Below are 72,089 nucleotides of genomic sequence, written 5' to 3' on the forward strand. Positions count from 1 at the left end.
TATTATTTTTTTTTTTTTAATTTTACCCCTTTTTCTCCCCAATTTCGTGGTATCCAATTGTTGTAGTAGCTACTATCTTGTCTCATCGCTACTACTCCCGTACGGGCTCGGGAGAGACGAAGGTTGAAAGTCATGCGTCCTCCGATACACAACCCAACCAGCCGTACTGCTTCTTAACACAGCGCGCATCCAACCCAGAAGCCAGCCACACCAACGAGGTGTACTACTTCCTTCATAGAACAGCGTAAACCAGCTCTAATCAGAATAGAAAGAGGAGTGGGAGGCACAACTGAGCAAGAGGACAAGTACATTAGTGTCTAGTTTGAGAAACAGATGCCTCACAAGTCCTCAACTGGCAGCTTCATTAAATAGTACCCGCAAAACACCAGTCTCAACGTCAACAGAGTTCCTGTCCAGTGTCTGTGTTCTTTTGCCCATTTTGTTCTTTCTTTTTTTGGCCAGTCTGAGAAATGTATTTTTCTTTGCAACTCTGCCTAGAAGACCAGCATCCTGGAGTCGCCTCTTCACTGTTGACATTGAGACTGGTGTTTTGCAGATACCATTTAATGAAGCTGCCAGTTGAGGACTTGTGAGGCGTCTGATGGGAAAAAATGATGGAAAGCTTAGTGATGGAGATGGGAACACAACCTACTTGTAATATCAGAGTATAGTGAATAATTCCATATAAACATCTTCGTACAGGGATGGTACCGTTTAAGAAACAATAAGGGAGATCAGTGAGCAGACTGCCCAGACAGTTAGTCTGTAAGTTACTGTAACAGTAGAGGAAACAGTACACAGGCAGATTGTTGTGTTGCTGCATCAGATATTTGATACAGTGGTGTAACTGGGTAGTTGGCCTCAGTGCCGAGCAGCTTCTCACAAAGATAAGTGATTAGAGAACTAGATAAGTGCAAAGGAAGCATGTACTGTACACACATACACACACACATTTGAGTCTAGTATCAACATGCGTTGGATAGCCCACACACAGCTGCTGTAGCTGATGACAGAGCCCAGTCTGAAATGCCAATCCTGAAATAGTCTGGACGGGTTATAATTAAATGACAGTATGGACAGTTCCAGCTACACCAGGACTACACACACACACACACACACACACACACACACACACACACACACACACACACACACACACACACACACACACACACACACACACACACGCACACGCGCACGCGCACGCGCACGCGCACACACGCACACACCAGCAGCCTGATTAGAGGGGTGAGATGTAATGCATGAGCATACAGGCTTTGAAAAATATAGAGAATGATATAAATATACATAAAACATAGATGGTGGAGAGTAATTGTAGAGCTTCCAGAACAAATTGCATAGTTGACTAGAGGGGTTAGGGTGGGGTTAAAGGGCTATTTTGTCAAGGGCGAGTTTCATGTAAACGCATAATACTGTCTTTTACCTAAAGAAACACTCAAAAGGTTCACAGTTATAGATGTGAGGAATGAAAGATATCATTCAGGAAAGTTCTTATAGGAAGTGTGTGTGTGTGCCTAAAGTGTATGCATGCGTGCATGAGCACCACCAACAATCTCTCGTGATGCAAACATCCTCTAATTCTCTCCATGTCTTTGTACCCTAATCCTCCCCTTAGGTGCTGTGCCATAAGTTCAAAGCATTACCCCAAAGCTATTTGGATCCATCCCCAGTCTCCCTCTGTGTGTGACTTGACCAGGGGAATCCAAGATGGAGGTGAGGGAGGAGGTGTTGGACATCCTAAATAAGGTGTGGTCTAAACTACAGAACCTCCCTCAGGCCAACTCGCTGGAGCTGGGGGCCTTCTTCATAATCATCCTCTTCGTCGGTGAGTCGAGGCACATGCCAGTCCATAGCCCCAACCCTCGGATACCTCTGGTAGACCTGAAAGGAGCATAAAGCAGTTCCAGAACTCAACTGTTTCAGCCTCGCTTAGTGCTTAGTTATTGTAACATGTTACATACAGTATGTCATAGTGACTGTTTCAATGATAACTGGGTAAAACCACATGAGTTGAATTACAGTGATCAGAACTACACTAATGTAATCAGTAATGAATTTTATCATGCAACATTTCAATCTGTTATTGGCAGAGCAACAAAATAGTCTCTGTTTACATACAGTACCTGTCAAAAGTTTGGACACCTACTCGTTCCATTTAAAATAAAAACATTTTTTAATACTATTTTCTACATGGTAGAATAATAGTGAAGACATCAAAACTATTTAATAACACATATGGAATCATGTAGTAACCAAAAAAGTGTTAAACAAATCAAAATATATTTTAGATTCTTCAAAGTAGCCACCCTTTGCCTTGATGACAGCTTTGCACACTTGGCATTCTCTTAACAAGCTTCACGAGGAAGGCTTTTCCAACAGTGTTCCCGCATATGCTGAGCACTTGTTGGCTGCTTCTCCTTCACTCTGTGGTCCAACTCATCCCAAACCATCTCAATTGGGTTGAGGTCAGGTGATCTGATGCAGCATTCCATCACTCTCCTTCTTGTTAAATACAGTGCCTTGCGAAAGTATTCGGCCCCCTTGAACTTTGCGACCTTTTGCCACATTTCAGGCTTCAAACATAAAGATATAAAACTGTATTTTTTTGTGAAGAATCAACAACAAGTGGGACACAATCATGAAGTGGAATGACATTTATCGGATATTTCAAACTTTTTTAACAAATCAAAAATTGATAAATTGGGCGTGCAAAATTATTCAGCCCCCTGAAGTTAATACTTTGTAGCGCCACCTTTTGCTACGATTACAGCTGTAAGTCACTTGGGGTATGTCTCTATCAGTTTTGCACATCGAGGGACTGAATTTTTTTCCCATTCCTCCTTGCAAAACAGCTCGAGCTCAGTGAGGTTGGATGGAGAGCATTTGTGAACAGCAGTTTTCAGTTCTTTCCACAGATTCTCGATTGGATTCAGGTCTGGACTTTGACTTGGCCATTCTAACACCTGGATATGTTTATTTTTGAACCATTCCATTGTAGATTTTGCTTTATGTTTTGGATCATTGTCTTGTTGGAAGACAAATCTCTGTCCCAGTCTCAGGTCTTTTGCAGACTCCATCAGGTTTTCTTCCAGAATGGTCCTGTATTTGGCTCCATCCATCTTCCCATCAATTTTAACCATCTTCCCTGTCCCTGCTGAAGAAAAGCAGGTCCAAACCATGATGCTGCCACCACCATGTTTGACAGTGGGGTTGGTGTGTTCAGGGTGATGAGCTGTGTTGCTTTTACGCCAAACATAACGTTTTGCATTGTTGCCAAAAAGTTCAATTTTGGTTTCATCTGACCAGAGCACCTTCTTCCACATGTTTGGTGTGTCTCCCAGGTGGCTTGTGGCAAACTTTAAACGACACTTTTTATGGATATCTTTAAGAAATGGCTTTCTTCTTGCCACTCTTCCATAAAGGCCAGATTTGTGCAATATACGACTGATTGTTGTCCTATGGACAGAGTCCCCCACCTCAGCTGTAGATCTCTGCAGTTCATCCAGAGTGATCATGGGCCTCTTGGCTGCATCTCTGATCAGTCTTCTCCTTGTATGAGCTGAAAGTTTAGAGGGACGGCCAGGTCTTGGTAGATTTGCAGTGGTCTGATACTCCTTCCATTTCAATATTATCGCTTGCACAGTGCTCCTTGGGATGTTTAAAGCTTGGGAAATCTTTTTGTATCCAAATCCGGCTTTAAACTTCTTCACAACAGTATCTCGGCCCTGCCTGGTGTGTTCCTTGTTCTTCATGATGCTCTCTGCGCTTTTAACAGACCTCTGAGACTATCACAGTGCAGGTACATTTATACAGAGACTTGATTACACACAGGTGGATTGTATTTATCATCATTAGTCATTTAGGTCAACATTGGATCATTCAGAGATCCTCACTGAACTTCTGGAGAGAGTTTGCTGCACTGAAAGTAAAGGGGCTGAATAATTATGCACGCCCAATTTTTCAGTTTTTGATTTGTTTAAAAAGTTTGAAATATCCAATAAATGTCGTTCCACTTCATGATTGTGTCCCACTTGTTGTTGATTCTTCACAAAAAAATACAGTTTTATATCTTGATGTTTGAAGCCTGAAATGTGGCAAAAGGTCGCAAAGTTCAAGGGGGCCGAATACTTTCGCAAGGCACTGTAGCTCTTACACAGCTTGGAGGTGTGTTTTGGGTCATTTCCTGATAAAAAAAAAACAAATGATAGTCCCACTAAGCGCAAACCAGATGGGATGGCATATCGCTGCAGAATGCTATGGTAGCCATGCTGATTAAGTGTGCCTTGAATTCTAAATAAATCACTGATAGTGTCACCAGAAAAGCAACCCCACACCATCACACCACCTCCTTCATACTTCATGGTGGGAACCACACATGCAGAGATCATCCATTCACCTACTCTTTGTCTCACAAATACACTGTGGTTGGAACCAAAAATCTAAATTTGGTCTCATCAGACCAAAGGACAGATTTCCACTGGTCTAGATTCCATTACTCTTGTTTCTTGGCCCAAGCAAGTCTCTTCTTCTTGTTGGTGTCCTTTAGTAGTGGTTTCTTTGCAGCAATTCAACAACGAAGGCCTGATTCACACAGTCTCCTCTGAACAGTTGATGTGTCTGTTAATTGAACTCTGTGAAGTATTTATTTGTGCTGCAATTTCTGAGGCTGGAAACTCTAATGAACTTACTCTAATGAACTTAACTCTGGGTCTTGCTTTCCTGTGGTGGTCCTCGTGAGAGTCAGTTTCATCACTATTCATCACTATTCAATGTACAATGTACAATGTAGAAAATAATAAAAATACGGAAAACGAGTTGGTGCGTTCAAACTTTTGATTGGTACTGTAATAATGTTAGAAAGCTAAATCTCTCTTTCTCTCTCTCTCCTTCCAGCCACTTTCCTGTTTATGATTGTTCTATCCTGCGTTCACTGCTGTTGCTGTGGAAAGCCTAAATACCAGGGCTCCCGGGTCCAACCCTTACAGGCTGTCTGAGGAGTAGGGGACAGTGGCCCAGTGGCAATACTTATAAAATGCACCCTTCCCTCCCTTCAAGGAAGGGAGGAAAGAGCAAATTCAAGGGAGGAACTAAGGAAGGAGGGATGCTCTCTAAAGTATTGGTATTGCCTGAACAATGTAGTTTGGAGGGGACAGACAGACTGCTATGCAACCATCCTGATGAATCCATGTGTGTATAAAGGCTGATGAGCAATGGCAGAAGTCATTAAGACTACTCAGCAGTAGTTGTAAACAGGACAATAATGCACTAGGAACAGAGCACTGGGAGCCTTGTTTCTGCGCTGCTGTTCTGTCTGACTCGGTCTGAGAACACAAACCACTCCAAGGTGGACAAAAACAGATCTACACAATTTTTCTCATGTGATTTTAACCTGAAAGAGCTGATAGGTTTTATATGTTGTGTGTTTTGTATAAAAACATACATTAGAAATTCCTTTAGTTTTGTATCTTGTTCATTGAAAGGTATGTTTTCATGTCCAGAATTTCAAACCTCTCTCTGTTCTCCTTTAAGACCCCACAGGAAAAGTTCTGAAGTTCCAAACTTGTTTTCGTTTAGCTCTGCTTTCCACTGGAACGGGACAGACCAATAGAGAGTGCCCTCTGCTGCTGCAATAAGCACAAAACATTTAGGCCTACTGGGGCAGCAGGTAGCCGAGTGGTTGCATGGGGCCAGTAACCGAAAGGTTGTTGGATCGAATCCCCGAGCTGAGTTGTTCTGCCCCTGGTCAAGGCAGTTAACCCACTGTTCCCCAGTAGGCATTCATTGTAAATAAGAATTTGTTCTTAACCTTTATTTAACTAGGAAAATCAGTCTGTGCCAAAGCAAAAAGTGGTGTTGCAACCTTGTCTAAGAGCATTTCGCATTATTCTGTATGTCAATCCGAGACACCCCATATAGTATGATATGATACATTTCGTATGGTATAAATAAAGGTTAAATAATGTTTTTTTAATGTATTAATTAGTGGATGTCTATTACCCATTTCGTATGATTTGTTACGAATTACAATTCGTATTATATGTTACGAATGTGCAAAACGTGCAATATGTCATGAATTTGCTAAATGTACAATACGTTACGAATTATCAAAATGTATGATATGTTATGAATTCTAGGTAGGTTGCTAGTTGGCTACCAATAGCTCGCTCGCTAACGTTAGTTAGGCTAGGGGTTAAGGTTAGCTAACATGCTAAGTAGTTTCAAAGTAGTTAAAATGTAGTAGGTAGTTGGAAAGTTGCTAATTAGCTCAAATGTTAATGTTGTCCTTGATGAGATTCAAACTTTCAACATTTGGGTTGCTAGATCTTCGCATTATATGCCTGACCAACCACCCTACTTTTCATTTTTGCCTTGAGTAACCATCTGTCTTATGTAACCATACCAAATGCATCTCAGATTTAAGTACAGAATAACACAAAATTCCCTGAGACCAGATTCAGTATTGATGCAGTATTGTAGAAATAGGTCACCTTATAAATGGTGATTCGTGATTATTCGTAGTTATACCATCTCTGACTGTACAGTACTTGATTATAATTAATTTAGAGTGAAACAAGCAGTGTTTTTATCTTATATTGAGCTGTAGTTGTTACAGGAGCAATGTGTTTGTTTACAAGTTTAGCATTACTTAATGTTTAAGTGCTAATAAAAGTAAGTACAATAAAGAATTTTAAAATGTACATTGTGATTCTTCTTGTTATTAGTACATAAATTATTGAGTGCATCGTGTCAACAGTTAAAATGTCATGTAACACTCCAATAACTGTCTGGGCCGATATCATATCTGACTTTACTACAATTAGGCCTACTATCTATAAAATGACAAAGGCCACACCTTAGGACTAACCTGATACTTTCACTTTTGGTGCTGTCTTCTATACCACCACAAGACGTAGCTAATTCACATTAAAACATGGGTTTTTGGAACACTTCACATGTGAAATTCATGACTTTTTTCAGTAACGGGTTTGCAGTAAAGCATGCCTTATCGGGCCTTGTAGCACAGCCTCGGGCCTCACCTCCAAACATCATCAGTTAACATTAAACCAGCTATACACCTCTCTCTCCTACTGCGCCACACATTGAAAACCGTCACAACAAGAGAACTAGTTACGATCACTGCTTAGGCTCAGGTGGAATATAGCTCTCATACAAAGGAGGGTCTTCTGGGTGCTGGAAATACAGATGAAAGGCCGGAGCAGATATTGAGTAAGTGGCAGAGGCCTACACGTCCAGTCCCCAGGTCTCACAGACTGTACACACTGTAGCCGTTGCTGAGAACACAGAGATGACTGTGGAAAGGTGAGTCAGTGATTGGAAACATGCTAATTAACAGCTCTGTAACATGTAGGAAAGCCTTGATGTTTCTGTATAGGCTATAGCCTACTGCCAGCATTTTACAAAGTTAACAGCTGTGGAATTAGGGAAAGTGTTGTACTTCAAAACAGTTTCATTGGTTCTATCAAAAAGCTGGCTATACAAATCTGAATAAATCTTCTAAATGGGCTTTCCCAGTGTTATTTTAACTAGGCAGTCTTCGTAAAAATAGAATGACATATTCAATCTCTCTCTATCCCAGTCTGCTGTCCTCACATGCTTCAAGATGTCCACCATTGTTCCTGTACCCAAGAAAGAAAGGTAACTGAACTAAATGACTATCGCCCCGTAGCACTCACTTCTATCATCATGTGGTGCTTTGAGAGACTAGTCAAGGATCATAACACCTCTACCTTACCTGTCACCCTGGACCCACTTCAATTTGCTTACCGCCCCAATACACAGACGATGCAATCACAATCGCACTTCCCAATCCCATCTGGACAAGAGGAATACCTATGTAAGAATGCTGTTCATTGAATATAGCTCAGCATTCAACACCATAGTACCCTCCAAGCTCATCATTAAGCTTGAACCCCTGGGTCTGAACCCTGCCCTGTGGAACTACCTGACGGACCTCCCCAGGTGGTGAAGGTAGGAAACAACACCACTTCCACACTGGGGACCCCAAGGTTGCGTGCTCAGCCCCCTCCTGTACTCCCTGTTCACCCATGACTGCATGGCCATGCACACATCCAGCTCAATCATCAAGTTTGCAGATGAAACAATAGTAGTAGGCTTGACTACTAATAATGACGAGACTGCCTACAGGGAGGAGGTACAGGATCTGGGAGTGTGGTGCCAGGAAAATAACCTCTCGCACATCATCAACAAAACAAAGGAGATGATAATGGACTTCAGGAAACAGCAGAGGGAGCACCCCTCTATCAACATTGACGGGACTGCAGTGGAGAAGAAGGAAAGCTTCAAGTTCCTCGGTGTACACATCACTGACAATCTGAAATGGTCCACCCACACAGACAGTGTGGTGAAGAATGCACAACAGCGCCTCTTAAACCTTAGAAGACTGAAGAAATTTGGCTTGGCACCTAAAACCCTCAAACATTTACAGATGCACAATTGAGAGCATCCTGTCGGGCTGTATCACCGCCTGGTACGGCAACTGCACCACCAACAACCGCAGGGCTCTCCAGAGAATGGTGCGGTTTGCCCAATGTATCACCGGGGGCAAACTACATGCCCTCCAGGACACCTACAGCACCCGATGTCACAGGAAGGCCAAATAAATCATCAAGGACAACAACCACCCGAGCCACTGCCTGTTCACCCTGCTATCATCCCGAAGCCAAGGTCAGTACATGTGTATCAAAGCTGGGACCAAGAGACTGTTAAATAGCCAACACTAGCACATTAGAGGCTGCTGACTACAATTGAAGTTGGAAGTTTACATACACTTAGGTTGGAGTCATTAAAACTTGTTTTTCACCAACTCCACAAACTTCTTGTTAACAAACTATAGTTTTGGCAAGTCGGTTAGGACATCTACTTTGTGCATGATACAAGTAATTTTTCCAACAATTGTTTACAGACAGAATGTTTCACTTAGAATTCACTGTATCACAATTCCAGTGTGTCAGAAGTTTACATACACTAAGTTGACTGTGCATTTCAACAGCTTGGAAAATTCCAGAAAAGGATGTAATTGCTTTAGAAGCTTCTGATAGGCTAACTGATATAATTTGAGTCAATTGGAGGTGTACCTGTGGATGTATTTCAAGGCCTACCTTCAATCTCAGTGCCTCTTTGCTTGACATCATGGGAAAATCAAAAGTATTCAGCGAAGACCTCCCAAAAAATGTTTAGACCTCCACAAATCTGGTTCATCCTTGGGAGTAATTTCCAAATGCCTGAAGGTACCACGTTTATCTGTACAAACAATAGTACGCAAGTATAAACACCATGGGACCACACAGCCATCATACCGCTCAGGAAGGAGACGCATTCTGTCTCCTAGAGATGATCGTACTTTAGTGCGAAAAGTGCAAATCAATCCCAGAACAGCAGCAAAGGACCTTGTTAAGATTCTGGAGGAAACAGGTACATAAGTATCTATATCCACAGTAAAACGAGTCATATATTGACATATCCTGATAGGCCACTCAGCAAGGAAGAAGGCACTGCTCCAAACCCGCCATAAAAAAGCCAGACTACGATTTGCAACTGCACATGGGGACAAAGATCATACTTTTTGGAGAAATGTCCTCTGGTCTCAGGAAACAAAAATAGAACTGTTTGGCTATAATGACCATCGTTATGTTTGGAGGAAAAAGGGGGAGGTTTGCAAGCCGAAGAACACCATCCAAACGTGAAGCACGGGAATGGCAGCATCATGTTGTGGGGGTGCCTTGCTGCAGGAGGGACTGGTGCACTTCACAAAATAGATGGCATCATGAGGGAGGAAAATTACGTGGATATATTGAAGTATGTCAGGAATTGCAAAAAACTGGGTTCAAATATATTTGGCTATGGTGTATGTAAACTTCCAACTTCAACTGTATATACATATGTAAACTTCTCCATTGAACACATCTGCGAGCTTCCTCAATATCCTTTGTAGTTTTGTGTTTTGCAACCATGTGAATTTCCTGCTAGTTTGACATTTTCCAGCCATGTGCATCCTAGCAAAGCGAGATGGTTACCTTTCACGATGTAGAGCGGTAGCTTTACCTTCTGTTTGTTGAGCTCCACTGTAACAATCATACTTCCTCTCACTGGAACAGTCTCAACATTTTATGTTTTCAGTGTCATCTTTGTGGGCTGTGGTGTGAGGTGATGTAGTTTCTCCTTCTATACAGCCTCAGCAAAGATATAGCTGCTCCAGTGTCCACTTGCATCCGTACTGTTTTTCCATCTAGTAGGGGTGTCACCCAGTATCTGTGTCCATTGTCTGAAATCGACAAAACATGCAAACATTCGTCCCCTTCAGACAGGGTACCACTTTGTTCATCCTCTGTGTGCTCCATTTTATGAACTTTCTTTTTGTACTTCTTGAAGTGGCTTTTCCTTTGTTCAGTACTTTTGTTTGATTGTGTCTTTTTGTTTTTACATGCAAGTTCGATGTGAACCTTTTTTCCACAACCTCTGCACCAACACTCCTCTGCTTGGTGACCTGGTTTCCCACAGCGATAGCATGGCACAGCGATAGCATGGCTTGCCACCTACTGCCTTGCTTTTTAAATCCATAGACACCTTATGCACTTGGGTCAATGCACTTAGCTGCTGTGAGTCTTTATTTGCCATTTCCATTGACATACTCACTCCTATTGCTCTCTGCAATGTTAAGGTTACTCTCAGTCAAATGGCGCTTCTGAATTGCCTCACTGCACATACCACTCACTAACCTATCACGTATAGTGTCACTCATTGATTGCCCAAATTCAATGTTCAGATAACTGTTTCAATACAGCCACAAACTGTGAGATTGACTCCCCCTCCTCTTGATTTCTCTTATGAAACCAGAATCTCTCTGTGATTATCAGTGGTTTGGGAGAATAAAGTAGCTTAAAAAGGTGTCATAATTTCATCGTATGATTTATCACCAGGTTTTTCAGGCGTTACTAGGCTGCGTAGTCGATTTAATGTTTTTCCTCCCATAACAGTCAATGTTGGCACAACTACTTCTGCGTTAATTCCATTTGCCAACACAAAATACTCCAAACGTTCTGTGTAATTACTCCATTGTTCCATAGATTCATCAAATGTTCCTATATTTCCAACCAGTACCAGAGATTTTCGGTTTATTACTTTACTTTCTCACACTTTTTAGATAGTCCCTTAATCCTAGACCTTTATTTTTTTTACTCACAGAGGCTTTGGTCCAAACACTAAAGACACATCCTTGTCCACTTACCCTTGCCTTTTGTCCTTGGGGGAATCCCCGTCGCCATCTAGGAGGATGGTCCAAATGATGAGCCAAGCAAGGGCAGTTTGCAACGTAAGCCCCTCGACCCCCATTTTTAGTCGGCTTTGCAAGTGTATAATTATGTTCACTCCAGGCATGAAACTCCCCAAAATTACATTTGCGACTATTGTAGATCCGCTTAGACAAGTCAGCGAAAACGTAAAAACAACATTAATGGAGAAGTCAACGTAAGTAAAAACGAATACAAATAAGTTATAAATTGTGCTACTAATGCACATAACTGCACAAACATGTCTCGTTTTCTTTTGGAAATTGTAGAAATAAAACATGTTCCTTCTTCAGAAGTTCCAGCTAGGCAGGCTAACGTAGGCAAAAGAATTAGCTAACTATCTATCATACAGTATGAATAATGATATATTTAATATAAGTAGACATGCGCTCTTAGTTGACTGTAGCACATAGAAACACCCACAAACTACCGGTGGCTGAAAACAATCATCGCGAGATGAACGAGTGATGAATTTAAAAATCATCCCTTCCTCCCTCGCCCTGCAAGTGTATACTTGTCAGACGTCATTATACGTCATCAAAAGTGTCCACTTAATTAGAAGGCAGAGTGGATAAGGTTTGTCTTTTAAGTGTTTGAACCGCAACCTGGGATTATACTTTCTCCCACTGCGAAACTTTTTTTAAATGTATTATTATTATTTATTTATTTTTTAAATTCATAATACAAAAATCAACTTCCATTGCTACATCAAACATGGTAGATCAGTGACTTATTACTTACAGTTATGTCAGAATTATTCCACAAAAGAGCTTTATGTGGGGAAAAATTGTGCAGGAAACATGTTTTCCAGGCAATTAAAGCTTGTTGGTGAAACCTAGCCAGTTTAGCAGGTAATCTTTCAGGAATATAATTACATTGCAGTAAAAATTGAAGACCTCCCAATTTATTAAACACATTATTTGGAATGAAATACCATATTGAATCAGTATTGATCAAACATTTTTTCAACCAGTTTATCTTGAAAGTGTTATTTATGTCAAATCAAATCAAATTTATGTATATAGCCCTTCGTACATCAGCTGATATCTCAAAGTGCTATACAGAAACCCCGCCTAAAACCCCAAACAGCAAGCAATGCAGGTGTAGAAGCACGGTGGCTAGGAAAAACTCCATAGAAAGGCCAAAACCTAGGAAGAAACCTAGAGAGGAACCAGGCTATGAGGGGTGGCCAGTCCTCTTCTGGCTGTGCCGGGTGGAGATTATAACAGAACATGGCCAAGATGTTCAAATGTTCATAAATTACCAGCATGGTCAAATAATAATAATCACAGTAGTTGTCGAGGGTGCAGCAAGTCAGCACCTCAGGAGTAAATGTCAGTTGGCTTTTCATAGACGATCATTAAGAGTATCTCTACCACTCCTGCTGTCTCTAGAGATTTGAAAACAGCAGGTCGCACGTCCGGTGAACAGGTCAGGATTCCATAGCCGCTGGCAGAACAGTTGAAACTGGAGCAGCAGCACTGGCAGGTGGACTGGGGACAGCAAGGAGTCATCATGCCAGGACACCGGACAAGACAGGAGAAGTACTCCAGATATAACAAATTGACCCTAGCCCCCTGACACAAACTACTGCAGCATAAATACTGGAGGCTGAGACAGGAGGGGTCAGGAGACACTGTGGCCCCATCCGATGATATCCCCGGACAAGGCCAAACAGGAAGGATAGAACCCCACCCACTTTGCCAAAGCACAGCCCCCACACCACTAGAGGGATATCTTCAACCACCAACTTACCATCCTGAGACAAGGCCGAGTATAGCCCGCAAAGATCTCTGCCACGGCACAACCCAAGGGGGGACGCAAACCCAGACGGGAAGATCACATCAGTGACTCAACCCACTCAAGTGACGCACCCCTCCTAGGGTCGGCATGAAAGAGCACAGTAAGCCAGTGACTCAGCCCCTGTAATTTATGTCAGCAAAGTCCAAAAGTTCTAGACCGCCTTCAGCTCTTTTGTTAGAAAGGACATTTTTTTTTAGTTTGTAAGACTTGTTTTTCCAGATAAAGTCAAGAAAGGTCTTATTGATCTCTTTACAAGTAGCTGGATTTACACATAACAATAATGTGGGGATTTAGTTTAGTTCTCTTAATTTTAGGAGATAAATTCAAATGTTTTCTGACTAAGTGTTTTTTTGACAGATGTATTCCTAAATATTTAACACAGTCCTTTACAGGAATATTTTCTATTTCTTTATCATCAGAGTCAAATAAACACAAGATTTCACATTTAGAAACATTCAGCATTAATCCTGATGCAATAGAAAATGCAGCTATAGCATTAAGGGCATGGGTGACCTGGTCTTTGTCTCTTAAGAAAAGAGTAGTATCATCAGCCAGTTGGGAGATTTTGATTTCTTTATTAAAAATGGTTAAGCCATACAAATTTGCATTATTTAGAATATCAAGAGATAGAAGTTCCACAACCAAAATGAATAAAAATTGCGAAATTGGGCATCCCTGTCATACACTTCTGTTGATACTAAATCTTTTGGAAGTTTTAAGGTTTAGTAGCACAGAACTATTTATATCTTTGTAATACATGCATATTACTTTAATAAAATTTTCAACTAATCCCCCCCCCCAAAAAAAAAGACTAAACAAATGTTAGAGCTTATGTGACGGCCCTTCATAAAGCCTGTTTGAGTCTCATTTATAATGGTATCTATTCCTTTCTTTAATATTTTAGCATAAACCAGAGCAATCAATTTGTAATCAACATTTAATAAAGTAATTAGTCTCCAATTGTCAATGAGAGAAGGGTCTTTATTGGGCTTCGGCATCAATGAAATAAGGTCCTGTTTCTTGTGGAGACCATTTCCCCATTTTTAATGCAATCTTGAAACATATTGAAAATCGGGTCTTCTAGTAACTCCCAAAACTGTCTATAGAATTCAACTGACAGCCCATCAGGGCCAGGTGATTTCCCTTTTTTCATTGAATTCAGAGCCTCTCTAATTTCTTCAATTGACACAGGTGAATTGCAAACTGAGTGGAAATCATCCTCAATTACAGGGACATAATTCTGAATGTGGCAAATGTAGCTTTCACAACCATCTTCCTGAAATTGAGAGCTGTAAAGGTTTTCATAAAAGGAATTGACAAATGATATTGTAATGGGATCTTTGTATAAAACATCATTCATTTTGAGAGCAGTTATAGATTTTCTTTTGTAGTTTCTCTTTTCAAGTGCAAAAAAAGTAACTAGTGTTTCTTTCCCACTCTTCAATCCATTTAACTCTTGACCTTACAAAGGCACCCTTTGCCAGATCCGTGTAAAGCTGTTCTAATTCTAGTTGTAAAGACTTGAACACAGACTCCTCTTCTTCAGATAGATTATCTTTCTTTAGAAGATGGTCAAGCTTGCTCATCTCCTTTTCTCTAAGGTTCTTTAATTGCATCAGCTCTTTGGCGTGTTTAATGGCTACCACTCTGACTTTATATTTGAAAAATTCCCATCTACTTCCATGACCCAAGTCTTTTCTTGCAAAAAAATATCTTTAGCTAAGGATTTGATGTTTTCAATGAGAGTAGTATCTTTAAGAAGTGGGTTGCTTAATTCCCAATATCCTCGAGTACCTTTAGATTTTTTTTAGTAGCTCGTAAATTGAGGGAAATCAAGTGATGATCAGAAAAGGGAGCCAACTGATGATCTACATCTATAACAAATTGTAACAAAAAAGGGGAAATTAGGAATAAATCTATTCTAGATTTACGTGACAGTTTTGTTGGTCCAGGTATAACCCTTAGCATCCTCAACACAGAGATCCTTGCATAATGTAATGATAATGTTACTATTTTGAGGGGTTTGACTCGTTCTAGGAAGAAAACGATCAGCGGATGCATCAGGTGTTTCATTCAAATCCCCAGAAATAATTTCAAAAGCCTCTGAGTATTTGTTGCGTAAATCCTGTACTTTTCTGGTAAATTGGGTAAAAAGGGTCTTATTAGGAGCATGTGACTTATGTTCGTATACATTACAGATGATGAAAATAGCATTGTCAAGTTTAACAGTTACTATGACCCATCTCCCATCTTGTGAAGATGTGGATTCTAGAATGTCACCTTTAAAGTGTGAATAGGTGTCAAAACACCTGCAGAATGGTTTGATCCATGACTGAAATTGGCCATATCTCCCCATTGTGCTTTCCAAAATTTCAAATCACTTTCACCCGAATGAGTTTCCTGAAGAAGGACAAAATCTGCGTTACTGCGTTTACAGTATAAAAATAAAGCTCTCCTTTTTGTAGGATTTCTCAAACCCCTAGCATTCAGACTAACGATATTGAGTGAATTGAAAACTAACTCCTGAATTAAAAAAGAAAGAACACAAATTAGATAACACAAGTATTAATATGAACAATAAAATAAACAGTGAACCTTGAGAGGCTTACTGAAATGGAAAACTATGCTCGGCTCAGGTAGTGGTGGTTAACAGTATAACAAATCTATTTCCTTCCTTTTTCTTTTGGCAAGTGTTCATCAGTTGTAGTTCGAACTGTACATTTTTTCGTGGCAGTACATTAACTGTACTCATGGTAGCCTGTCTTTGATGCACGGAGTCACCTTTCCCAGGATATTAATGACTACTTCTCTAATATCCTCTCCCTCTACCTCTTTTACACCTTGGATTTTCAGATTCCACCTGCGAGAGTACCTTTGAAGTTCAGCTACATTCTCACTACTCATTATTTTTGAATTGCATTTTCTTCAACTCATTCTCTAGAAACGCTATCTTTTCCTTGTTCTCGCTCACAATTTTGTGTAGTTGATTGACAGTTTCTGACAAATGTTTGATCTTCTTTGATGTTTCTTCGGTAGCCCGCTCTATGATGGACACTTTGGAGAGCGTGGCATCTTGTTTAGTAGACATTTTGGAGAGCGTGGCGTCTTGTTTAGTAGACATTTTGGAGAGCGTGGCGTCTTGTTTAGTAGACAGGGACTGGATTGCAGAGAAAAGTTCCGACATGGAAATGTCTTCTTTTACTTTTTTCACCGGTGGATTCTTAATTGGGGTCTGAGGTAAAGAGGTTGCAAGGATTTCCTCCTGGTCAGTTGTGTTCTTTCTCTTGCTTGAGTTGTGTATCCATGCTGCTCGGGTTCTCGCTGTGGCTAGCTAGCATGTCTGCCGTCTTCTGTAAGACTTGGATATTTTGTCTACTCTTGTCTTTCTGCCGTGTTCTTCCCATTCAACTTGACAAAAACTAACTCTAAACTTATCCCATGTCCATAAAACAAGTTATAGTTAGTTTCTTTCAATATTAATAGCAAAAGAAAACACTCCCTCTCACAGCGATGCCATCTCGGCTTCCTCCCACTGCGAAACTCTTCCTCGAGGCTTCAGTTGCTCTGACATCAGAAGCTAGCTAGCATCACTTGACTGGCTAGCTCCACGTTCCTTGCGTCTTTCTACAGTGAAAAAACAAATTAAACTCAGACTTTCTCCCGAAAATAATGAACACAAATGTGAAAACGTTTCTTCCTCATCACCAGTTTTATTGTATAGCACACTATTACTTATACAACTAATATAAGGACGGGAGTAGAAACTAACGTAGGCATTGTTTAACTCGTTTCACAGAACAAAACATTCCAATGTACGTAAGCAGTGGGGTGTTACAGGTGTCCTAAAGGGACAAACTAGAATAGCAATACACAACAGGAGTCATTTCTGGGGGCCCACTATCTATGTCAATAGATTATATTTTTTTTAAAGGGGAAGGGAGGCTAGTGATTGAGGCCAAAAGGTTAGTCAGTAGGAAATAGGTTCAAAGAAATTAAAACGTATCAGTGCTACTGAGGTTTGAGAAGGTTTCGCCTGGGAAACTCAAATGGAATTGTAATAAAGCCTACTGTGTATCAGAGATACATTTAAAGGGGTGGGAAACTCCATTGGAATTGTATTAAAAACTACTGCGTACTTTGCCCATACGTTGCAAATGGCTGTGCGGTGCATTCTGGGTACACACTGACAAAGATAGCTATTTACTCCTTGAAGGAGAGCTATGTTTCCATTAACTTGTCAAGTGATTTTTTTTCTTTACATGTAGAAAGTGGGAATATAAAATAGATGCCACATTTGCCTGCTAGGGTGCATTTCCATTTAGCTATATTGTGTCGATAAAAACAGCTGGACATCAAGATGTCACCCACCCAATAAAACAGATCTGTAAAAACCTACACCATCTAATAGAAATGTAACGGTTGAAGTGTTGCTATTATCCATTTAGGCAAATTGAGCATGAATAAATTGGCGACGGTCTGTATGCCAGAAACTGGGGAACATAACACGCCCACCCAAAAACCTGCAAACTCCCATTTTGCAACAACTGAACCAACACACATCCCCAGTTACTAAACCCGTGAGAGAGCATTGGCGACCACGCTCCCCCGAACCCTTCACATAGTGAATCTGTATATTGTATCCTTGTACAATCAGAGCCCACCGCATAAGGTGGCGGTTCTGATTGTACATTTTCTTTAGAAACACTAAAGGAGTATGGTCAGTGAAGACCAGTACAGGCAATGTACTGGAGCCCACATATACCTCAAAAAACTGTAAGGCTGGCAATAAAGCCAGTGTCTCTTGTTCAATGGTGGAGTACCTTGACTGACACGAGTTGAACTTATGGAAGAAGAAACTGATGGGCCAATCCACTCCCTCTTCATCTTCCTGCAAGAGAACCGCACCCGCCCCCACTATACAAGCGTCTACCTCCAACTTAAAAGGTTTGTCAAAGTTGGGGGCGGCAAGCATTGAGGCACTACAAAGTAGCGCTTTGGCCGGACTCAAAAGTATAGTTACATTCCTGGGACCACTTAAATGGTACTTTGGGACTAAGCAGAGATGTAAGGGGAGCTACCGTTGAAAAAGTCTTACAGAACGTACGATAGTACCCTACCATCCCCATGAATCTGTGCAACTGGTGGCGAGTCGTGGGAGCAGGAAAAGCAACAATTGCTTCCACTTTGCCAGTTATTGGGCGCACTTGTCCTCGTCCCACCTGCTTCCCTAAGTAAGTCACAGTAGCCTTCCCAAACTCACACTTGGCAAAATTGAGGGTCAAAGAAGCATTCTCTAACCGCTGAAACACACTTTTCAAGGTGGCGAGATGTTCAGATCAAGTAGACGAATGAATCACCACATCATCAAGGTAAGCAGTACAATTTGGCACATCCGCAAACACAATGTTAACTCGGCGCTGAAAAGTAGCAGGTGCATTACACATTCCTAAGGGCATCATAGTCTATTGTAAGAAGTTATCAGGCCGAGATGTCAGAAGCTCGAGAGGTCAGAGGCACCTGCCAATAACCTTTTAGCATATCTAATTTACTAATGTAAGCAGCAGAGCCAATTCTATCAATGCAGTCATCTAAGCGAGGTAGAAGAAAAGAATCAGACTTTGTAACTGCATTTACGCGACGATAGTCCGTACATAAGCGGGACGTACCGTCAGGCTTAGGAACAAGAATACACGGGGAACTCCAGGAGTGTGACTGGGTTTTTCCATGTCATTCTGTAATAAATAAGCTACCTCACATTTCATTACCTCCCTTTTCTTAGTGTTAACCTGGTACGGATGCTCACGTATAGGAGCAGCGTTCCCCAAATCCACTTCATGTTCCAAGATGGACGTGTGACTTGGAACGTCCTGAAACACATTGAGATAACTATTTATCAATAGGATAAGATCATTAGTTTGATTGTTATCCAAATGTTCCATTTGAGAGGGTAACTTTTTAAGCATCTCCGAATTACATAAGCATTCACGCTACTGTAACGTATGGCGTAACTCCAACCCGTCCTCCTTATCCTCCTCTAGGTCCCAGCCAGGAATCTAGTTCCCAGCCAGGAATCGGGCAAAACAGCGCACAAGGAACTGTTTGATTCGCTTTCCCAGTGAGTTGACATACATGACATGTTTTACAAAATTGGACAATTTTACACTTCAAACCTGTCCAGAAAAGATGTTGAAGGACTCGTTTATATGTCTTCATGATCTCCAAATGTCCAGACCACGGCTGGTCATGGGCGAGTGACAGCACATGCTGTTGGAATGATGTAGGAACAACCACTTGAAACACTTAACTCCAGTCACTAACTGTTATGAGCTGCCCATTTACGCATCAAAACTCCTGCTTTCATAAAGTAGGCGGTCTCCCTAGTTTTAGCTTCCTCAATGGAAATTACCAAAGCAAAACACTTGCGAAGACTGGTGTCTCCCTTTTGACATTGAATCAACTTCTCGGGGGTGACAGACAAAATAAAGTCAGGTAATTGGGGCGCAATTTCGCTTTCCCCTGCCTTAGTTTTTACAGGGGTAAAAACCGTCGGCCTTGCAGAAGGAATACTCGGTGCATTGTCTTCTACCTCAACATTCTCAAAAATGGAACTAGACAAATCCACCACATCTCCCAGCTTGTGAGATTGTGCTCTCACTAACACACAAGCACAAAAAACATGAGGAAATGCTTGAACCAATTTATCATCTGCAGTTTTGATGTTTGGGTTGTCTATTACTTCTAACACACAAGTCACTTTACCAACAGCGATATCGTTCCCTAGTACCAATGTGACTCCTTTTACTGGCAGTGTAGACACCACACCAACGTCCTGATACCAAGTCTGACCCTAAGTGGACCCAGTGTAATGGTACAGATACGTTTTTTGTCTCTATCCCCTGTAATATGACATGCGAGCCACAATATGTTTCAGGAGACGAGGGTAAAGCATCAGTAACAATTACTGACTGGCTTTTGATCCACTTGTTCTCCAGTGAAGGAAACACAACCGGCAGAGATAAACGGAGCCTAGAAAGGATCCGGTTTCCCAAATGCTGAATCAATAAGTAGGTCCAAAGGCCGAGGCAAAGACTGGACTAAACCCACTCGTTTTAATTTAGGGGATGGTGACAGGAACTGTTTCGGGTTTATTTTTCAAAACCTGGCAGTCCGCAATCACTTGACCCTTTTCGTGACATTTAAAACATTCAAGGATTTCGTGTGAAGGCTTAGGGTCGTCAGAGGAAAAGCGACCCGAACGTGGCACTGATGACGTAATCGTTAGGCCTTCAAAACAAGGCGCACCAAAGACAGTTTTGTGCGTCAAAGCGTACTCATCTGCCAACACTTCTGCCTGGGCCAATGTCGCCACTTTCTGTTCATTTAAATGAACTACAATTATATCAGGCAGGTTTCTTTTAAATCCTCCGACAGCATCAACTCCTGAATATCAGCAAAGGTGTTAGATTTGCTGGCTGAACACTAGCGATGAAACAGAGACTCTTTGTCTCTAGCAAACTCATCAAAAGTAAGGTGAGGGTTTTTTGTGGTTCCTGAAGTGCTGCCTATAAGCTTCAGGCACCAACTCATAAGCCCGCAACACGGTTGTTTTAACTATATCATACTGTAAACTGTCTTCCAGGGAGAGAGTGGCTACTACTCCCTGGGCTTTCCCAGTCAATTTACATTGCAACAGGAGAGGCCAAACCTCGATTGGCCAATGCAACGCAGCGGCCACATGTTCAAACGCAGAGAAATAGGAATCAACTTCCGACTCCCGAAATGGAGGGACTAAAGCATTTTTTAAAAACTTACATCGAAGTGGGCTTGATGATGGGCAGGCTGTGGAGTCGCACTGGAGCTAGCGTCTAGCTAGCGTCTAGCCACAGTTGTCAGATCCTCACCTCCATGTCAGCTTCTATTTCCATTTTCCTAATTTCTAAATAAAACTCCACTCCACTCCATCCGCGTGTCTAACATGCTCTTTATCTTTTTGCTCCATTTCCAAGCGGCCAGCCTCACCTTTAGCCTAGCGGTCCCGTCTGAACGACCCGACGCGGAAAATAAAGGGTTGAATCGGGACAATGTAAAGGGGGTGCGATCAACCACTTCATCCTTGCCGTCCTCCGACTTGGCATTGGAAGGTCTACCCGTCTTCTCTCCTGAAGCCTCCCTCTCCTCATCTTTCAACAAGAAATTTGTTTTCTCACTAAATCCTCCCTGACTAGCACCAAAAGCTCAGCCTTTAGGGTTTTCTCAGGGACAAAGAGTCCATAATGGTCAGCTATGGTGCAAAGGTCTACTATATGCAACCCCACAAACCCACCAACCGATCAACAGAGGGCGGTTCAATAAACTTGGAGACGGCTGAGGCAGCCATTTTGTACACAGAGCCTATTGAACACACGTAAACTAAACAAGTCACCCAAACTAACAACCTACCACCACACCTCAATCACAAAGAGCTCAGAGCAGCAGAGTCCTGTGGGTTTAATGATCCTGGATGAGCCCCAATTATGTTATGTACGCCTCTTGGTGGAGGGAATGCAACACCCTGCTCCAACTCAACTCCCCACTGAGCAAAACAAAAGGCATGTGATTGTAGGTGCGGGTAAGTATGAAAAGAGGCAGAGAATATTACAGTTTACAGGGAATTTATTCTTCCTTCACACGGTAAGGTGGGGAATAGGTGCTGGACGGAACCAAAGGAAGATCAAGTTAAAAATCCCCTCTCCTACCTTACCCGCACCTACAATCACATACCTTTTTTTCACTCCACAGAGAGTTGAGTTGTAGCAGGGTGTTGCGTTCCCTACTCCAAGAGGTGTATGTAACATTATTCTATGATATAATGGTGGTCTGCAAACAAACGTTTAAGGTGCATGCCGCCACCTAATGTGCGGGAGTGTGTGGTCAATCCCGGTTTACAACATTAGCTCCACATTTCTAAATTATCCTATTGAACTCAGTGTTTCCGAGAAACTAAAAATAGCTCTACTACCTGGCGGAGCGTCGTACATTACGCCATTAATTTTCATAATGGGATTCGTAACTACGACTTTTATAATATCTCTGCCTACATTTCCCAGAGACCCGAATACGCATACCCTTTTCAAAAACGACGCTGAAAGTGACGTCTTTGTTATGCGACCTTTGGAGAAATGGCGAGCGGCAAAAAGAGTGCACTTCTCTCCTCTTTGGCGGATTATGGAGACGATTCAGAGGCAGATTCCGACCCAGATGTAGAAGAAACAGGTAGATACTTTGCTTAACTACTGATACTGATGGCATAGAAATGAGAATTTCGGCCCCAAATCTGTTGCAACTGAGACGAAAGTGGGTAACCGGAAATCGCTTTGTGTAGTTCAACAATGTTGTTGGCGAGCTTGTAACAGTAACGTTAGCTAGCTAAAGATAAATACTATATTGAGCTGTTAACTTTAACGTTAATGTTCTAACTAACTTTGTCTCCAGCACGGTAAACAAACACTGAATTGTAATCGTTATCTAGAAAATGGCGTTGTGTGAGCCTGTACAGAATATACTTTATAAAACGTAAGGCAAACGTTAGCTAGTTTTGTGTGGATGGAGAGGCATGTCAAGATGCCATCATCACCGGCTACGGTAGTATCTGAATCATATACATATAATTATGTTTCTATGATCTTAACTCTAACTGCACACTTGTTGCTAGATCATAAAATACGAAAACGTGTTGTACCCATAGAGAACCTATTTAATTACTAGAGGGCTATGTCGTACGTAGACGTAAATAGCTCAAGAATTGGGTAAAATTGCAGTCATTTTGGTCAGGGAGAAATCCAAACCAGTCTAATTGGAATGAATGACAGTATAGGCATACTCCTGATTTCACCTTATGCAGAAATATACAAGTAAGGCATGTGAAACTAAAATATTTTATATGGGTTTTATACACATTTTCTGAATTACGACTAATGTAAACAGACCATGAATGTCGAAATGTTAGTTTTCTTGGAGATCTGTGTTATTATGAGATACAATATCAGTACTTGTTGCATTTATAACTTGTCTAAGTCTTATCAACTGATTTCAGCAAGTATATGGCTGTGGATTGACTGCATTGTTTGAATGGAATGTTGGCATATTGGCAGTAACGTTTTAACAATTTATGTAATCATTCCTGTAAAACAGTGTAAGCTAGCCAGACAATCTTATCACAGCACTGGCAAATCATGGTTGACCAACAGGGCTTTGAAACTGAGTTTTTGCCACTGTGGCAGGTGGATTAAGAAATCTACCAGCCACTCAGATTTTTTACCAACCATGAAGGTCAGTCAATTTGGAAAATTTCAAGAACTTTGAAAGAATGTAGCAGCAATTAGCTTATGAAGGAATTAGCAGTTAGCAAAGGAGCAACATGGAATGCATTGGTGAGCCAGAACTAGAAGACGCCCCAGTATCATTCAGGTCTGGGAACATTTCTGTTTCCCTGTAAACTATAATGGGATTGCCAACGAGGGGTGGATATAACATCTACATGTAGGCTCTGTTCATTACCGATAGCCTGTTCGAGTGGTAATACGAGTAACATGACTACTGATTTGCGCCAACATCACCCCAAAGTGCCAATCGGTGGGACTAGGCGAATAAATGAAACGGCAACCACTTCTCCCCACAGCCTTCAAGCAACAATATGCGGCTGACTCCGGTAGGGCTAAAGATATCAATGCAGCGATAGCAAAATTCATAGCGACAGATATGAGACCCTTCTCTGTGGTAGAGAATGTGGGATTCAGAAACATGTTTAAAGTGGTCGAGCCACACTTCACTATTCCTTCCCGTACACATTTTGCCCAGACATTAATACCTACTTTACACAAAATAACTTGAGAGTGAGTTGTCAGAAACGCTGTCTGTTGCTCTAACAGACCGCTGGACGTCTAGAGCTTCAGAGAGCTACCTTACTGTAATGGCCCATTTCATTACGGCAGAATGGGAGATAAAAAGCCATGTCCTTCAAACACGTCCCTTTGAGAGGAGTCACACCAGTGTAAACCTGGGGGAGGAGCTCAGGGAAGTAGTTGCAGTGTGGAAGTTGGAGAGGGATAAGGTAACGATTACTGTGACCACTGACAAAGCTAGAAATATTGTACATGCAGTTGCACTAGCTGGACTGGGGCCACAGATAGGATGATATGCTCACGTTATTAATCTACCTTCTCAAAAAGCATCGTCAGTGAATCCAATGTCTCGCCTCCTAGCAAAGATCAGGAAGGTGGTATCCTTCTTTCATAAAAGCACAACTGCTGCACATGTTTTCAAAACAAAACAGGAGATGCTGGAGCTGCCAAACCACAAACTAATCCAAGATGTCCCTACTAGATGGAATTCAAGCCATGACATGGTTGAGAGAAACCTCGAGCAGAAAGTTGCGGTGTATTCTACACTGACTGATCAGGCTGTGAGGAAGAATGTCAAAGATATTGTGACTTTGTCTGAAAATGATGTAGAGGAAGTTATCAAAGTGTGCTAACCTCTCAAAACAGTCAACACTGAACTGCACTGAAAACAATGATGCTGAAATCAATGGTGGCATCTCATGAATATGCACCGGCAGTAAGGGAAGTCAAGACTGCTGTCAGAGTTAACCTGGAGCCTAGATATGCTGACCCTGGTGTCCAAGACTTCTTACACAAGAGCACCGCTTTGGAGCCCCGGTTCAATCCCTGCTGCACCTGGATGCTACTGCTATTCTCCACAGCGGCTGACATTGTCACATTATGCCGATCTGTGCTCACTGTAGATAATGTGGATAGACTAATCTTCTTAAAGATACACTTGAGAATCTGATAATGTTTAAATTTTTTCAAGTAACCAGTCTCAAGTGGTCCTATTTTGTTCAAGGTACTGCCATGTGACTTAATTTTGATATGCTGCTGGACTACAATATGCACTCTTGTTGAAGTTCTGTTTTAAATGACTATTTTATTTCAAGGCAGGCACTGCTGTTTTTTGTTGTCCCTTTGTTTCCATCTGCTCCTGGGAATTCAAGCTACCACTGTTTACTATTTATAACAAAGGGAAAATCTAAATACAAATGACGTATTTCTCAGGCATTTTATTTTGTCGGTGTATTGAAACCGTACCGAACCGTGACACCACTGTAACGTACCATGAGTTTTGTGAACCGTTTCACCCCTAGTGTGTGTGTGTGTGTGTGTGTGTGTGTGTGTGTGTGTGTGTGTGTGTGTGTGTGTGTGTGTGTGTGTGTGTGTGTATATACAGTTGAAGTCAGAAGTTTACATACACTTAGGTTGGAGTCATTAAAACTCATTTTTCAACCACTCCAAAAATTTCTTGTTACCTACCTATAGTTTTGGCAAGTTGGTTAGGACATCTACTTTGAGCATGACTCCAGTAATTATTCCAACAATTGTTTACAGACAGATTATTTCACTTATTCACTGTCACAATTCCAGTAAATCAGAAGTTTACATACACTAAGTTGACTGCCGTTCAACAGCTTGGAAAATTCCAGAAAACATGTTATGGCTTTAGAAGCTTCTGATAGGCTAATTGACATAATTTGACTCAATAGGAGGTGTGTCTGTGGTTGTATTTCAAGGCCTACCTTCAAACTCAGTGCCTCTTTACTTGACATCATGGGAAAATCAAAAGAAATCTGCCAAGACCCCAGAAAAATAATTGTAGACCTTCACAAGTCTGGTTCATCCTTGGGAGCAATTTCCAAACGCCTGAAGGGACCATGTTCATCTGTACAAACAATAGTATGCAAGTATAAACACCATGGGACCACTCGGCCGTCATACCGCTCAGGAAGGAGACGAGTTCTGTCTCCTAGAGATGAATGTACATTGGTGCGAAAAGTGAAATCAATCCCAGAACAACAGCAAAGGACCATGTGAAGATTCTGGAGGAAACGGGTACAAAGTATCTGTATCCACAGTAAAAACGAGTCCTATATCGACACAACCTGAAAGGCTGCTCAGCAAGGAAGAAGGCACTGCTCCAAAACCACCATTAAAAAAAGCCAGACTACGGTTTGCAACTGCACATGGGAACAAAGATCGTACATTGCAAGCTGATGAACACCATCCCAACCGTGAAGCACGGAGGTGGCAGCATCATGTTGTCGGGTGCTTTGCTGCAGGAGGGACTGGTGCACTTCACAAAATAGATGGCATCATGAGGAAGGAAAATTGTGGATATACTGAAGCATCATCTCAAGAAATCAGTCAGGTGTCCAAATGGACAATGACCCCAAGCATACTTCCAAAGTTGTAGCAAAATGGCATTAGGAGGACAAAGTCAAGGTATTGGAGTGGCCATCACAAAGCCCTGACCTCAATCCCATAGAAAAATTGTGGGCAGAACTGAAAAGGTGTGTGCGGGCAAGGAGGCCTACAAACCTGACTCAGTTTCACCAGCTCTGTCAAGAGGAATGGGCCAAAATTCACCCAAATTATTGTGGGAAGCTTGTGGAAGACTACCCGAAACATTTAACCCAAGTTAAAACCTGTTTGGGATAGGGGGCAACATTTTCACTTTTGGATGAAATGCGTGCCTAGAGTAAACTGCCTCCTACTCAGTCCCAGATGCTAATATATGCATATTAGTATTGGATAGAAAACACTCTGAAGTTTCTAAAACCGTTTGAATGATGTCTGTGAGTATAACAGAACGTATAACAGAAAATAGCTGTGCAGCTACGCTCCCCATCCAACCTGACCGAGCTCGAAAGGATCTGCTGAGAAGAATGGGAGGAACTCCCCAAATACATTTGTGCCAAGCTTGTAGCATCATACCCAAGAAGACTCGGTGCTTCAACAAAGTACGGAGGAAAAGATCTGAATACTTATGTAAATGTGACATTTCAGTTTATTTATAATAAATTTAGGACAATTTTCATAAACAGTTATGGAACTATTTAATCATTAATATGGCTGTAATGTAACAATGTGGAAAAAGTCAAGAGGTCTGAATACTTTGAATGTAGGTGTCCCATCACAGTCCCTGTTGTTCCCTAAGGTGTATTTTTGTTTTTTAAATCTGATTATACTGCTTGCAGCAGTTACCTGATATGGAATAGTTTCATGTAGCCATGGCTCCATTTAGCACTGTGAAGAGACCTCTGGTGACATGTCTTGTGGGGTATGCATGGGTGTCCGAACTGTGTGCTGCTAGTTTAAACGGTGCATTCAGCATGTCAATGCTTCTTACAAAACCAAGTCGTGATGAAGTCGATCTCTCCTCTACTTTGAGTAATGAGAGATTGACATGCATATTATTAATGTAAGCTCTCTGTACTTTTAAGGGCCAGTCTTGCTGCCCTGTTTTAGAACAATTACAATTTTCCCAAAGTCCCTCTTTGTGGCACATGACTTGACAGTAGTCCAGGTGTGACACAACCAGGGCCTGTAGGGCATGCCTTGTTGATGTTGGTACGTAGGCTGAGCAGCTCTTTATTATGGACAGATTTCTCCCCATTGTATCTACTGTTGCATCAACATATTTTGACCATGTGCTCCATTTCCACATTACTCCTTCCATGATTTAGTTGAGAACTAGGGTTTAGCCAATTAATTGTCCCAAGTACTTAGGACCAATTTATGTTTTGCCACCCATTCTGAAACTGACTGTAGCTCTTTAAGTGAAGTAATTACACTCGCTGTAGTAGCTGACATGTACAGTGTTGTCATTTGCATACAAATACACAGACTTTTTTCAAAGCCAGTGGCATGTCATTAATAAAGATTGAAAAAGTCGCCTCGACAGCTGCCCTGGGCAATTCCTGATTCTACCTGGATTATGTTAGACAGGATTCCATTAAAGAACACCCTCTGTGTTCTGTTCGACAGGTAACTCTTTATCCACAACACATACGTTTCTCCAGCAACAGACTGATCGATAATGTCAAAAGCTGCACTGAAGTCTAACAAAACAGCTCCCACAATCTTTTTTATTATCAATTTCTCTCAACCAATCATCAGTTATTTGTGTAAGTGCCTTCATGTTGAATGTCCTTCCCTATATGCGTGCTGAAAGTCACAATACTATATTACAGTAAGCAAATTGAATCTGGTCAAACACAATTTTTCCAAAAGTTTACTACGGGTTGGTAACAGGTTGATTTGGTCGGCTATTTGAACCAGGAAGGGTGGCTTTACTGTTCTTGGATAGCAGAATGACTTGCTTCTCTCCAGGCCTTAGGGCACACAGTTCATTGTAGGCTTGGAAGATATGGTAAATAGGAGTGGCAATATCGTCCATTATTATCCTCAGTAATTTTCCATCCAAGTTGTCAGACCTAGGTGGCTTGTCATTGTTAATATACAACAATTTTTTTCACCCTGTCCACGCTCCACTTTTAAGAATTCAAAATTCTAATGCTTGTCTTTCATAATTTGTTCAGTTATACTTGGTAGCGTCAGTGTTTGTTGTTGGCATGTTAAAGGGAAAGCCAGCTGCAAAGCCTACCAGGTGAGCTAAATGCCTTCCAAGCTCGATTCGATGCTAGCAACACTGAACCATGCATGAGTGCACCAGCTGTTCCAGACTACTGTGTTATCACACTCTGTAGCCGATGTGAGTAAGACCTTTTTAAACAGGTTAACATTGTCAAGGCCAGACGGATTACCAGGATGTGTACTCGTAGCATGTGCAGACCAGCTGACAACTGTCTTTACTGATATTTTAAATCTCTCCCTGACCAGGGCTGGGCGGTATACCACATTTTACTATATACCAGTATTGATGCACGGACCGATTTGGAGTTTTTACTTGACCTTCTATAATGGTGTTTCAGTGTTTGATTTGTTAAATGTGATATGCATCTCCAGTGCATGTGTCATTTTTTAAAAGTAGTTTACGCCCTTTGCTTCTTGAGTCATCTCACTCTTGCTGCTGCATGCTGCTAAACACAGTAAGCCCTGTCACTCAAAGAGCGAGCACTTCCTTGCCGTTCACTCCAAATGGTCAGATGGATGCAAGAATGTTGGTGACATGCTGCTATCCACAAGAGTTCTATAATTACACTTTATTTCTGTATCTTACGGTCTGCAAACTACTGGTTGCTAGTTTGTCTTTTCTTAGCAAGATGTTGCTAAAATTGTGTTTGCCTGCTAATGCTAATCGCAAGGTAGCAGGCTAGCTAGCTTGCTAAATGTACTAGGAGTCAGAGAAAATGTATATAGTTAGCTAATACTGCCTGGTACCAGTGCTGGTGTAGGCCTAGGTATGCATGTTTGTGCAACATCTTATCAGAGAGGAATAGGCAAAGCATGAAGATGTTGGCTGGCTAGCTAGCTACATGAAGTATGAACCTATGTAATGCAACATCTAATTAGGGTCACCTGGAAACACTGACCGACTTTGGTTCCTACCCTGTCAATCATTTCTCACTGGCTTATTAATTTGTTGTCATGTCATACAACAATATATTCAAGTTGCTGTCCACTATGTTCCAACTATAAGATTTGAAAAATGATCATATTTCCATCATTCCAACAGTTCAATTAACTAGGCCTAGATTTTTTTTTTTGCCCATATCACACTGCATGGCACAGTGTGGAAATTGACAAATGCTGAAAGTGCGTGTGGGCAAAAATAAATTCAGCATCTCCACTTAAGAAAAAAATATTGTTCTTCATTATAGAACTGTGTCTTGCAGGATTCAATAGTTGGAATTGTAAGAGTTGTTGCCTTGTCCCATTCTCTGCGATTGTCATTTTAATGGAATCCAGAAAGAACGAACATAAAACCTGTCCTCAAATATTTACATCAAAAGGTGCAAAGTTATGGGCAAAGACACATCCACATCAAATGTAATATTTTTCTTGATCAAATAACATGGTAAACTACTTTTTGTTCAGTATATATTTACCATCCTTACAAACCATTTAATGTATAATGCATTTGGAAAGTATTTAGACCCCATAACTGTTTCTACATTTGTTACATTACAGCCTTACTCTAAAATTTATGACATTTTTCCCCCCCTCATCAATCTACACACACTAACCCATAATGAAAAACAGACATTTTTATTTACATCAGGATTCTGATCCTTCATTCAGTACTTTGTTGAAGCACCGTTGGCAGTGATTACAGCCTCGATTCTGCTTGGGTATGACGCTACAAGCTTGTCATGCATGCATTTGGGTAGTTTCTCCCATTTCTTCTCTACAGATCCTCAAGCTCTGTCAGGTTGGAGGAGGAGCGTTGCTGCACAGCTACTTCAGATATGGTTTCATCAGACCAGCGACTCTTGTTTCTCATGGTCTGAGTCCTTTAGTTGTCTTTTGGCAAACTCCAAGCGGGCTGTCGCACCTTTTACTAAGTAGTGTCTTCTGTCTGGCCACTCTACCATAAATGCCTAATGGGTGGAGTGCTGCAGAGATGGTTGTCCTTCTGGTAGGTTCTTCCATCTCCTCAGAGGAGCACTGTCAGGGTGACCATCGGGTTCTTGGTCACCTCCCTGACCAAGGCCCTTCTCCCCAGATTGCTCAGTCTTGGTGGTTCCAAATGTCCAATCAATTGAATTTACCACAGGTGGACTGTAATAATGCTGTGGAAACATCGATGGTGTTGCGCAGCTAAGCAGTCGTGGATAAACATGACGTACAGGAGGGGATTAAGCACGTACACCTGAGGGCACCATGTTGTGTCAGCTAAGGACCCTGGGATTGAACACCTCCCTCTGCAACTGGATCCTGGGCTTCCTGACGGGCTGCCCCCAGGTGGTGAGGGTAGGTAACACATCCACCACGCTGACACAACACGGTGCCCCCAGGTGTACGTGCTTAATCCCCTCCTGTACATCATGTTTACCCACTACTGTTTAGCTGTGCAACACCATCATTATGTTTGGCGACAACATGGCAGAAGTAGACCTGATTACAGGCGACGATGAGACAGCCTATTGGGAGGAGGTCGGAGACCTGGCAGTGTGGTGCCAGGACAACAACCTCTCCCTCAACACCAGCAAGACAAAGGAGCTGATTGTGGACTCCGGGAAAAGGAAGGCTTAGCACGCCCCCACAGGGCTGTAGGGATCAGGTCGAGAGCTTCAAGTTCCTGTGTCCACATCACTAAGGACCAAACATGGTCCAAACACACCAACACAGTTGTGAAGAGGGTATGACAATGCCTCTCCCCCCTCAGGAGGCTGAAAAGATTTGACATGGACCCTCAGATCCTCAAAGTTCTACAGCTGCAGTATTGAGAGCATCTTGACTGGCTGCATCACTGCTTGGCATGGCAACTGCTTGGCATCTGACCGACAGGGTAGTGCATATGGCCCAGTACATCACTCGTGGTATTATATAGTCTCGTTATTAGTTGCGTCTGTTTTTTTCAGCAAATGTTTCCTACTTTTTAACTGCATTGTTGGGAAGTAAAGTACAGTGCCTTGCGAAAGTATTCGGCCCCCTTGAACTTTGCAACCTTTTTCCACATTTCAGGCTTCAAACATAAAGATATAAAACTGTATTTTTTTGTGAAGAATCAACAACAAGTGGGACACAATCATGAAGTGGAACGACATTTATTGGATATTTCAAACTTTTTTAACAAATCAAAAACTGAAAAATTGGGCGTGCAAAATTATTCAGCCTCCTTAAGTTAATACTTTGTAGCGCCACCTTTTGCTGCGATTACAGCTGTAAGTCGCTTGGGGTATGTCTCTATCAGTTTTGCAAGGCACTGTAAGTTGGGCTCATAAGTAAACATTTCACAGTAAAGTCTACACTTGTCACATACGCCGAATACAACAAGTAACATTTTATTTGCTATCTGGGGGTCCTTGGGACATCCCTAACCCACTTTGAAGTTCACATTTTAAAATAGTTCGGTAAGGGTTATGGTAAGGGTAGGGTAGGGATGTCACAAGGATACCGGATTAACCTTCGCTGAGCTCGTTCAGCTGTTAACATGGTTTTGCCCATGCGTCAGGTGATATAAATCAGACAGGCATTGCCAGGGGAGGAAACAGATCAATAGTCCTTGCATGTAGATATGTTTGTCTAAAATATCTATTGGCATAATGACCAACCAGTAGAGTAAGTTGAAAAAAAGTTTTATTATAGGTACTTGTTAAAAAAAAGGCACACGCATTACGAAAATGTCAAAGAATAGAGGCTAACCAATCTCTGCTTGATATTAGGTCAGGAAGCCGGCAACTGAATGCTGCTGTGTTTCCAACCTGATAACCAAGCTCTGTCATTCTGCAGAGGGCCATGGAGTAGGTCTGGTGTCTGCTGCCTATGGAGAGGACGACATTAGCCGGATTGAGGATGGCGACGACAAGGCATCTGGAGACGAGGACAGTGGGGAGAGCTCGCGTAACTCAGTCAGTTCTCTTTCTCCTTCTAATTTAGTCAGTCTCTTTCCCACAGCACCCTGCTAGAGGTATTTGTCAGCGTTGCCTGTATGAGTGTGTGTGGTCACACTGTTAACCATTTGCATTCTTGTCTTCATTAGGAAATGGAAGAGTCTGATGAGGGCGGAGACACAGATGATTATAAGGTATTTTATGGGGCTTCATGGGGCTGACCAACATTGTCTCTGGGGGTGCAAAGAAAAGCAAGGATTTTGTTCAAATGATGGTAGTGCCACTAGGTGGTAGTGTTGAGCTATGTTTTGTCTCTATTCACCGATACCAGTATAGAGCGGAATAAACAACATCCATTATTTCAAGTTAAATATAGCTTGGTTGTGCACACTGGATGAAAAACATTTGCATATAAACTTTGAATTATTGTTATCATGTTAAATCCGCACCAATAAGACCAAGCTTGATCAAGATGTGGCATTTTAAAGGTGCATACCTTTTTCAATAGTGAAGTTCAAATGAGCAGGGTTGTACCCTTAGCCAGCCCCACCCTGATAGTGCAGCAGTCAGTGTATGAGTTGGAACAGTGTGTTCGATGGACTATATTCCAGTTCCTGCCACAGTGATTGATGCAGGTCAGGAGGGCTTGATGCTGCTCAAACAATCAATCATTACAGGGCTTGGGCCACATAATGCCATAGTATTCTGTGTGGGTCTGACAATTAGCAACTCTATGATCAGGCCACGAATGCAATATGTCTGCAGAACTATAGCATTCCACAACATGGGGGGGGGATCAGGTAGAGAGGTGGAGGACTGGTGAGATGTTGTGTGCATGTGTATCTGCCAGAGAGGTAGAGTTGCGGTAAACTGATCCAGAACCTGCCAAAAGGGGGGGGGGGGTTTCACTGGCTACTACTACTATACTCCCACGAGTTTGGTTTATATTTTGCTACTGCTGCCCTATACACTGGAGTCCCACTATTTATTATGAGTTTTGCCTCGTCAGCCACACCATTGACCCCCACTTTGTCCTAAGAGCTGAACTCTGTTTGGACTGCGTTGAGGTGCAACAGGCCCTTCCCTATGTCTTTTTCTAGTCATATAGAGTTGGTTTAGACAAGGCTCGTTTTTGTAAGAGATATCTAGGAGAAAGCTCTCGTGTGAAAGTTCAACATTGCTTACTGGTAATCTAGAGGAGTTAAACGAGTAGCAGTTCTTTCAAACTTGTCTCCAACTCTTAGCCAGACTATTGAGTAATAGCTTGGTTGGTTACACAGGCATGATTTATCAATCTGCTGTTTTCACTTATGGCCTGAAAATGCAATGGCTTTGATTAGATTGGATTTCATAATTCATTTTTTTTCATAGAGAAAGACTTAAAATGCCATATCTGAGTTATAGATGTACTTTTGTGTCATATAACAGTAATAATGGAATGGATTTATAGAGGTGAGTCATTTATATAACGTAATGGAGATGTTGGGATACTTTCATTGTGGCCTGCTTTCTTTTGAAAGGCTTGGGGTGGGCTTGGGCTAATGCCACAGACGAGAAGAACCATAGAACCAACACGGCCTCTCCCCTTTTACAGTGAGAAAGCGATGGGCGGAGGGGTTGTCACCAAATGTGTCCGTGCCCTGGTTATCACATTTTGGCTCTTGATCGTGTCAGGGACAGAGTGGGGTAAGGGTTGAGAGAAGGGGGTTGTTTGATTGTATCTCTTGCCCTCTCTCTACCCCCTTGACCTGTGTTTGGCCCATAGTGAAGACGCAGTAACCCAGAATAATGGCCGTTTGGCCACGCTGTTCTGTTGCTGTAATTCTCTCTCTGGCTGAAAGTATCTTAGTATTTTATTAGGAACCCCATTAGCTGCTGCCAAGACAGCTGTCACTCTTCCTGGGGTCCAAACGTGTTCAAGACAACACATCAAAACAAAAGTGTTTACAACATTACCGTTCAAAAGTTTGGGGTCACTTAGAAATGTTGTTTTTGAAAGAAAAGAAGAAAAAAAGTCAATTTAAAATAACATCAAATTGATCAGTTTTCAGCTGTGCTAACATAATTGCATTTTTTTCCTAATGATCAATTAGCCTTTTAAAATGATTAACTTGGATTAGCTAACACAACGTGCCATTGGAACGCAGGAGTGATGGTTGCTGATAATGGGCCTCTGTACGCCTATGTAGATACTCCATTAAAAATCATCTGTTTCCAGCTACAATAGTCATTTACCACATTATCAACTTCTACACTGTATTTCTGATCAATTTGATGTTATTTTAATGGACAAAAAAAATGTGCTTTTCTTTCGACAAGAATTTCTAAGCGACCCCAAACTTTTGAACGGTAGTGTAAATATACTGAACAGCAATATACATTTGAAGTGCATCAATTTCAAATATTTTACTGAGTTATAGTTCATGTAAGGAAATCAGTCGAATGAAATTAATTCAGTCCTAATCTATGGATTTCACATGACTGGGAATACAGATGCATCTATCGGTCACAGATAACCAGTCAGTCTCTGGTGGAACCATTAGCCTCATGCGTCGCGACACATTTCCTTTGCATAGATCAGGCAGTGGAATGTTATCCCACTCCGCTTCAATGGCAGTGTGACGTTGCTGGATATTGGCAGAAACTGGAACAAGCTGCTGTATACGTCAATACAGAGCACCCCAAACATGCTCAATGGGTGACATATCTGGTTAGTATGCAGGCCATGGAAGAACTGGGACATTTTCAAATCCTTACGACATGGAGTTGTACATCATGCTGAAACATGAGGTGATGGCAACGGATGAATGGCACGACAATGGGCCTCAGGATCTCGTCACGGTATCTCTGTGCATTCAAATTGCCATCAATAAAATGCAATTGTGTTCGTTGTCCGTAGCTTATACCTGCCCATTGCTTACCACTGCCACCATGGGGCACTCTGTTCACAACATTGACATCAGCAAACCGCTCACCCACACAATGTCATACACGTGATCTGCGGTTGTGTGGCCATTTGGACTTACTGACAAATTCTCTAAAATGACAGAGGCTGCTTATAGTAAAGAAATTAACATTACATTCTCTGGCAACCGCTCTGGTGGACATTCCTGCAGTCAGCATGATAATTGCACTCTCCCCCAAAACTTGAGACATCTGTGGCATTGTGTGACAAAACTGCACATTTTAAAGACCGAGTGGCAGAGGTAGTGTTGCAGAGACAGGCTGTACAACAACATTACAATACATACTATGTCATTTCTTTGAATGTATTGTAATATTGTACATTTCTATAATGCACAACATCCCTGTTGTATTGTTTTACACTGAACAAAAATATATAAACGGAACATGTAAATTGTTGGTCCCATGTTTCATGAGCTGAAATAAAAGATCCCAGAAATGTTCTATCGGCACAAAAAGCTTAATTCTCTAAAATGTTGTGCACACATTTTTTAACATCCCTGTTTCTCCTTTGTCAAGATAATCCATCCACCTGTCAGGTGTGGCATAGCAAGAAGCTGATTAAACAGCATGATCATTACACAGGTGGACCTTGTGCTGGGGACAATAAAGAGCTACTCTAAAATGTGCCCTTTTGTCACACAACACAATGCCACAGATATCAAGTTTTGAGGGAGCATGCAATTGGCATGCTGACTGCAGGAATGTCCACCAGAGCTGTTTCCAGATATTTTTATGTTAATTTCTCTACCAGAAGCCACCTCCAACATTTCTTTTAGAGAATTTGGCAATACGTCCAATTGGCCTCAACCGCAGACCACGTGTAGCCACGCCAGCCCAGGACCTTCACATCCACTTCTTCAACTGCAGGATGTTCTGAGGGTGGGGTGGACTGTGAAGATATACAAAAATGATGCATCTTCACAGTCCACAGTGTGCCATGTTTTTTTTCTTCTCTTTACTCAGATTTTACTGTTCTAGCTTGAATTAACTGATGTGGAAGAGTTCAATGTGTTCATGGCTCTGTGTACTGAACAAAAATATAAATGCAACATGCAACAATTTAAAAGATTTTACTGAGTTACAGTTCGTATAAGGAAATCGGTCAAATTAAATAAATTAAGAGAAATATGCTTTTTGTGCGTATGTACATTTTTGGGGGGATTTCTTTATCTCAGCTCATGAAACGTGGGACCAACACACTTTACGTTTTTATATTTTTGTTCAGTGTAGAAATGTGGTTTTCTGAGCCTCTGTTCTGGACTTTGGGACTGAAGAGAGCTCTAATGGCACGTCTTGTGGTATAAGTATGGGTGTCTGAGCTGTGTGAACAGACCGTTCAAACGCATCAATAACTCTCACAGTGACGAGTCGTGATGCAGTCAATCTGTCATTCATTACAGTGAGATGGAAATTAATTCAGTGGTTCAAAAGAACCTCTGGTAAGCCATGTCTGCACTATATCCTTCCTCCCCTTCCTCGCTCCTCCCATTGTTCTACTTAGTTTGGCCCTCTGCCCTCTTCAAGACAATTCTTGGATGTGTCCATGTGGTTGCTAGGTGACTGGGTGGCAGTGTGAGTGTGTGTGTTCCATTGCCACTGAATAGGAGCACTGTTTCTTTCTGCTGAACCTGTGTTATGCCCACAGTTCTGGCGAGGACAGGCCGTATTTTCTAAGCAGCTCACATCACCCCACCTCCTGCCAAGCCCCTGCTTTCACAAGAATGTCCTGAAACTCCTGTAGCCACATGTTTGCCATGATACCCTGAAGGGAATCTTATGCCAAACGACTGTTTTTGATATACATTTTTTCCAAAAAGATAAAGCACAGTTGAAATAATCAGGAAACCTCATTCAGTTTTAGCCGACCTGTCACATCACCATGGCTGACAAACTAATATCTTATTGCAGATCATTCCGCTGCTATTACCCTATTCTAATAGTTAACTGTTAACGAGTGGTATAATTGGGGTAATTGATCTCTATCAACAGTGATGTCATGCTGCCGGGCAATGTTGACCCTCACATCCAGGACCGTGCATGGTTCTGTGACTGACGTTCAACCCCTCCCTACTCTCTCTGTGTTCTCTCTTTTCAGGAAATCCCAGAGGCAGAGAGGAAGGACCCCAATGAGTTGGTCGGTGAGTACACAAACAGACAAACGTGTTTAAGACACAGACACAATACAAACTTGGGGTGAAATATTTAGACTGCGGCCATCAGCCGTTATATGCTCAGACTGTTACATTTATAATGCTATGGTTTAAATCAGGGGTTCTCAACTCTTACCCTGTGAGGTCCAGAGCCTGCTGGTTTTATGTTCTACCTGATAATTAATTGCACACACCTGGTGTCCCAGGTCTAAATCCCCATTTAGACGGTAACAATGAAAAAGTGCAGTGGAACTAACTGGCTTTGAGGTCTCAAGTTGCATTTTAGGGGTCTAAATAATGATTAACCTTCTATAGATGGCTAGCAGTACTAGGGTTAGGCGAATTCCACCTATGTCCATTGGTGATTATGTACCCATAAAGCGTTGACATACCAGGGGTACTCAGCCTGGGGACTGCGGGCAAACGAAACAGAATTGCCTGCTCAGAGAGACACGCGATTTAACTTCACTAAAATGTACACTGTTTTTCCTGGCTTTAAACAATTTTCTATCAACTTTTGAAATTGGGATTGAATCAACATAAATGCCCCTTTCAGTGCAAAAAACCCCAACTCTAACTCCGACTGAGTTGGCGATTGTGTTGTAGGCTTAGGAGCGCATCTGAGAAGCCTTGTTCTATTTTAAGGGCACGGGGGGCTTTTCTTTCATCACCCATGATCGAAGAGTAGCCTAGATATGCATTTTAGATCAGAGCAGAACCTCTTGTAGACGCATGTGTACATTTGTTGATATTCTTTGGTAGTTAAAATCAAATCAAATTTATTGGTCACATACACATGGTTAGCAGATGTTAATGCGAGGGTAGCGAAATGCTTGTGCTTCTAGTTCCGACAATGCAGTAATAACCAACGAGTAATCTAACAATTCCAAAAATACTACCTTATACACACAAGTGTACAGGGATAAAGAATATGTACGTAAAAATATATGAATGAGTGATGGTACAGAACGGCATAGGCAAGATGGAGTAGATAGTATAGAGTACAGTATATACATATGAGATGAGTAATGTAGGGTATGTGAACATTCTATTAAGTAGCATTGTTTAAAGTGGCTAGTGATGATATTTTTACATCAATTTCCATCAACTTCCATTATTAAAGTGGCTGGAGTTGAGTCAGTGTGTTGGCAGCAGCCACTCAATGTTAGTGGTGGCAGTTTAACAGTCTGATGGCCTTGAGATTGAAAAACAGCTTCTGTCTCGTTCCCTGCTTTGATGCACCTGTACTGACCTCACCTTCTGGATGATAGCGGGCTGAACAGGCAGTGGCTTGAGTGGTTGTTGTCCTTGATGATCTTTATGGCCTTCCTGTGACATTGGGTGGTGTAGGTGTCCTGGAGGGCAGGTAGTTTGCCCCCGGTGATGTGTTGTGCAGACTTCTCTACCCTCTGGAGAGCCTTACGGTTGTGGGCAGAGCAGTTGCCGTACCAGGCGGTGGTACAGCCCAACAGGATGCTCTCGATTGTGCATCTGTAGAAGTTTGAGTGCTTTTGGTGACGAGCCAAATTTCTTCAGCTTCCTGAGTTTGAAGAGGCGCTGCTGGCCTTCTTCACAACGCTGTCTGTGTGGGTGGACCAATTCAGTTTGCCCGTGATGTGTACGCCAAGGAACTTAACTTAATACCCTCTCCACTACTGTCCCGTCGATGTGGATAGGGGGGTGTTCCCTCTGCTGTTTCCTGAAGTCCACAATCATCTCCTTAGTTTTGTTGACGTTGAGTGTGAGGTTATTGTCCTGACACCACACTCCGAGGGCCCTCACCTCCTCCCTGTAGGCCGTCTCGTCGTTGTTGGTAATCAAGCCTACCACTGTTGTGTCGCCCGCAAACTTGATGATTGAAAATATTGTAAAATATATCACTAGCCACTTTAAACAATGCTACCTAATATAATGTTTACATATCCTACATTATTCATCTCATATGTATACGTATATACTGTACTCTATCATCTACTGCATCCTTATGTAATACATGTATCACTAGCCACTTTAACTATGCCACTTTGTTTACATACTCATCTCATATGTATATACTGTACTCGATACCATCTACTGTATCTTGCCTATGCTGCTCTGCACCATCACTCATTCATATCTTTATGTACATATTCTTTATCCCCTGACACTGTGTATAAGAAATTTAGTTTTGGAATTGTTAGTTAGATTACTTGTTGGTTATTACTGCATTGTCGGAACTGGAAGCACAAGCATTTCGCTACACTCGCATTAACATCTGCTAACCATGTGTATGTGACAAATAAAATTTGATTTGATAAACGGTCTGCTGGTGTGGATGCTTGCCAACATTAAGTTGTATATTACTTTTTGCTTTTATAAAGTGGTTGCCAACATATTTAAAGAAAAAGGATTGACATGTTTTCATTAACTAAATTAGTAAATTCTGTTTATTTCATCCTTCCACCAAATTATATAGTTTGGGCAAAAGCCAGTAGTTAGTTCTGAAGTTGCTAACCAAATAGGCTGGTTGTTAATGATATTCTTATGTTTTGACTCGTTCATTCCACGTTTCTTTGCTAAACAAATCCTTGGCATGTAGCTAGCTAGCAGTGGCCCAATAATGACTAAAGACAAGAACTTAAAAAATAAGGATTTAATATTTTATTAATAGGCAACAACTAGCTGATTTGTCGGGTCAATAAGATAGTTATAGAGGATAGCTAGGCTAACGTTACTTCTCCTTAGCTTTAGTTGGCTAGCTAGCAAACACACAATCACATCAAGCAGCTGAAAGGACAGCAAACTATGTGCATTTTCATTTGTTTTACCTTGGATATGTCCGTTAATGATCTTGATAAATGCATTATTTTGTGGAGAAAAAAACACTGCTTCAGTTAGGGATTCAATTTTGTTTTAACATTCACACCCCTATTTTCAACCTCATACGGTGATTTTATTTAAATTTTATTTCCCGACCCTGTATGGATAATTTATTTCTTCATAAGCTTAAACCTGATTAAACTTAGATTTTTCTATAGGCTATTGATATTGTTTGTTTGTTTTCTCTCATTATTAGTCCTCTGGCTACCTTAATTTTTGGGGGCAATTCAAACAACTTTTTGAAATGGAACTCTGTTACATTCATTGGTGAAAAAGCCGGGTATAAAATGTTTTAAAGCATAACGTTAGCCCAAAGTCATATTCATAGCCTATCGAATGGAGAGAGAAGGGAATATTGCCAACGTTTTTTAAAACCGCGAGGCAAAGGATAGCTAAGAATTGTCTGTTTTATAAAAACACATGAAAAGGTTTAGGCTATAGCCTAATGCCCATGCAACTGACAGAGAGAGAAACAATATTTTCTGACTGGACATTTTGTTCTGCTTTGGTGGAATTCTCCGCTCTGTCTGGCCTACATTATTCTCTTGCATTCTGTATATAACATATTTATTTAAATAGTCTATAGCAAATAGGAATGTGTCACTTGTCCCTGCTGTGCACTGCGAAAACGCCAGTCGAGTTCACAATCGACGATGGCTATTAATCATCGGCGATAGACGGTGCTGTCGTGATATCGCCCAATCCTAAGCAGTACAATACGTCTTTGTTTGTCTTCAGATGGAGTAATTCAGGTTATAAATGTGCCACAGGAAACGGTCATACACCCGTTGGGCCTGTGATTCATGTGGTCAACTTATACTCACTTGCAGGTACACAAGCGGTGGGCGTTGGTGCAGCATTAGCTGACGGAAGGTGTGTGTGTGTGTGTGTGTGCTCAGAGCCAGGCAGGATATGAGTGTAACAAAAGCAGCAGGACGGCAGGAGAGAACAGGGAGTGGCCCTGGCTGATACACACTGCCCTCCTACAGTGTTAGGCCATAAAACAGTAGTATGTACCCATCATACCTTCACTTCCTCTACTGTGTATACTAGAGCCTGCTAATGCCAAAATAGAATGTCATACATGCTCTGTACAACCCCACCCCTTCTCCACATTACTCCAACAAAAAAGATGGGGAAATTGACAAAAGCTTTTTGAAAAACACAGCCACTGTCCAGTGTCTTAACTGTGACTCATCATCATGGCCTGAGACTGTCACTGTACATTCCATCCCTGGGCCCATTCTGTTCCACTGGGTCGGCTTCTGTTAGGAGGAAATGTCAGAGTTCTGGTCTAAAGGTCTCACGCAGTGCCAGGCCAGCAAGCAGCATGAAGATGGGCTTTGTCTGTTTTTAATGGTGGGAGTTAAATTGTCTGGCTGGCTGTTGAATGAGCCTTGAGCTCTGTCGGCTTCCGCTCTGGTCGTCTGGCAGTGACCTCCACATGTCTCACTGCCTTTCTCAATGCCGGTTTGTCTCACTGTCTGCCTGCCTGCCTTTCAATGTCAATTTTTGCAGCTTCTCTGTGTGTATCTGCTGAATATAGACTACACTCTGGACTAGCCCATGCAGTTGCCATATTAGAGCATGCGCAGACCAGCTGGAGGGTGTGTTTACGGACATATTCAATGAATCCTTATCCCAGTCTGCTGTTCCCACATGCTTCAAGAGGGCCACCATTGTTCCTGTTCCCAAGAAAGCTAAGGTAACCCTGGGTCTCGACCCCGCCCTGTGCAACTGGGTACTGGACTTCCTGATGGGCCGCCCCCAAGTGGTGAGGGTAGGTAACAACATCTCCACCCCGCTGATTCTCAACACTGGGGCCCCACAAGGGTGCGTTCTGAGCCCTGTCCTGTAGGGCCCTCGGAGTGTTATGTCAGGAAAATAACCTCACACTTAAAAAAACAAAGGAGATGATCGTGGACTTCAGGAAACAGCAGAGGGAGCACCTCCCTATCCACATCGACGGGACAGTAGTGGAGAGGGTAGTAAGTTAAGTTCCTCGGCGTACACATCGTGGACAAACTGAATTGGTCCACCCACACAGACAGCGTGGTGAAGGCGGCGCAGCAGCGCCTCTTCAACCTCAGGAGGCTGAAGAAATTTGGCTTGTCACCAAAAGCGCTCACAAATCTTTACAGGTGCTCAATCGAGAGCATCCTGTCGGGATGTATCACCACTGCTCTGCCCACCACCGTAAGGCTCTCCAGAGGGTAGTGAGGTTTGCACAACGCATCACCGGGGGCAAACTACCTGCCCTCCAGGACACCTACACCACCCGATGTTACAGGAAGGCCATAAAGATCATCAAGGATAACAACCACCCGAGCCACTGCCTGTTCACCCCGCTATCATCCAGAAGGCAAGGTCAGTACAGGTGCATCAAAGCAGGGACCGAGAGACTGAAAAAAAGCTTCTATCTCAAGGCCATCAGACTGTTAAACAGCCACCACTAACATTGAGTGGCTGCTGCCAACAAACTGACTCAACTCCAGCCACTTCAATAATGTAAACATTGATGAAAAATGTATCACTAGTCACTTTAAACAATGCCACTTCATATAATGTTTACATACCCTACATTACTCTTTTCAAATAACCGATACCATCTACTCCTTCTTGCCTATGCCGTTCTGTACCATCACTCATTCATATATTTTTATGTACATATTCTTAATTCCTTTACACTTGTGTGTGTATAAGGTAGTCGTTGTGAAATTGTTAGGTTAGATTACTCGTTGGTTATTACTGCATTGTCGGAACTCGAAGCACAAGCATTTCGCCACACTCTCATTAACATCTGCTCACCATGTGTATGTGACAAATACGATTTGATTTATTGCTTTAAAAGCTTTGAACATCTTCCAAAAAAATGTGTTCATATTAACGCACGGTTGCTTTAATTTTCCAAATAAAATACTCTTATCTTGCTATATCAAACCCCTGTTCCAGCTACTGTGATTCAGAAGTAGCTTAAGGCAGGCCTACTCAGAGGTGATCATGCAGGGCGGGGCCTCTTGTGGTTTAGAGGGAGCTGTGATTTCAGACTAGGGTTGAATATTGTCCTGGTATTTTACAAACGTTCCATCCCTAGAATAATGAATCACTTTTCCACCTGGGTAACCTGGTATTTCCTGCCAAAACCGAAAGTGTCATTCAAAAGCATTATAAAGCATATAGATAGATTAGAGCTTTGATCGAAAATTCATGCCTGATGCTACCTGAGCCTGATGAGCCATACATTAAATACATCATGAGCCCTACACTAGACAATGAGCCCAAGCCCAAAAAAGCCCAAATGATTGTGCCGTTATCCAATACATATATGATATATAGTCTATTGCACGACATAGACACATAGATCTAGATATAATAGCCTAGTGCCATCACACGTTAGCTCTTCTTTCAAACTACCCGTGAGTTCTATTGGCTGCTGTATTTAACATTCAGCAAACAAGAGCTCGTGTCCCTTTTCTAATAGTCTATTGGTATAAGAAATGCTAAAAACAAAACATAACGATGTCCAGCAAGCTGTCCTCGTCTAGATTTTCCTGCATGGGACTCCAGGAGCTAAGGAGCGTTTTTAAAGGAGAGAAGCCAGGTGCGTGCGTATTGCTCAAGAGACGAGCAATAAGTTAGAAGCTTATTACGCGTAAACTGTCATTCATTAGCTAAATATAAGGCTAATAGTGCATTGAATTTATTTACCTGAAGGAGGTAGGCTAGACTTGCTATATCTATCAGTCTTTAACAGGATTATCTATTTTAGATGCAATTTGAATGGAAGTGAGAGAGAGAGAGGCTGCGAGAGAGTGCTTGTGCGTTCACTGATTTTAAACCAGCAATATTTGAGTGATGGGCTATTTTAAAACTCTGCAGCTGCAATTGGAAAAAATGAAATCTTTACCACTAGCACTTTGTGACATCTGCTGATGTAAAAAAAGGGCGTTATAAATACATTTGATTGATTTTTAAAAATAAGGCGACCTCCCAAAATCAGATGGAGATGTGTAAATTAGACACACATTCTGTCTTTATATTACTGTGGCATAGACTATGCTGCAGCAATTGTAGTCCTTCCTTTCACAAGAACAAAAAAGTTACCATGATGAGATGATGGGTCTACATGTGTTGTGATCTGCGCTCCATATTGAGGTGGGCTGTCTGTCCCCACCCTGAGCGTTGATGATTCATCATGCAAAGAGAAGGCCGCAGAGAAGCCAGATTTAGACATCACATATAATTTAAGTTCCATTTCAGGCCATGCTGTTCATACAATTGATTTGAATTTACCGGTTTCTCACAGTTATGTCTTCCGGGAGTGGTTTTGGGTGATCAATCTTGGTAACGGGTTCCTGATATTCAACCCTAATTCGGACCACTATCACTGTACAGTATGTCTGCTATGTGTCTGTTGCCACACACACACACATGGCAGCCTGTGTTCATGGAAAGCAACACATGCTCATGCTAGGGCCCTTGACTCTTCTAACGTGCCTTGTCAGGTTTTTCCCCACCCCAGGTCATGGTATTTTCTATTGTTCATAAGTGTTCATGCAGCCAAGTGCAATATTTGTGTTTTAGTGTGTGCTTGTCACCGAGTACATCATTACTCTTATGGTTTCTTTCTGTTTACTCTAGTGAGTGTGCGTGGACCCCTGTCTGTGCAAGTGTGTGTACTTGCTCAGTTAGCCACTCCTCCCTGTAGGAGTGTCATACCCCTCTCACCTACAGACAGACACAAGGCAGAATGGAGTGGGGGAGGAGCGGCAAGGGTAGGGTCAAGCAGGGTCGTGTGAGGGGTGGGGTTTTTCTTTTGGTTCTACCTGGGCATCAAACAAAACAAGTAAAGAGGGAGAGAGAACACCACTACCTGTAAGGACTGAAGTGGAGTGTGTTTGGTGCGTGGAGGAGCTGCTTCACTACACAACATACTGTATGTGACCTACAATACAGGCTAAAGGATCCTACTTAACTGTTCTCACATGCGAAGTGTACGTGCAATTTCTTTTCTTTTTTTTGTCTCTCAACCGTTTTAAAGCAGGGGTGTCGAACATGCGGGCCGTATCCAGGGGGAAATTAACTCAATATACTTTTTAAAATGACTTAAACCAAATTGAAACTGTGTAGAAATGATAATGGACCTATATTCCTACAATTTCTTGAACCATGTAACCACATGAAATGAATGGGTCTAAATTAGACATTACGCCAAATCCAACTGGAAACTATGAGATCAGGTTGGTTTCTGGATCACAGTGCACAGTCAGTAGACCGACATTCATCGTTTGACTGTCCAGGTCGCTAATAATCACTAGACAGTCAAGGAGCATCAACAGTTCCAAAAACAATAGATAGAGGACAATGTTTAGCAAATTTTGACAGCGAGGATATATAACCAATTTTCAGTGTGGCCCTCCGGAGCTCGTTGACGAATTAATGCGGCCCCCGGGGCAAAATGAGTTCAACACCTCTGATTTAAAGCCTTGTTAGATTGACGGTGCTGAGTGACTGTAAAATACTCTCCCGCTGAGGAGGCTCTAGTGACACTGAAGAATGCCTGGCCTGGAGTCAGAGAAAGAACGGAAGAGTTGAGGAGAGAAGGGAGGGAAGAGTTGAAAAAAGGGGAGCCTTGTTTATCTTCACAGGCCCCAACAGACACTCCCTGACTGGGTGTGGTGCCTAGGTCTCGTACCAGGACCAGATGCTCCAAACAAACAAATACACACACACACACACACACAAAGAACAACTGTCAGCTTAGGAATGCGCCAAACATGTTGATTCAACACTCACTGACTTTACAGACATAATTTCTGGGTTCACTTCTAAAGATAAAGAAGTAGCTGCTAGAATGTCACCGGCTTCTATACAGCATCTATATCTGTCTGTCGTCTGCTCCTCTGATTGGTTGTTTCTCTCTGTATCTCCTCCCCAGCTCTGTTCTCAGAGAAAGTGAGGAACATGTCACCCGACAAGATCCGGATTCCCCCTGAACCACCAGGACGCTGCTCCAGTCACCTACAGGTACACACACACCTGGGCTTTGTCTTCCACTCACACCCCTACTTACCTTTAGTTATGTACTTTACCGTATTTCGACTCACCTGAACTTGCCTGTGCTATGTCACCACCACTCTTGCACATCTTACATACCTGTGAAATTCCTCTGTCTAAACTGGTCTGGTCACCTGGTCTAAACAACCATCACTTTCACATTTGTCACACTGGCCTGCAGTACCACCATAGTCAGCAGTGACACGGTAAGCTCTCTGTCAACAAGTAGCAGACTACCGGTGAGAGGACAGTAAGGGTGTAACGGCTCACCAAACCCACTGTTCGGTCGCTATTGCGGTTTTGGTTCACGGTTCGGTTTCGGCACAGCGGGAAGAAATGTAAACAGTTACTGTAGTTAATTTGAGTTTATTTAAGAAAATCCAAAGTGTTTGTATTGCTGATTCCACACATGATCATGAGTCATATAATGCCTGATGAGAGCACCATCAGGAATAACACTTTGAAAACACACGATTACGCAACAGCACTATTGAAATATATGTGTGAAATCAATATGTAAACATGGCTTAGACATTGTATAGGCTTATGCTATAATGTTTTCTTACAAAGAGATACATTATGCACACTTGTGTGACTCGTAACAGGAGCGTGTGTCTGTAGCACGTACTTCTCATTTCCCACTCCGGTGTAAAATGATGGGCTGTCACTGTCAAGCAGCTCTCTGTATCCCTGGAGGTCCATCCATCGCAACGCAGGCTGCATTAGCCAATTCATTGACAACTTCATCTTTAGTTTGCTTCTATAGAGTGCGTAGTACCTGTTTGCTGAAATGGGTGCGGGTGGGTGAAGTTGGTAACGTGGCTCGAGCACTTTCACGAGGTGCTGAAACCCCCTATTCCTCTCAAAGGCTGTGAGTGGGCTCATATCCATGGCTATAAACATACCTATCGCTCTTGTAATTTCTTTGGCCCAGTCAGAATTGGCCACGAAGGGCTGCTTGAATGCAGAGGGGAGACGAAGTTGTTGGTTTTTTTGCGTTTCCGTCTTGCTCCAGTGGTAGGAATACTGGGGTGATGTTGGCATAAAAACATGCTTGAGGTGTTGGCCGCTGCATAGGCCAGTGGTTCCCTACTCCAGTCCTCTAGTACCACCAACAGCACACGTTGTTGTAGCCCCAGACAATAAACACCGGCTTCAACTCATTGAGGGTTTGATGATTAGTTGACAAGTTGAATCAGGTGTTCTTGTCTTGGGCAACAATAAGTGTGTACTGTCAAGGGTACTCGAGGACTGGAGTTAGAAACCACTGGCATAGGTTATTCTTATTGAACAATGGTGACATACTCACTCTGTCCATCGCCGTTGTAATCTACTGGGAAGCCAAAAATGTTCCCAAACTGGAGATTTAAATGATGGAAAATCCTCCTGGTTTATCGACCCCACCACTCGCCATCGTACAGAGCTCGTTCCACAAAAGGACTGTTTGAAATGCGCCATTTAAGATTAGAATTTTGATTACAAAGTGTGCATAGGCTCTAGTTTTAACGGAATGGCCGGAACAAAAACAATTATGCTCAAATTTACTTGAGGCATAGACTGCAGAGCCTGTAGGCCTTGTGTTTTTATTTTGGGGATATATTTTTAATGTATTCATTCAGCGTCACAATGCGGACTGAACCAAGGTCCACGTACCGAAAGGGTTGGTATGAACATGTGTACAGTTACACCCCTAGCAGAAAGATATAGTGAGGGAAAAAAGTATTTGATCCCCTGCTGATTTTGTACGTTTGCCCACTGACAAAGACATGATCGGTCTATAATTTTAATGGTAGGGTTATTTGAACAGTGAGACAGAATAACAACAAAACAATCCAGAAAAACACGCGTCAAAAATGTTATAAATTGATTTGTGTTTTTAATGAGGGAAATAATTATTTGACCCCCTCTCAATCAGAAAGATTTCTGGCTCCCAGGTGTCTTTTATACAGGTAACGAGCTAAGATTAGGAGCACACTCTTAAAGGGAGTGCTCCTAATCTCAGCTTGTTACCTGTATAAAAGACACCTGTCCACAGAAGCAATCAATCAATCAGATTCCAAACTCTCCACCATGGCCAAGACCAAAGAGCTCTCCAAGGATGTCAGGAACAAGATTGTAGACCTACACAAGGCTGGAATGGGCTACAAGACCATCGCCAAGCAGCTTGGTGAGAAGGTGACAACAGTTGGTGTGATTATTCGCAAATGGAAGAAACACAAAAGAACTGTCAATATCCCTCGGCCTGGGGCTCCATGCAAGATCTCACCTCGTGGAGTTAGAATGATCATGAGAACGGTGAGGAATCAGCCCAGAACTACACGGGAGGATCTTGTCAATGATCTCAAGGCAGCTGGGACCATAGTCACCAAGAAAACAATTGGTAACACACTATGCTGTGAAGGACTGAAATCCTGCAGCGCCTGCAAGGTCCCCCTGCTCAAGAAAGCACATATACATGCCCGTCTGAAGTTTGCCAATGAACATCTGAATGATTCAGAGGACAACTGGGTGAAAGTTTTGTGGTCAGATGAGACCAAAATTGAGCTCTTTGGCCTCAACTCACCGTGTTTGGGGGAGGAGGAATGCTGCCTATGACCCCAAGAATACCATCCCCACCGTCAAACATGGAGGTGGAAACATTATGCTTTGGGGGTGTTTTTCTGCTAAGGGGACAGGACAACTTCACCGCATCAAAGGGACGATGGACGGGGCCATGTGTACCGTCAAATCTTGGGTGAGAACCTCCTTCCCTCATCCAGGGCATTGAAAATGGGTCCTGGATGGGTATACCAGCATGACAAATGACCCAAAACACATGGCCAAGGCAACAAAGGAGTGGCTCAAGAAGAAGCACATTAAGGTCTTGGAGTGGCCTAGCCAGTCTTCGGACCTTAATCCCATAGAAAATCTGTGGAGGGAGCTGAAGGTTCGAGTTGCCAAACCTCAGCCTCGAAAACCTAATGACTTGGAGAAGATCTGCAAAGAGGAGTGGGACAAAATCCCTCCTGAGATGTGTGCAAACCTGGTGGCCAACTACAAGAAACGTCTGACCTCTGATTGCCAACAAGGGTTTTGCAGAGGGGTCAAATACTTATTTCCCTCATTCAAATGCAAATTAATTTCTAACATTTTTGACGTGTGTTTTTATGGATTTTTTTTGTTCTGTCTCTCACTTTTCAAATAAACCTCCCATTAAAATGATACTGATAATTTCTTTGTCAGTGGGCAAATGTACAAAATCAGCAAGGCATCAAATACTTATTTCCCTCACTGTAAGTATATGATGTACTGAAATTGGTGGGGTATGAGAACAGATAAGGTGTGTGTCTGAGATATTGGTTTTTAGGTTGTAAAATGTCCCTCCTGCCAAAGTCTGAGAAGAGTTCAATGCCAGCTGCCAGACAAGCAGTGTTCTGCAGTTGTTGGTAAATGTTCAAGAATGTTACAGACTGTTGAATAGCAGAATCCTCCAGTGGGAGACTAACATCAACATGTAGGAAGAGACAGACAAAACATCTCAGTGGTCAGCACTCTGTCAATCAACATTCCATCCCTCTAGATACGGTCTCTCAATCCTTACTGGTCCAAGGTTTTCCTCAGAAATAAGTTGGCATTCTCGGTAGACATTGCCATCATGCACAGATCTAGGATCAGCATATCCTTCCCAAATCTTAACCCTAACCATGAGGGAGAAATATGCAACACTTCGATCAGTAAATGTAGGTGTTGAGGCAGGTGAAGTTGGGTTAAATTTAGAAGACACATTTCGGGTGGAATTAAATAAGTTGTGCAACTGACGAGGTATATCCTTTCCCTTCTCTTAATTACCCCTCTATCAGGTGAATCACTGATGAGTCACTACCACTAACACCAGCACACACAGGAAGGGCTGGGGACAGTTAAGACTCAGGCCAATGAGTAGCCAGGGTGTGGTCTGTATTATTTTAGTATGCCTCATTATTGTACTGGCCCTCATGATTACCATTGTATCTCAAAAAATAAACATCACAATACTGTTGTCCTACTATTTGGCCTAATTGAACTGACTGTTTTGAGTACTGTAGATACAGTAGTGCAAAAACATTAAAATCCTCCATCTTGTCTGTTTTTTAAGGCTTATTTATCATTGTGGATACCCCTGGCTCCAGTTGACAGGCCCAGCTTCCTGCGTCTCCCGGGAGCCTGGTTGCCAAATATTGCTCTGAGGTCTCAGAAACTGCAGACACACAATGACTCCGTTCAGAGCCCTGTCAGTCAGATGTACAGTACCAGTCAGACGTTTGGACACCTACTCCATTCAAGGGTTTCTCTTTATTTTCTACATTGTAGAATAATAGAGAAGACATCAAAACTATGAAATAACATATATGGAGTCATGTAGCAACCAACTAAGTGTTAAACAAATCAAAAATATATTTTAGTTTCTTCAAAGTAGCCACCCTTTGCCTCAACCATCTTCACCTGGAATCCTTTTCCAACAGTCTTGAAGAAGTTCCCACATATGCTGAGCACATGTTGGCTGTTTTTCCTTCACTCTGCGGTCCAAACCATCTCAATTGGGTTGAGGTCGGGTGATTGTGGAGGCCAGGTTATCTGATGCAGAACTCCATGACTCTCGTCTTGGTTTAATAGACCTTACACAGCATGGAGGTGTGTTGGGTCATTGTCCTGTTGAAAAAGACATGATAGTCCCACTAAGCGCAAACCAGGTGGGATGTCGTATCGCTGCAGAATGGTGTGGTAGCAATACTGGTTAAGAGTGCCTTTTAATTCTAAATTAATCACTGACAGTGTCCCCAGCAAAGCACCATCACACCTTCTCTGTGTGTCATTGTGGGAACCTTCACCTTCTCCGTGCGTTACGGTGGGAACCTTCACCTTCTCCGTGCGTCACGGTGGGAACCTTCACCTACTCTGCATCTCACAAAGAAACTGCGGTTAAAAAACCTCTCAAATTTGGACTCGTCAGACCAAAGGACAGATTCCCACTGGTCTAATGTCCATTGCTCGTGTTTCTTGGCCCAAGCAAGTTTCTTCTTATTGGTGTCCTTTAGTAGTGGTTTCTTTGCAACAATTCGACCATGAAGGCCTGATTTACGCAGTCTCCTCTGAACAGTTGTATTGAGATGTCTGTTACTTGAACTCATTTGGACTGCAATCTGAGGTGCAATTAATTCTAATGAACTCATCCTCTTCCTTTCCTGTGGCGGTCCTCATGAGAGCCAGTTTCATCATGGCGTTTTATGTTTTTTGCGACTGCACTTGAAGAAAAGTTTAAAGTTCCTTCATGTCTTAAAGTAATGATGGACTGCTGTTTCTTTTTACTTATTTGAGCTTTTCTTGCCATAATATGGACTTATCCCTATTTGGTTAGAGACCATCTTCTGTACACCAGAATGCCAAGAGTGTGCAAACCTGTCATCAAGGCAAAGAGTGGCTACTTTGAAGAATCTAAAATATATTTTGATTGTTTAACACTTTATTGGTTACTGAATGATTCCATATTTGTTATTTCATAGTTTTGATGTCTTCACTATTATTCTACATTGTAGAAAATAGTACAAATGAAAAAGAACACTGGAGTGAGTAGGTGTGTCCCAACTTTTGACTGGTTCTGTATGGGTCAAGGCTGGAGTAAAGACCCTGGCTTCAGCCTTTGCCAAGTTCAGCTGCCATGTTTCGCATCAGTTAACACACTGTAGGGGCTAAGCTAACTTGTTACGCCTCTCTACCAATTGACCAGTCATTTTGTGCTGTTCATACACGGGTAGGTTTGGAGGCCGGAGGTCGCAAGTTCAATTCCAGTTATGGACAACTGCACCTGGCTTTACTGATATATCTAGGCTTGTGATACATACACATCACAACAGACAAACAAAGTGCTTGTCGTAAAAACTATACGAGTGGGGATTTGACTCTTATGTTATTACTGATCAGATATGTTGGTTTTCTGTCAACAGGAGAAGATCCAGAAGCTGTATGAAAAGAATCTACATGGAGACTTTGACACAAACAACCACATTCAGAAGAAGAAAGAGTTCAGGAATCCCAGGTACACACACACACTAATTCATGCCACACACACACTAATTCATGCCACACACACACAAGAGTTATGACAACATCGATCATACGTGGGATGCTTTCCCAGATACCTTCGTTGACATGTCAATGTGTGTCTTTGCAGTATCTATGAGAAACTCATTCAGTTCTGTGGCATTGATGAACTGGGAACCAACTACCCTAAAGACATGTTTGATCCTCATGGCTGGTCAGAGGACTCTTACTATGAGGCACTGGGTAAGGAAGTCATTGGTGTGAATGTGTGCTTGTTTGTGGCTATATGTGCTTGCCAGTTTGTGGTAGTCCTATCAGCTGAACTGTTTTCATTCCCTCCCTGCAGCCAAAGCTCAGAAGGTAGAGATGGATAAACTGGAGAAAGCCAAGAAGGACAGGACGAAGGTGAGGGACACGGGCGCTTTTATTGACTTGAAGAGGGGACCTGAGGTAACCTGAATTCCAATACACACGTTTTCACCCCCCCACACACACATAAAACAAAACCATGCCTGCTCTCCTCTTAACCCCATCCCCAACCTCTGTTTAAAACATATTACATGGCCAAAAGTATGTGGACATCCAAGTTGAACATCTCATTCCAAAATCATGGGCATTAAATACTCCCCATCCCGTATCCGGGATCGTGAATAAAGCCTCAGGCTCATTAGCATAACGCAACGTTAACGATTTCTGAAAATCGCAAATAAAATGAAAATAATGCACCTGCTCTCAAGCTTAGCCTTTTCTTAACAACACTGTCATCTCAGATTTTCAAAATATGCTTTTGAACCATAGCAAATCACTAATTTGTGTAAGAGTATGCTAAGCTAGCTTAGCATTTTGAGTAGCATTTAGCACGCAACATTTTCACAAAAACCAGATAACCAAATAAATAAAATCATTTACCTTTGAAGAGCTTCAGATGTTTTCAATGAGGAGACTCTGTTACATAGCAAATGTTCAGTTTTTCCTGAAAGAATCTTTGTGTAGGAGAAATCGCTACGTTTTGTACATCACATTTGGCTACCGAAACTAACCGAAAATTCAGTCACCAAAACGTCAAACTTTTTCCGAATTAACTCCATAATATCGACCGAAACATGGCAAACGTTGTTTAGAATCAATCCTCAAGGTGTTTTTTCACATATCTCTTCATTGATATGCAGTTCGTGGAAGCTTGCTTTCCCCTCAGAATCGCATGGAAAAATACCAGCAGCTGAAAAAGACGCACCAATTTCGACGGAGGACACTGGGCGGACACCTGGAAAATGTAGTCTCTTATGGTCAATCTTCCAATGATATGCCTACAAATACGTCACAATGCTGCAGACACCTTGGGGAAACGACAGAAAGGGCAGGCTCATTCCTCTCGCATTCACAGCCATATAAGGAGACAATGGAAAACGGAGCCTCAAAAATCCTGCTTGTTTCCTGGTTGCCGTTTCATCTTGGTTTTGCCTGTAGCTCCCGTTCTAGGGCACCCATAGACAATATCTTTGCAGTTCTGGAAAATTCAGAGTGTTTTCTTTCCAAAGCTATCAATTATATGCATAGTCGAGCATCTTTTTGTGACAAAATATCTTGTTTAAAACGGGAATGTTTTTAATCCAAAAATGAAATAGCACCCCCAGAGTTTCAAGAGGTTAAAATATGGAGTTGGTCCCCCCTCTGCTGCTGGTCCCCTCCACTCTTTTGGGAAGGCTTTCCACTAGATGATGGAACATTGCTGCGAGGACTTGCTTTCTTTCAGCCATGAGCATTTGTGAGGTCAGGCACTGAGGTTGGGCGATTAGGCCTGGCTCGCAATCGGCGTGACAATTCAATCTGAAATGTATTTGATGGGGTTGAGGTCAGGGCTCTGTGCAGGCCAGTCAAGTTCCTCTACACCGATCTCAAAAAAACATTTCTGTATGTACATTTCTGCTGAAACAGGAAAGGGCCTTCACCAAAGTGTTACCATAAAGTTGGAAGCACAGAATTGTCTAGAATGCCATCGTATACTGTACTGTTAAGATTTCCATTCACTGGAACTAAGGGACATAACCCGAACCATGAAAAACAGACCCAGACCATTATTCCTCCTCCATCAAACTCTACAGTTGGCACTGCATTCGGGCAGGTAGTGTTCTCCTGGCATCCGCCAAACCCAGATTCATCCGTCGGACTACCAGATGGTGAAACGTGATTCATCACTCCAGAGAACGCGTTTCCACGGTTTCAGAGACCAATGGTGGCAAGCTTAACAACACTCCAGCCGATGCTTGGCATCGTGTGCAGCTCCACGGCCATGGAACCCTATTTCATGAAGCTCCTGATGAACAGTTATTGTGCTGACGTTGCTTCCAGAGGCCGTTTGGAACTTGGTAGTGAGTGTTGTAACTGAGGACAGACTATTTTTTTAGGCGCTGTGCACTTCAGCACTCGGCTGTCCCGTTCTGTGAGCTTGTGTGGCCTACCACTTTGCGGCTGCGCAGTTGTTGCTCTTTGACATTTCCGCTTTACAATATCAGCACTTACAGTTGACCACGGCAGTTCTAGGGGGACAGAAATTTGATGAACTGACTTGTTGGAAAGGTGGCATCCTATGACTGTACCACGTTAAGTCACTGAGCTCTTCAGTACAGGCCATTCTACTGCCACTGTTTGTCTATGGAGATTGCATGGCGGTGTGCTCGATTTATTTATTTTTCCTGTCAGCAATGGGTGTGGCTGATTTATAGCCGAAACCACTCATTTGAAGGGGTGTCCACATACTTTTGGTATGTAGTGTACCTGTTCAGAGAAAATAGCTTTGCCAACCCTGTACGTACGTTTACTCCTCTCCTTTACTGTTTTACCAATTACAGAACGGGCCGTTCTCTTTTATCAGTCTGTGTGTCAGGGGCATGTTGCCACCAGCAGCCTCGTTTATTCTCTCCACACACTTCCAGAGAAGTGTCCTGCCAAGAGATTAAGGCTCATCACAACACAATGTCAGCACAACCCAGCCTGGCTCCGCTCAGCCCTCTGCAGTATGAGTATGGTGAAGTATTTTGTCTCCTCTCTCCTCTCCTAGATTGAGTTTGTGACGGGCACTAAGAAAGGGACAATCCCCACCAATGCAGCAGTTCCCACCACCAATACAGCTACTACCACAGCTACAGGTACACTCACATCACACACAACTGTGTTCCAAATCAACCCCTAGCCCCAACCCCTAGACCGCATCACCACCAACACCTCTTCTACTGTCACTGGCAGAGAGATGAGCCCCCACACTCCATAGAAACATTATCATCCCTGGCTGATTTTAGGTTGTGACCTTCCTGAAAGAGGAAAAAGGTCAAGATTATAGAGTATATCTGGTTCCCTTTCTCTCCCGTTCACTTTCTCTCTCTCCCGCCTCTCTCCACCCCCAGCAGAGGCTCAGAAGAGGAAGAGTAAGTGGGACTCTGCAGTGCCCGTGACCCTGGCCCAGCCCGCACTGCTCACTACCACGGCGACCCTGCCAGGGGTGGTCTCCGTGACAACCACCGCCAGCGGAACCAAGACCACAGTCATCTCCGCCGTTGGCACCATCCAGAAGAAAGCTAAGCAGTGAACCGGCATGGGGAGAGGAAGTGTGTGTGTGTGTGTGTGTGTGCGCGCGCATTGAGCTGTGTGGCTGAATTACTAAATGCAAAAAGAGGGAGGGTGAAAGAATGTCTTCAGACAATATGGATGTCACATGAACCTCTGCATCTCTACTGCCGTCGGTCTCTGGGATTGGATCTACAACATTTGGTCAAAGGACTCAAGCCTGACTTGAGATTCAATGAGACAATTTTTCTGTAATTTCTGCATTGATATCAACATAAGGTTCCTTTTTCATCCAGCTCTCCAGTCAGCACCCTGTTGAAGTTATGCATTGATCTGTTTTTTTTTTCTGTCGACAAGAAAGTGTTTTGATGTTAGCTAAAGACTATCCATGGGGAAAACCACCCTACCTAGAAAGTAGCCTAGTTATGGCATAACTTGCTAGCCTCTTGACTGAAACTTGAGTTAGTTTCTTTATTCCATCCTCCTGTAAAATGGTTTCTTACAGTATCAACCCACCTGTTATGGTACAGTATATATTACTATTAGTTTTGGGCTCTATAACATAATTTCCTTTCTAACCACAGTGTATATTTGTGCTATTTCCTATGTTCTGTGTTTTGACCATCTACTGGACAGACTATGGACATTGGCATCAACGTTTCTTGTCTCATTTTCAATGGCCTATTCAAAGAGCTTAGCGGGAATATTTTTTACAAATGTACATATATCACTGATGATGATGATGATGATGATGATAGGATGGTAAATAAAACAAACGTCATACTGCCTTTTCAATTGGAGTGTGTGTCCATTCTTGTTAGGTCGTCTTGGGTTCAATATGAAACTGTTTTTTCTACATAAGATGTAAGTAGTATTTGATCATACAATTATTTTCATGCTGTTCTCTGGATAAAGCTTTGAATGTTCTGTCCGGGAAATTAAGGAATGTTATTGTGTGTTGTTGTGTTCCAGATCTATTGACTGCAGCCACTGGCCTGAATCTGGCCAGAGGTATTTCTGCCTCGCTGTCTCCCTTTCATTCGCTCTCCTCTCTTTAAATTTTCCCCTTATGTCTCTTTTCTATCCACTACCCACGTTCGCTCTCTCCCCCTCTTTCCATCCATCTATTTCTGTGCACTTTGGGAATTTATGTGGCCAGGTGCGGTTGTGATTTACATCCATCCTTCACCTCTTCCTTTTCTTTTATCCCTCTCTTTATCGGACTTTAATTCCATCCAGCAGGAACGATAACACACCGCCCCGCCCCGCAGTCTTCTGAAGCACAGTTGGAGGTCAAAGTTCAGAATCTGAGTCGTTTACTAGAGGAAGTCCGTTAGATCAGCTTACACTCAACAGATCCCCATATCACCAATAGACTTGAGGGCTTGTCAACCACCACCATATCCCAGGGGTTAAAGTTCTTCGGAACTGCGAAGGATATCTGTCATAAGGTTTTTGGAGAGGTCGTTTTTGAGATCTGTACATCCGGGCTGGTTTGGAGATGACAGCCTTAAACATACAGAAGCGTGTCTAGAAACATGTCTGTTCACGAAAAATATTCCCAAATGTTTTCTCAGATATTGCAAACTCAACAAAAAAAGAAACGTCCTCTCCCTGTCAACTGCGTTTATTTTCAGCAAACTTAACATGTGGAAATATTTGTATGAACATAAGATTCAACAACTGGGACGTAAACTGAACAAATTCCACAGACATGTGACTAACAGAAATGGAATAATGTGTCCCTGAACAAGGGGGGGGGGGTCAAAAGTAATAGTCAGTATCTGGTGTGGCCACTAGCTGCATTAAGTACTGCAGTGCATCTCCTCATGGACTGCACCAGATTTGCCAGTTGTTGCTGTGAGATATTACCCCACTCTTTCACCAAGGCACCTACAAGTTCCCGGACATTTCTGGGGGGAATGGCCCTAGCTCTCACCCTCCGATCCAACAGGTCCCAGACGTGCTCAATGGGATTGATATCCGAGCTCTTCGCTGGCCATGGTAGAACACTGACATTCCCGTCTTGCAGGAAATCACACACAGAATGAGCAATATGGCTGGTGGCATTGTCATGCTGGAGGGTCATGTCAGGATTAGCCTGCAGGAAGGGTACCACATGAGGGAGGAGGATGTCTTCCCTGTAACGCACAGCGATGAGATTGCCCACAATGACAACAAGCTCAGTCCGATGATGCTGTGACACACCGCCCCAGACCATGACGGACCCGATTCCGCTTCAGAAATCGATTCCGCTCCAGAGTACAGGCCTCTGTGTAATGTTCATTCCTTCGACGGTAAACGCGAATCTGGCCATCACCCCTGGTGAGACAAAACCGTGACTTGTCAGCGAAGAGCACTTTTTGCCAGTCCTGTTTGGTCCAGCGATGGTGGGTTTGTGCCCATAGGCGACGTTGTTGCCAGTGATGTCTGGTGAGGACCTGCCTTACAACAGGCCTACAAGCCCTCAGTCCAGCCTATTGCGGACAGTCTGAGCACTGATGGAGGGATTGTGCATTCCTGGTGTAACTCAGGCAGTTGTTGTTGCCATCCTGTACCTGTCCCGCAGGTGTGATGTTTGGATGTACCGATCCTGTGCAGGTGTTGGTACACGTGGTCTGCCACTGCGAGAATGATCAGCTATCCGTCCTGTCTCCCTTTATCTCTGTCTTAGGCGTCTCACGGTACAGACATTGCAATTTATTGCCCTGGCTGGCCACATCTGCAGTCCTCATGCCTCCTTTCAGCTTGCCTATGGCATGTTCATGCAGATGAGCAGGGACCCTGGGCATCTTTCTTTTGGTGCTTTTCAGAGTCAGTAGAAAGGCCTCTTTAGTGTCCTAATTTTTCATAACTGTGACCTTAATTGCCTACCGTCTGTAAGCTGTTAGTGTCTTAACGACCGTTCCACAGGTGCATGTCCATTAATTGTTTTTGGTTCATTGAACAAGCATGGGAAACAGTGTTTACACCCTTTACACTGAAGATCTGTGAAGTTATTTGGATTTTTACGAATAATCTTTGAAAGACAGGGTCCTAAAAAAGGGACGTTTCTTTTTTTTGCTGAGTTTATTTTCTCTGTTAAGCTGCGTGCACTGATTTGACATGCATGATTGTTGATGACACTCCGATATTTAGATGAAGGGAATCAAATAGTATATAATGCGCACCACAGCGGCGCTCAACTTAGACAGCAGTATAGCCTACTGTAGTTCTTAGCACAGTAATTGAAAGTCTATATACTTTATCACTTATTTATATAATCCTTCAATTGCGCATGTGGCATCGTTTTACAAATGCAGTTTTACAACCGGAGTTTCAAGCATGGTTTATGCCAGTGGTACCCCACCTTTTTTGGTTAGTTGACCACCAACTGAATTTAGCTCTGCCTGCAGTAGACCTACCACTGAAGTACCCCCTCGTGCATTTTACCAGTAGACCTCGTGGGTCTTCTCCAGTACCCAGTGGATAGGCCAAGTACTATTTGCTACTATTTTTGACGTGTAATGTTATTAAAACAAAATCCGACAACTCCATAGTTATAATAGTTGACATATTTACCTAGTTGGCTTGTTTTCATGTGTTCTACGCAAGATAATATTCATTTTTTATTGTTTTTATTTTAAGTTTTTATTTTTTAACACAACAAATACAAAAAAACAGAGGTATAGAAACAAGAGTACATAAACCTAACAGACAGGGGAGTTACATATTAAGATTCATTTTCTATTTGTTAAATACTTTTATGGGCGTATTGCTTTTTGGTTTTTACATTTACTGATCATTTCAGAATAATATATAAATTATATCTTAAATAATGTGAAGAGGGGTTTGTTCTCTGCCCGCCTCATTTTATGGACAAAGAATCTTCCCATGAAAGAAAAACAAATGAACAATGAAAGTTAAATCAGGGTCCATATCATTTGGTTCGAAATAAAACATAATATCAGAGTCTTTCAAATTAACATTAATAGTTGTTTATATTAAACTAAAATCTTCTAACTCACACCAAAGTCTTCTGACATAAGAACAGTCCCAAAATAAATGGTCAAGAGTTCCTGGGTCACAACCACAAAATACACATTTGTTATCAATAGCTATTTTAAATCTGTGTGTAATAAAGGTCTTTACAGGGTAGATTCTATGAATGAGTTTGTATGATACTCCTTTCACCTTATTAGATAAACAATATTTACCAGACAACAACGGAACTTTGTTCCAGTTCACTTGTCCTAGGGCTGCATTCCAGTACATTTTAGCAGAGGAGGGAATAGTAACATATTGACATAGTTTCCTTAAATACATGTTATTACATTTGTAGTTTAAAATGTCAATTCCTTCTAATTGTTTTGAGGCTGCAAAATCTTCAACAGTTGCACTTGGAGTATTGTTATATTCTCCTAAAAGAAGAATAGTACCTTTAGGGACAGCTCTAACAACAAGTTGATACTCCTCAGGAGTGAATGTAACATTGTGTGTTCTAATAAGATCTGGATAATCATATAGTTGTCCATCATTATTCAATAATTGTTTAACCCAAATAATACTGTTGTCAAACCAGTTCTGGAAAATAAAGACTTGTTTTTGTATTTTAAGTCTTTATTTTTCCAGATTGTATACCTATGTGGGGAAAATTTGTGTTTGTACATGAGGTTCCAAGTTAGAAGTACTTGTTTAGGAAAGTTTGCAAGTTTAACAGGGATTTTACCCAAATCAAAGTTACATTTGAGTAAGAATTCTAGACCACCAATCTGTTGGAATATTAAATTAGGGATGATATTCCAAATGCAATCCTTATTTCTTAAATAGTTTTGTTTCTATTTAATCTTAAATATTATATTAGAGGTTTTAATATCCAGAGCATTCAACCCTCCCTCACCTTGGGTGCTACATATTATCGCTTTTCTAAAATAATGAGGTTTATTCCTCCATATGAAGTTAAATAATTTAGTATCAACCATTTTAGTTACTGACAGAGGAACATCCAAGGCAAGGGAGGTATAAACTAATCTGGACCTTCAGACTGTGATAAAAGTACACATCCAGATAAAGAAAGATCTCTTAATAACCAGAAGTTAAATCTCTTTCCAATTTCCTCTACAATAGGAGAGAAATTTAAATTGGCCCGTTCTTTCTGATCTTTGCTAACTTTAATACCAAGATATGTGATCACATATTTTACAGGGATAATTCTCTCGAGGCGAATTCAAATTTCGGAGCCATAGGAAGGAAATATGTATTCAGACAAGTATTAAATACACAACCGTTCTTCATTATATCGCGGGAAAATACTTTTAAAAGCAGCTTTGGCAAATGTATTTTGACAGCATTTTTGGCTTTTGTTAAAACAAAATCGGGGGATCCAAGTTTCATATTGCCACCACGTGTATTTACATAATCCTTCAATTGCGCATGTGGCATCGTTTTACAAACGCAGTTTTACAACCGGAGTTTCAAGCATGGTTTAGGCCAGTGGTACCCAACCTTTTTCGGTTAGTTTACCACCAACTGAATTCTGCTCTGCCTGGAGTAGGCCTATCCCTGAAGTACCCCCTCGTGCATTTTACCAGTAGACCTACTCAATTAGGCCCAGAAGTCCTAGTATCCCTGCTTGGGAACCACTGGTTTAGGCGCAGCTGAGCAACAGAGTCGTGATGTGCAGTTCGCGAACCATTCGTTATTTTTGAACGACTCTTTTTTACTGACGTGAGAGTCATGATTATTTTTTCTGAGTGACTCGTTCATACGTTTGACGTGCGAGTGCCGGCCGCAATGTCTTTTATAGCAGGATTAATACACGCTCCAGAGACGTGCTCCGACCACCGTTTTACATATGCGCGCAATAAAATAGATCATGACGGTAGATAGAGAATACAAATACCGTAAGAACTGATAATTGATCGCATTGTGCAATTGATTATTTAATGTTATGATGGATAGCTTTGTAGAACCAAAACATACACAGCCTTTGCTCAACAAACTCCAACTCGAAAACGAATCGTTTATCACTCTCACAGCAATCAAGCAATGCAATCCAAAAGGACACTCTAGTCCTGTAGAAGCCACAGCTAGACCTCGTTTCAAATGTATCAAGAAATAATCTCATGTGTATGCCTAGCAATCTACAAATGTACAGTTTAAAGCACACGTTAATGAATCAATCACAAATGACAGCTCCAATAAGCCACCCTATGCTTGAACGACATGTGAACGGGAGGCTCGTAGCAACATGACTCTTTCGAGTTTTCAGTTCGCCGGTAATGGGTCCTGCGCGCTCTGGGCATTACTGACTCAAATGAACGAAATTAGTCGGAGGTTTTTCTTCTTTAGACTGTTCGAGTCGAAAAGATCAGAGTAAAAAGAGCCGAACTTCCCATCAATCACTACAACATAGCTCTTAAAGGGGCAATGTCGTCTTAAAAGGGCAATGACATACCTTGTCATAGAAACTGAATAATAATCATGTATAATTAAATAATTATTATTAATAATAACAATCAGGACGTTGTGTCCAATGGGCTAAATGCAAATGGACAAACCCCACGCTTCAGCCTATTTACATTGTATAGCCACTATGCTTCATCAGTTGGGCTACAAGTGATAATGCTTATTGACAATAACACATCTGATAATATAGATCATGCATAGACTATATACATGGTCCAATATTTTAAAATCATTTTTACATTTTTTACCAATATGTTGTTGGGCCCATTTCTGCAGGTGGAAATTATATTTTAGATGGTGTCAGCATGACTTTATTTTCATTCATTTTGGAGTAGAAGGTTCTTTTGAAAAGTCACCAGAACTGAGCTTCTCAGTCTATCTACATACAAATTATTCCCGGGGAGGATCCCGGACCCCCAAAGCAAGGGGACTAGAAATGGACAAACTTGCCGTTTTTCCTAAAAGCATGATGGTCATGACCTTCTTACATGAAAGGGGGGGGGGGGTTGTCTGGGACCAAGTTAATCAATCTGAGATTGACTAAAGTTTCAGTCATGGGATTTTTGTTGTTGTTGCTTTAACCTCTGTGCCATATCCTTTCTACGTGTATTGAGGATGTCACAAGTGGCTGGTCTGTCTATTGATGAGTACAGAGGCCTGTACTTATCAAGGGGAGTTTTGAGTGAAAGCCAATAAATCAAATCAAATCAAATATGGTGGTAACAAAGGAAGCCACGAAAGATAAGACACATCCAAGGTTCCCTGTCATGGCATTTCAGACTAATCTTGAGACATTGCAAATGAACAAACATTTAAGTGAATAGCTGTGGGTTAGCTTACAATGTGGTGGTAGGGTAGCCTAGTCTAGTGGTTAGAGTGTTGGACTAGTAACCGGAAGGTTGCAAGTTCAAGCCCCACAAATCTGTCGTTCTGCCCCTGAACAGGCATTATAACCCACTGTTCCTAGGCTGTTATTGAAAATAAGAATTTGTTCTTAACTGAATTGAATAAAGGTAAAATAAATAAATAGAATGTCATGACAACAATGTGTTCCTGTGATGGGGCAGAAGTCCACGTGTTGTGTTATGGTCAGATAGCTAGCAACATGAAAATATGCTACCATGTGGGGAATCGTTAAGTATCTTGTTATTGATACCATGTCTTGTTTTGACTCTTGTCATGTCTATGCTAATATGGCAAAATAATTGATAGCTAGCTAACCAACAACTTTAATGATGTATTTGAGAGCAATCAAGTGCTCTTTGTGCAAATGTCTTTAATTTGTTGTCAAACTATGTCAACAATCCTTTGATTCTATGCCAACCCCCGTTTTTCTCCATTGTTGCGCTTGGATTGTTTTTGTTGCTCAACAACCCAAGCGTCTATATTGACTGAGTTTCCTGTGTTTTTCATCACTTTCAGCTTGTCAGGCTATAGGGCCCACTGCCCAGATATGAATATGTCTATCAGGAATGTCAAATATGAATATTGAAGATGTCTGTCATGACAGACGTTGTTCAGGGCCACTGGCAAGCACTTCTGGTTCGCATCCCACTACTAGCTCGGCTTCCCAAGATACTCCTGAACACTAAAACCAGATGAGAGTGGAGTCTGGAGAACTAGGAACAGAAGTAAATAAAAACAGTTTGAGTTTCAATATGTCATTAAACTTTCTTCTGCTTGTGAAAAAACAATTTGTACTACTTTTCTCTTTCTCACCCTCTCTCAATCTCCCCTCTGTTATCAGTATTGTTATTTGTGTGTGGGGGGGGTCTCTTTCTTCCTTTCCCTCTCTCCCTCCCTCCTACCCTCTGTTGGCAGTGTGCTGAGATACGTCTGTACCACGCGCGCACCCACAGACATACACTTTTGGCTGAGCTGGGCCTGTCCTTGGAACTGTGTGTGCGTGTTTCTGCACACAGGTGAGTCACGAGACGCACCCAATGTACAGCTAAGTGCTGACCCGGCCTTTAACACTGCCTGAAAAATAAGACCTTTCATCCGGTGCACTGACACAGGGTTGACTCACAATGTATTCAGTGAATAAGAAGTCGAATTGTCTAAAACATTATCCACGCCAAATGTTGTGGGTAAGACATCATTTTTTAAAGCTAAATATCATACATAACAACAGGCTAGCTACTGGTCTAAGAGATTTTCAATCCATGTTTGGACAAAATGCACTGAAACACCAAGCACTTATTTAGCCTAGGCCTATAGCTTCAAGAAAGGGTGTTCCACTCCTCCGAGAAACAGACCAAATGTCGCATTGGCAGTCTTTGTACCCGTTTTATTGAAAAAAGTTCCACACAAAGACTATTGAGCAAGTGCAATGATCTAAGAACGGGCGCCTTTGTCATGGAAATCCGAGGTTGGCACGAGACAGTGGGTTTCACAGAGCGCGAGAGTTGGAGTTGGGGACAGTATTGGCAACTCCCAAAAAAGCTCTAAACTTGGACATTTTGTACGCAATGACATTTTGACTGGATTAGTGTAAAATAGACTATGGTAGGCTAAATATCGTCGAAGCCTGTCAATATCATGATTCACGCGCATCTCTTATGCGCCAATACCACCTGCCATACGTAACGGACGAGTTGTGTTTATCGGTAACAAACTAAGTTGTGCAGCCAAACATTTTTAGAGTGGAACAAATGTGAGTATCTGTTCAAATCTATGTTTGATTATGTTAAATTATATTATCAATTTGCACTATTCAAAAAGCACCTAATTTTCAACAACGACGGGCCCACTAGGCTACAGTTATGCTACTGAAGTGTCAAATATTTATTTACAGAATGTCGTCGCCCCCGACATTGAGGGAGATACATTTGTCTTTTTTTTTCTTTCTTCCAGTGTGCTTTTGGCATGTTTAAATGTTTGGCATTGGGAGTGCCACCCGCAGCGGTCATTTCGACAAACAGGGCACAGTCAGAATCCGGATGTCGCATAACGTTTAGCTTTAATAAAGCACATGCGTGTTTGTTAGACATCTCTCTGAGAAAGCTGGCATACAATTAGTCTAGTAGGACTATATATTACAACTAATATTGCCTTTTTATGGTTTTTTTTATTGGGCATTCAATATCATGCTTTTATAAAGTTTTTTTCTTTTTTTTACGCTTAGAGGTTAGAGGTTACTGGGTTGCCTGGCAGCTATGCCCTATCTGAGAAGAGTGTAAGGGTGTGTCACAAAACCAACATCCTTTTATCAAGTTCCCTGTTACCGCCACATTAGCCTGCCATGGGCTGGCTTTCCTGCAGGCTTCCAGTGGGTCTCCTTTGAAGTTTCCATATGTATGTGTCAGAGCTTTGTGATAGTTGGGTATAATAATCATGTCAAGCCGGTTTTGTACAACACCAGGAAGTAACAGGTATACTGCAATAATATGCACAATAAGTACTTACACATGTATACTGGACTGCAGTAAACCTTTTCGTATGAATGTCTTGGTAATATTGAAAGCATTGTTCAAGATTAAGAACACCCTCCTACCGCTGCTGACGCTAGAACCCTTGCACAAATTAAACAGTTGTAGGAAAGCGACACCCTATAACTCCCTCAATCAAAAACTAAGGTGATGTTTGTGTTGGCAAAACTAAGGAGAGAGGGAGGGAAGAAGGGAGTGGTGTTTTTGCAACATTTCTATTCCTCTGGAGAGGACTAAACCATTGTTTAACCCAAACTTTGTTTATATGAGCATGGCTGTGTTCTGTTTTAATGATGTCGTTTCCAAACAGTCCATTGTGGTGGAAGAGGCTGTTTTATCACCTATGAGTCATAGTATGCCAGACAGGAGTCTGAGTACTCTATGAGATGCAGTGCCTGTTCTCTCTAATTGCTGAATAAGCCTGTTTGATGTGTTTTCAGTCCCCTGTGGATCAGAGAGTCTCAGTCTCCTGAGTCTTAAGACCCCATAGATCTACTGTCTTGGTTTTGCTCTGCGTCTCATGGGCTATGTGTGGACACTGGACAGTGGTTTCTCCAGTAAGAGCAGGTCTAGCCACAGGAGCTGTGTAACCTATAACAGCTGGTCTGTGGTCTGTGGTCTGGTCTGGGCAGAGCTCATATCCCTTCCAAGGTGAACAGTAACAGACACAGCACAGAGTTCATGCCTTTAACTCTTTAAATAGAGCTGATGGCAGTAAAATACTATAATGTGGTCATATGTACATATACTATATTTCACAGTGCATGAAAATGCATGCAACTCTTCTTTAACACACACACACACACACAAACACACACACACAGTCAGAGGTTAGCCCCAGAGAGAGGGCAGTGTGCCAGGTGGGCATGGTGACTGGGTCTGGTGCCCTCTGCTCCCCCTCTTCTCTCTGGTCTCTGTGCCCAGGAATGCACATTACTGCACTGCCCTCTTTTCCATCTCATTTACTCCAGCTGCACGCACAGTTTAGGAGTGTGTGTGTGTGTGTGTTTGTGCGTTTCAAGTTCAATAAATGCTCTTGCGCTGTGTGATATCATGTCACTAATTAAAGTGAGTTTGTTTGTATATTTGCGAGGGAAAGCAAATCTCCGTACACACACACACACACACACACACACACACACACACACACACACACACACACACACACACACACACACACACACACACACACACACACACACACGGAGGTATGTGCAAGTCCAGTACTGCACTCCAGCTCTTTGTGTACTTTTGACTGTGACTGTTTCCCGTAGCCTCTAGACAGTGTTCTGTTCTCTGCCACTCCCATGAGATTGGGCCACAGAGGGAGGGGCCAGCTTCGCCAGGCTCAAGCCCACACAGGTGAGCCCAGCCTAGAAGGAATGTAGCAGGGAGGGGGGCACATTTAGAGGTGTGGAGCTTTGAAAGTAAAAACGCCAGGTGACATATAGAGAGGAAGGGAGTTATCTATACTGTTAGCTACTTACCTGAGCTTGAGACAGGGAGAGAGTGTGAGTGGGTGCAAGTTAGAGGAGGGATCAAATCTCAGCACACATATTTTTACACTCACATGCTCACACAAACACACTCGGTGGCTCTCACTCTCCCTTGTCTCTCTCTCATTTCAAGACTGTGACACTCACGCGCACACACGGGCGCCTCACCTCCAGGTTCAAGGGGATAGGAGTCAATATTTGACGGAGCTGAGCAGAGAAGGAAGGAAGGAAGAAAGAAAGAGAGAGAGAGAGAGAGAGAGGGCGAAAGTAGAAATGTGTTTCTCTCCTGTGCACTAGCATTAGAGATTCCTGGAAACGTGGAACTTGGACTTGAAGGCTCGTAAAGGAGGTTCCCCCCCCAGACGCAGGTGGATACTAACTTTACAGAAGAGTGGAGAGTTAAAGAAAAGGGGATTAAGCTTTTCCTTATTTTTTTGGGGTCAGACTTTTGGACTTGGATTGGGCAAGGCAGCCATAAGAGGTTTGTTTGATCAGTAATCTCTTTAACTATTGGTATAAACTCAATAATTGTGCCCATTGTTTTCACTGATCTACCACTACTTATAGTTATCTACTTGAGTATTGCCAAATTCGTTTTATTATATTTATCTTTTATTTATCCTTATTAGAGTCCTATAGAAATATATTTGGGGGGGAGGCATGGAAGTCCTGGCCACGAAGCAGCAAGCATGCAGAGGTCTGTGCATGACAAGATAGTTAAAGCATATCACTTTACAATGTCTACGACCTGTGTTTTTTATTAGAGTGTATGTCACTCAAATCAAGGATCACTAAAGTAAGTTAGAGTAGGAGTCTGTAGCTCGACTTCTTACAAGGCGTCTTGTTGTTGTCCCTCTGACGTTGTTCTGCGTCTCATTCCTCTATAGTGAACCATATTTAGACCAAAATGTGACACAAGTGAAGACGGTTATGTAAGAAGAATTCAGTTTTGCAGATGAAATGAACTCACAATAGAGGCTCTTTTTGCAGGTATCCAACTGCCCTTAGAGATGAGGATTTATACATTCAAAAACCCTATGCTGATTCGAAGGGATACAAAGAAGCATTTCATGTATTTTATTGCAATCAAACCATATTTGTGAATGGCTTGTAAGAAACGTTGTTGCCTAACAACATTCTTCTTCTTGCAGAATGTGTTCCCCCCCCCCCCCTCCCCCAACAACTACTATTGAGTACCGCTCCCTTTCTGGTCACATAGACCCAACTAGATTTACAGGGAAATTACAGTGTGCGTTGTGACAGTGCAGACCACTAGGGACTCTCGTTCTGATTGCAGCAGAATGAAAACCCACAGACCGAGAAAAGGGCCTGGACGTCTCTCCACTCTTGCACTCTCAGATAGCTGTTCCCACATGTATTTACCTGGTCAGATGTATTTGCCTGGCTTAGATGGATTGATGGTGTGTTAATTTAGTAACTGTGTTTATACAGGGCTGACTGAGTGCTCCAGGTGTGTAGTTGAGGGTTGATTTACCTAGCTGTCTCATAGAAGGCCCTGGCTGTGCTCCCTGTCACTGACTGACGTGACTCTCCCTAATGATGTCATAACGGTTTAGGGCCCCTCCCTTTGTTGGAATGTTCACCTGGCCTCCGGGCATGTTATTTAAAACAATACCTACTGAGCTAGCAATGATTCATGTGTTTTTTTAAAATCTTTTCCCTTGTCTTTCTCTCTCTTTCGGGCTTTACATTCTGAATCTGTCTTTTTATACATCTCCCACTGGGCACAGATGTAATTTTAACGTATAGTTTTTAATTTACATTTGGTTGAGTTGTCAACTAACATGAAATCAACTGAACATTTCAACATATCATTGGATTTAGGTTAAAAGTTGAAATCCCTTACGTTGACTATTTTTTGCAAATCGAATCAGTTTTCCATGTTTATTCAACGTCATCACATAAAATATTTTAGTTGAAATTATGTGGAAACAACATTGATTCAACCAGTTTTCACCCAGTGGTACTATTGTTTATTTGGATACCTATTAGCTGTTACAGTCACAACTTTCTGGGGTCCACATATTTGTTCATTTTTAACCCCCTTTTCTCAATCTTGTCTCATCGTTGCAACTCTCCAACGGGCTCAGGAGAGGCGAAGGTTGAGTCATGCGTCCTCCAGAACATGACCCGCTAATCCTTGCTCCTTAACACCCGGCACCAATGTGTCGGAGGAAACACAGTTCAACTGACGACCGAAGTCAGCCTGCAGGCACCTGGTCCGCCACAAAGAGTCGCTAGAGCGCAATGAGCCAAGTAAAGCCCCCAAGACGTTGGGCCAATTGTGCGCTGCCCTATGAGACTCCCTGTCACAGCCAGATGTGACACAGCCTGGGATTGAACCTAGCTCTGTAGTGACCCCTCAAGCACTGTGATGCAGTGACTTCGACCTCTAATCCACTCGAGAGGCCCTTATATTTTTTTCATTTAGACCAAGGTAAATTCAAGCACAACTTTATTGTTTTTTTCCCCTCAAACTCTTAGCACTTTTAACTGTCTCCATGAGAAAGTCTCTTCAACTTTAGACGTTCTTCTTCTTTAATGTGGCTGTGTTTAACAGTAGTTAACGGACCATCTTTATGGACCTTACATTCTTCTTCTTTAATGTGGCTATGTTTAACAGTAGTTAACGGACCATCTTTATGAACCTTGCATTCTTCCTCACAGTGAAGATATCATTGGTCCTGTTTTTCACTCTTAGCCTACTCAACCTGGTCAGTGATAAATGTGACCGTTAATACCGGAAACCCACACACGCACACACACACACGCATGTGCACACACACACACACACACCTGTAGGCAGCTCAAGTTCACGATATGGTGCTACACTACAGTAAGTGCCAGGTCCTGTGTTTTTCTGCTCTGTTTTTGTGATGGTTGGGTCAGTTTCTCGCCTTGAGGTGAAATTCCTGTTTGGTGAGTCAATGGTCAAAATAGTGGGTGAGGTGGGGGTGGGGGGATTCGGATCATAAAACACTCTTTCTCCTCTGATTCAATTACGAGCACATTCTGTCAGCATTCACTTCAAATGTAAGATTCCCTGTGGAGAAAATCTGTGTGGTTTCCCATGTCTATGATTGCTGTCTACTACTGTATAAGACTGCAGCTCCTTTCACACAACGTTCACATCAAACAATGTCTCTCCTGCTGTCTGGAAGAACATTCCCCTGAAATATCTCACACAGTTCCACTTCGGCGCTCCCCCATTGCAGTTCATTTCACCATGCATGCCCCAACACGTTTTCACAAGCTGATTCTCCCACTGTCTGAAGTTTGGCTGTGGAGGATCTGTCTTTAGTTTGGCATATGGATAACATAAAAGGGATTTGTGTGCTACAGTCAGGGTATGGCAGGATATAGCTGGCTCTGTCTGGATAGAGGGTGAAATTGCCTTTAGTTTCCATCTGTTTGATGTGCTAGGGATGTTTTTTCGTTCGAAGTTACATCTGCTTATTAAAGGGACAATCCGTATTTTAGTATTTTTTTTCATTAGTCCACTGTTTAGACAATCCAAAAATGTTTTATGAAGTGCACAGTGACACTTTGCTTCTTGAAAGTCCAATATCTTGAAAACTTGACTGCTGACATGTCAAAAGTGTTTCAGTAGTGGACGAATGAAAACAATACCAAATATAATTTTTTGAGTGGATTTTCCCTTTAAGGAGTGTTCAGTGTGGAAGTTAGTTGATCATGCAGATAGGCTGAGCACAGATCCTTCTCTGAATGTGTGGATGGCTCACAGTGTCTCTCTGTTCTGTATAAGTGTAAGGTCTCTGCGGTAAGCCCACAGAGAGACCTGAGCCAACCAGGGCCAGATGGTTTGGGTTACACCATAATATTTCTGTAGAGGAATAACCAGATACTGAGGTCACTGGAGGAATATGCAATACAGGAGGCAGATAATGCAACACAGGAGGCAATACTGGAGGCTGAAAGTCAACTTTCTTTAATTGATGAGGCTCTTCGAGTAAACTTGATGATACTCTTACCTGACCTCTCCAAGTAGAAGTTGCTTTAGGCACATATCTAGGATCGCCTTACCCTCTCCAAAGGAGTGAAAACGCAAAACTGACCTTCCATCAGTGTCAAGTAGCAAATTTAACCGAGAGTACTCCTACCTAACCAGGTCAGTGTAGTCTAGGCCGTGGGGAAAGTTGAAAGGTCATAAACTGTGTGTGTGTGTGTGTGTGTGTGTGTGTGTGTGTGTGTGTGTGTTGCAGGAGGGAGATGGGGAGATGGACATTAAATCTCTTGGTGGGGGTTGTACTTCTTGCTGTCCTCACAGCCAGTTGCTACGCTGAAAAAGGTGAGAATTATTGAATCAAGTGATTGTTACTGTGTGTCTCGTATTACTACTCTTTCTTTGACTATTTTAATATGTTGATAGACCCCGTCTTGTTTATGCAGTTGAGCAATAGGTTGAGTCATCTCTAACTGAAAATCAAATCATATTTTTCATTGGAATTCTACTGATGCTAAATGTCAACACAGATATTCCTGCTATGCTTCTCTGTCCAATAGTGAATCACTGTCTGGCTACGAGGGCTAGCACCTGTTCA

At 42.2% G+C, this 72,089-nt stretch overlaps 2 protein-coding genes and 1 long non-coding RNA gene across 6 annotated transcripts in view; all 3 read left to right on the forward strand.

Moving 5' to 3' along the window:
* The window catches only part of LOC135523761 (uncharacterized), a 7,729-nt gene extending 1,010 nt beyond the window's left edge, over positions 1-6,719 (forward strand). The window contains exons 2-3 of the long non-coding RNA XR_010452866.1: positions 1,637-1,846; positions 4,915-6,719. This is a non-coding gene — a long non-coding RNA (uncharacterized LOC135523761). The remainder of the gene's footprint in view (positions 1-1,636; positions 1,847-4,914) is intronic.
* A 15,580-nt stretch (positions 6,720-22,299) lies between these two features.
* On the forward strand, positions 22,300-56,927 carry sap30bp (SAP30 binding protein). Of its 4 annotated transcripts, none has more exons than XM_064950645.1 (10): positions 22,300-22,403; positions 32,381-32,499; positions 32,631-32,675; positions 37,544-37,586; positions 46,396-46,484; positions 52,475-52,566; positions 52,702-52,814; positions 52,918-53,021; positions 55,630-55,717; positions 55,973-56,927. In XM_064950645.1, exons 1-10 carry the CDS (start codon positions 22,310-22,312, stop codon positions 56,152-56,154), a joined length of 969 nt encoding a protein of 322 aa, XP_064806717.1. In that variant the 5' UTR covers positions 22,300-22,309; the 3' UTR covers positions 56,155-56,927. The 4 variants fall into 4 exon arrangements, with proteins under 4 accessions (XP_064806717.1, XP_064806718.1, XP_064806719.1 ...); XM_064950646.1 differs by having other exon boundaries at positions 55,976-56,927; XM_064950647.1 differs by having other exon boundaries at positions 52,918-52,976.
* Positions 56,928-65,011: 8,084 nt separating this feature from the next.
* Positions 65,012-72,089, forward strand: part of LOC135523763 (integrin beta-4-like) — a 30,557-nt gene continuing 23,479 nt past the window's right edge. The window contains 3 exon segments of the mRNA XM_064950649.1: positions 65,012-65,235; positions 71,751-71,836; positions 72,052-72,089. The exon segment at positions 72,052-72,089 is cut by the window's right edge and continues 45 nt beyond it. Of these exon segments, the coding sequence (XP_064806721.1) occupies positions 65,234-65,235; positions 71,751-71,836; positions 72,052-72,089 (126 nt within the window). The 5' untranslated portion in view covers positions 65,012-65,233.

The sequence above is a fragment of the Oncorhynchus masou genome, chromosome 31 (assembly GCF_036934945.1).
Source record: "Oncorhynchus masou masou isolate Uvic2021 chromosome 31, UVic_Omas_1.1, whole genome shotgun sequence".
Classification (NCBI taxonomy): domain Eukaryota; kingdom Metazoa; phylum Chordata; class Actinopteri; order Salmoniformes; family Salmonidae; genus Oncorhynchus; species Oncorhynchus masou.

Coding starts and splice junctions, on each gene's coding strand:
- sap30bp (XM_064950645.1), top strand. CDS start 22,310: ATGGCGAGCGGCAAAAAGAGTGCACTTCTCTCCTCTTTGGCGGATTAT. Junction 32,676..37,543: donor GAGACACAGATGATTATAAG/GTATTTTATGGG, acceptor CTCTCTTTTCAG/GAAATCCCAGAGGCAGAGAG. Junction 53,022..55,629: donor ACTTGAAGAGGGGACCTGAG/GTAACCTGAATT, acceptor CTCCTCTCCTAG/ATTGAGTTTGTGACGGGCAC.